The 70,151-nt window shown below is 46.7% G+C and overlaps 3 protein-coding genes across 10 annotated transcripts; 1 reads left to right on the top strand and 2 right to left on the bottom strand.

Annotated features, from left to right (window-relative positions):
* The first annotated feature begins 3,836 nt into the window (after positions 1-3,836).
* TUFM (Tu translation elongation factor, mitochondrial) lies at positions 3,837-8,646 on the top strand. Of its 2 annotated transcripts, XM_081089625.1 has the most exons (10): positions 3,837-3,970; positions 4,073-4,267; positions 4,947-5,113; positions 5,356-5,460; positions 5,547-5,711; positions 5,867-5,999; positions 6,084-6,188; positions 6,308-6,459; positions 6,543-6,662; positions 7,585-8,646. In XM_081089625.1, exons 1-10 carry the CDS (start codon positions 3,928-3,930, stop codon positions 7,756-7,758), a joined length of 1,359 nt encoding a protein of 452 aa, XP_080945751.1. In that variant the 5' UTR covers positions 3,837-3,927; the 3' UTR covers positions 7,759-8,646. The 2 variants fall into 2 exon arrangements, with proteins under 2 accessions (XP_080945751.1, XP_080945752.1); XM_081089626.1 differs by lacking the exon at positions 6,543-6,662 and having other exon boundaries at positions 3,854-3,970.
* Positions 8,647-11,020: 2,374 nt separating this feature from the next.
* ATXN2L (ataxin 2 like) lies at positions 11,021-23,343 on the bottom strand. Of its 7 annotated transcripts, XM_081089093.1 has the most exons (24): positions 22,951-23,343; positions 21,450-21,486; positions 21,170-21,226; positions 21,018-21,089; positions 20,500-20,650; positions 19,755-19,879; positions 18,864-18,955; positions 17,990-18,190; positions 16,992-17,167; positions 16,749-16,856; positions 15,770-15,964; positions 15,605-15,676; positions 15,300-15,370; positions 14,828-15,120; positions 14,678-14,747; positions 14,005-14,151; positions 13,807-13,879; positions 13,529-13,716; positions 13,032-13,161; positions 12,821-12,942; positions 12,444-12,656; positions 12,078-12,267; positions 11,715-11,751; positions 11,021-11,473 (listed from the first exon to the last, which is right to left on the bottom strand). In XM_081089093.1, exons 1-23 carry the CDS (start codon positions 23,250-23,252, stop codon positions 11,720-11,722), a joined length of 3,117 nt encoding a protein of 1,038 aa, XP_080945219.1. In that variant the 5' UTR covers positions 23,253-23,343; the 3' UTR covers positions 11,021-11,473; positions 11,715-11,719. The 7 variants fall into 7 exon arrangements, with proteins under 7 accessions (XP_080945219.1, XP_080945218.1, XP_080945217.1 ...); XM_081089092.1 differs by lacking the exon at positions 11,715-11,751 and having other exon boundaries at positions 11,021-11,450; XM_081089091.1 differs by lacking the exon at positions 11,715-11,751.
* A 15,628-nt stretch (positions 23,344-38,971) lies between these two features.
* LOC308517744 (eukaryotic translation initiation factor 3 subunit C) lies at positions 38,972-56,189 on the bottom strand. The gene is made up of 21 exons (XM_081089096.1): positions 56,110-56,189; positions 55,836-55,974; positions 54,122-54,187; positions 53,842-54,031; positions 53,343-53,468; positions 53,105-53,159; positions 52,899-53,002; positions 52,419-52,546; positions 50,809-50,968; positions 50,568-50,671; positions 50,004-50,145; positions 49,460-49,585; positions 49,236-49,329; positions 48,240-48,430; positions 47,775-47,999; positions 42,286-42,649; positions 39,820-39,979; positions 39,672-39,737; positions 39,502-39,589; positions 39,238-39,400; positions 38,972-39,139 (listed from the first exon to the last, which is right to left on the bottom strand). Exons 2-21 carry the CDS (start codon positions 55,934-55,936, stop codon positions 39,057-39,059), a joined length of 2,736 nt encoding a protein of 911 aa, XP_080945222.1. The 5' UTR covers positions 55,937-55,974; positions 56,110-56,189; the 3' UTR covers positions 38,972-39,056.
* Between the last annotated feature and the right edge of the window lie 13,962 nt (positions 56,190-70,151).

Raw genomic sequence — 70,151 nt, forward strand, 5'->3', positions numbered from 1 at the left:
CGCACTGACCACCAGGGGCAGCTCCTGCATTGGGCCCTCTGGTGGTCAGTGCGCATCATAGTGACTGGTTGTTCTGCAGTTCGGTCAATTTGCATATTATCCTTTTATTATATAGGATGACGCATATATAGTACAGTGCAGTAGCTAAGTGCACACTTTGGAGTTTAGTTATATTGGGTTCCTTAATCACCCTGGTGCTGTTTTCTCACCTGTAAAATGGGGGCAATACCAGCTCCTGCTGATAACTGGAATGGTGAGTTGAGGTTTTTTCCCCGGGGTTGTCTCTCTCAGTGCTGAAGAATGAGCTCCGAGGACCAGAAGATTTAAGCAAAAGTATGGAAAATTTATTACAAGCAGACTTAGACTCCCCGCATGGGGAGGGGGGCCCAATAATGGCTGCCCATGAGCCTTGTAGTCCAGGGGTATATATTTGCTACAAGCCTGCTTTATATCTACCTGTGTCACCACCTGACTTCTTTGTTCAGGCCCAGCAATGGACCTGAACTTTGTGTTTCTATGTATTTGTACACTTTTTTTGCTGCAGGCCTCCCTTGGTTTCCCATACCTCCCGTTCGGTCCAAAAACATTCTATTATTTCAGCATGGTTGTTTTTTGTGATTAGGCTTACTCGAACTGCTGTGTCTGTCCCTGCCTACATTCCACTTGCCTTTGTTTCACACTGGACCCCTGCCCTATCTGCCTGCGTTCAAGCTAACTTCTCTCACTGCCACAGAGGGTAACACTGAGAAGGGTGTGTGTGTGTGTGTGTGTGTGTGTAATAAATAAATATGGCCCTGACCGGTTTGGCTCAGTGGATAGAGCATCAGCCTGCAGACTGAAGGGTCCCAGGTTCGATTCCAGTTAGGAGCATGTACCTTGGTTGCGGACATATCCCCAGTAGGGAGTGTGCAGGAAGCAGCTTAATCGATGTTTCTCTCTCACCGATGTTTCTAACTCTCTATTCCTCTCCTTCTCCCTTCCTCTCTGTAAAAAAATCAATAAAATATATTTAAAAACAAATAAATAAATTGGTTTCCCTTTCTGTGCCCAGACCCTACTGAACATAATTTAGAGAGGGGATTCAGGAAATCTTTTTGAAATATAGTTAATTGAGTCCTAGGATCTTGTGCATTTTGGAAACATTAACCAGGGTTAAAAATAAGCATCTGCTATTATCATTCCAGGGTGATGAGATGAGGGATGTGAAAGTTAAAGGTTATATACTCTCCTTGAACTCATTCATTCAGTTAACAGACATCTACTGAGCACTCACTGGGTGCCCCGCCCTGTGTTAGCTGCTGGGGACAAGCGGGAATAAGAAAGACTCAAGCTGCTCTCTCTCTTTTTTTAAATGTATTTTTATTGACTTCAGAGAGGAAGGGAGAGCAAGATAGAAATATCAGTGATGAGAGAGTATCACTGATCGGCTAGATCCCCGAACACCCCACACTGGGGATGGAGCCTGCAACCCAGCATGTGCCCCTACAGGAAATAAGCTGCCACTGGGAGTCCAACTGTTACCTGTGTTAACATAAAAACATTCAAACCTGTAAAGAATTTTTGTGAGTTTATTTGAGCCAAACTGTAGACACTTGCTGGGAAGCAGAACCTCAACGGATTGAGATAATGCTCCAGAGAATGGCAGGTTACATCTATATTTATACACTAGAGGCCTGGTGCATGGATTTGTGCCCTGGTGGGGGTCCCTTGGCCCCGCCTGCGGGGATTGGGCTGAAACTGACTCTCTGACATCCCCCAAGGGGTCCCAGATTGCAAGAGGGCACAGGCCAGGCTGAGGAACCCCACCGGTGCATGAATCCATGCACCAGGCCTCTAGTATGCATATAAGATCTTTGGTTAGCCCTAGCTGGTTTGGCTCTATGGGTAGAGCATCAGCCTGCGGACTGAAGGGTCCCAGGTTCGATTCCAGTCAAGGGCACATGCCTGGGTTGTGGGTTTGATCCCCAGCAGGGGGCGTGCAGGAGGCGGCCAATCAATGATTCTCTCTCATCACTGATGTTTCTATTTCTCCCTTCCTCTCTGAAATCAATAAAAATATATTTTATGCCGAAACCGGTTTGGCTCAGTGGATAGAGCGTCGGCCTGCGGACTGAAAGGCCCCAGGTTCGATTCCGGTCAAGGGCATGTACCTGGGTTGCGGGCACATCCCCGGTGGGGGATGTGCAGGAGGCGGCTGGTCGATGTTTCTCTCTCATCGATGTTTCTGACTCTCTATCTCTCTCCCTTCCTCTCTGTAAAAAAATCAATAAAATATTAAAATATATATATATATTTTAAAAAAAGCTTTGGTTAATCTCTTCCCGCCCTCCCCTTTCCCTCTCCCCTCTGAGATTCATCAGCCTGTTCCATGTTTCCATGCCTGTGGTTTCCGTTCCTGAGTTGAGCATCTGCCCCTGGTGGTCAGTGGGCATCATAGCTACCAGGTGGACGGCTGGTCGCTTAGGCTTTTATATATACAGACTGCAATCAAAGGAAGGGATGTAGGTGGGTTATATGAAATCCAATGGTGACAGACGAGAGAGGCAGGAAAAAGCAAAATCGGGAAACCCCTAGGATTGGATAAAAAGTAAAATGATAAACACATACTTAGGTGGGTGCAGGAACAATTAACATGATAACAATGAAGGAATTTGTGATATCTGTCCTGGTATCCTGGTTGTGCCCTGAGTGGTCTGGAAAAAGGGAAGTTACAAGTTACCCAGACACTTCAAGGGTATGTTATTATAGATGCAAAAAGACAGATAGGCTCAGTTAAGGTAAAGGGTGACCTTGTCAGTGAAGATACCGGTCTAGGATGTAACCACCCACCATAACTGTTTAATGTCCAACCATCCTTTGTGGTTACTTTAGTTCTCTGAGTTTGCAAGATCGTCATGCAGGCCTTCCCTGAGCTTGTCAGGTTAGCACGCGGTCCCTTCTGTCCACACCAGGTTCATAGGTCAATGCTCAACCACCCCACCAGGCCAGCTGGGCTCAAGCTGCTCTTAATGGTACCTGAGGGTGGTCCCTCATCCTTGGTGTCATCAGTAAAACTGGGTGGATGGGTGAGGCAATCAACAGGGACTTATTTCTTGAACTGCTGAGGTGTGACGGTGGATGGCAAGGCTTGTCTGTCCCCGCAGGCTGTGGGCTAGGAGGGCAGGTTTTTGAGGTTTAAGGACTGTGCGACCAGGAGGCCTCGGGACCCCACTCCTGCTTCTTCTCCAGCTCATGCATTCCCAGAGCAGGGTCTCTCTCTGCGGTAGATGTTACTACTGTAATCCCATTTTACAGATAAAAAAACAAAGGCTCAGCACTGAGGTGGGTCTTACCTGAGCCCCACCCCCGAAAGGCGCCCAGGACCCTCTTCCTCAGCCCGCCGCAGGGCCTCGTCCTACCTCCCTCTCGACAGACCCGCGCAGTGGGTCGGACTCCAGGGGTTCGAGTCGTGGACGTTCCCGAGCAGTCCGCGCCGGGGCCGCCTCTGCCTGGCGGAGGCCGGGAGCCTCCCTCCTCACCCGGCCTCCCCGTACCTACCTCCTCCCCTAGGCGCAAACACAGCCCGCCGCTGTGGGAACCCCGGAGTGCGCAGGTCCTCCGGGCGCTGGTGCATCATGGGAGGCTCACATCGCCCCCTGGCGGCGTCGGAGAGAACTGCGTGCTCCCTCCTCCCGCGGGGCCCGAGTGGGTGTGGAAACCTCCATCCTTCCCCGCCCCCGCGCTCCAGTATTTACTTTCCTTGACGTCTTCCGGCCCGCGCCCGGAAATCGGCGGAGATGACCATAGAAAACTGGTGGCTAGAGGTGCCCGGATTTGCCCTCTTGGTCCTCACTTCCGCCGGAAGTAACCTCCGGTCGCAATTGCCCTCTCTGCACGCGCGGGCATCGGGTACCTCGCACCGGTACTCGGGGCGTGAGTACGACCACGATGGCCGTCACCACCTTGCTGCGCGCGACGCCCCTCTTCAGCGGTGAGGAGCGGGGAGGGCGATGACACGTGGGGGTCCGGGGACACGCGGGGGTCGTCGGGAGTGGCCGAGCTGCGACCTGACTGCAGGCCTCTGCCCCGGCAGGTCTCGGCGCCGGCCCGACCCCACTCCTGCAGGGCCTCTTGCGGCCGCTGACGGCTCCGGCACTGACCCTCTTGTGCCGCGGCCTGGCCGTGGAGGCCAAGAAGACCTATGTGCGCGACAAGCCCCATGTGAACGTGGGTACCATCGGCCATGTGGACCACGGCAAGACCACACTGACCGCGGCCATCACGAAAAGTAAGCGGGTTGCAGAGGGGCATCCGGCAGCGCCCGCTCTGCAAGCGGGACCTGGAGCCCGGGAGGCGGGCCCGCACAGTGGCCGCTGGAGGTGTTTAGTGTCGCCCCAGGAGCCAGAACTCCAGTGGGGGGGGGGGGCTGGAAGATTTCTGTTCAGGAGACAGATTTCCCCTGAACAGAAGAACTTTGTGGTGCATAATTGGGGGACCCTGAATGGCCTCCCTGTAGCCGTAGGGACCGCCCTGTAAGCGGAGGCTTTACCCTAAAACAGCGGTTCTCAACCTGTGGGTCGCGACCCCTTTGGCGGTCGAACGACCCTTTCACAGGGGCCGCCTAAGACCATCCTGCATATCAGATATTTACATGACGATTCATAACAGTAGCAGCATTACAGTGATGAAGTAGCAACGAAAATAATTTTATGGTTGGGTCTCAACATGAAGAACTGCATTTAAAGGGCCAGAAGGTTGAGAACCACTGCCCTAGAAAGTCCCTGAACATGACCTTCAGGCCTTTCTTTCTTTCTGACTGGTGATCTCTGCAGAAGTTGAGGGAGGGTCCATCCCTCAGGCTGTCCCATTAAGGTTGTGTAAGTGGGAGGGACCTGCGTGTGCCCTGAGCCCCGCCTCTACCTCTGGAACTATAGCTGAGAGCTGTGTTCGCTTGCCTTCCCCCTTAGTTTTAGCCGAGGGCGGTGGGGCCAAGTTTAAGAAGTATGAAGAGATTGACAATGCCCCGGAGGAGCGAGCCCGCGGTATCACCATCAATGCAGCTCACGTGGAGTACAGCACTGCTGCCCGCCACTATGCCCACACAGACTGTCCCGGCCACGCCGATTACGTTAAGGTGAAAGCATTGCTGGGACAGGCCAGGAGCTGCCTCCTGTCAGGAGAACCGTTAGGCTTGTGGGAGGAGCTTAAGATACTCAAGGTGTTTAGGTTTGAGGTCATGGATTTGTGGGCATGGCTGATTTAAGGGGGTGGTGAGATGGCAGAGAAAGGCGAGCCTCAGTTCCTAACGGCTGTGCTTGGCTAGATGGATGTGGAGCTGAGGTCACTGAACGAGGCTGTGTTTCCTCCCCTACCCAGAATATGATCACAGGCACTGCCCCCCTTGACGGCTGCATCCTGGTGGTGGCAGCCAATGATGGCCCCATGCCCCAGACCCGAGAGCACTTACTACTGGCCAGACAGGTATGCGGCGCCTGGGTAGGAGTGGAAAGAGGAAGCGAGGGGAGTTGGGCCACTAAGGACACCATCTCCCTCTTTCCCATCCGCAGATTGGAGTAGAGCATGTTGTGGTGTATGTGAACAAGGCAGATGCTGTCCAGGACTCTGAGATGGTGGAGCTAGTCGAGCTGGAGATCCGGGAACTGCTCACTGAGTTTGGCTACAAAGGGGAGGAGACCCCGGTCATCGTAGGCTCTGCCCTCTGTGCCCTTGAGGTGAAGGCAGGGTCAGGCAGGGGCTGCTGTGGCAGAGGATGGGGCGGGATAGGCATCCGGAGCTGTGCTCTGAGTCTGGGGGGGGTACTAGTAGTTCTTGGTAAGCAGAATGGAAACTTCAGAGTCCTGTCATACCCCTCCCCCACCTCTTCCAGCAACGTGACCCTGAGTTAGGCCTGAAGTCTGTGCAGAAGCTGCTGGATGCTGTGGACACTCACATCCCAGTGCCCGCCCGGGACCTAGAGAAGCCTTTCCTGCTGCCTGTAGAGTCAGTTTACTCTATCCCTGGTGAGGACCCTGCTCATTTGCATTCTCTCCCCCTAACGAGAGCCTTGCCCAAGGTCCCTAATGTCCTTTCTTGTTCCCTCCCAGGCCGGGGCACGGTGGTGACAGGTACGCTAGAACGTGGAATTTTGAAGAAGGGAGACGAGTGTGAGTTCCTGGGACATAACAAGAACATTCGCACTGTGGTAACAGGTATGGGAAGAAAGCCTTGAGACCCAGGGGCTGGCTCCAGGATGACCTCCTGCCTTACAGACCCCTGCGCCTTCCCTCTGCTCCAGATGGTCCTCCCTTTCTCCTCTTCTCCCTCCTAGGAATTGAGATGTTCCACAAGAGCCTGGAGAGGGCAGAGGCCGGCGATAATCTTGGGGCCCTGGTTCGAGGCTTGAAGCGGGAGGACCTGAGACGTGGCCTGGTTATGGCCAAACCAGGTTCCATCCAGCCCCACCAGAAGGTGGAGGCACAGGTGAGGCTTCAGGCAAAGGACAGGGCTGACTGAGGCGGACTGCCCCCTAGAGGCAGCGCTCCTAGCCACTTGCTCTCCTCCAGGTTTACATCCTCACCAAGGAGGAAGGTGGCCGCCACAAGCCCTTTGTGTCTCACTTCATGCCTGTCATGTTCTCCCTCACTTGGGACATGGCCTGTCGTATCCTCTTGCCTCCAGGGAAGGTATGGTGGGTACAGGGATGGGGTGTGAAGGCGCGCTCTTCATATTAGGCCTGCGTCACTTACAGTTCCAAAGATGTGACAATGCGGGTGACTTTTCCTTGGGTGAAGAGAAGCTGGCTGATGGTGTAGAACAGTGGTTCTCAACCGTCTGGCCCTTTAAATACAGCTCCTCATGTTGTGACCCAACCATAACATTATTTTCGTTGCTACTTCATAACTGTAATGTTGCTACTGTTATGAATCGCAATGTAAATATCTGATATGCAGGATGGTCTTAGGCGACCCCTGTGAAAGGGTCATTCGACCGCCAAAGGGGTTGTGACCCACAGGTTGAGAACTGCTGATGTAGATGAACCTAGTGATGGAAGGGTCTGGACCAATGGGTTTTGGAGGAGTGAGTCCTCATCCACTATTCCCTAGGCCAGTGGTCGGCTCTTTGGCCCCTTGAGTATGGCTCTTACACAAAATACCGACTTCTGCGCATGGGCCACGAAGTTTCAATCTCATTGTACGTGCACCCACACGTGGTATTTTGTGGAAGAGCTACACTCAAGGGGCCAAAGAGCCGCATGTGGCTCGCGAGCCACAGTTTGCCGACCACTGCCCTAGGCTGAAGTAGTTGAAAAACTTAGTTATATTACCATTTACCCAGAGACTTCTATACGTACGGCTTAGAGAAGTTCCTAAGAGACCTACGTAGCCCAAAATTTCAACATTTTCCCTTAAGAACATACCTTAGGAATACTGATCAGTTCCTTTTTTTTTTTGCCTTTACATCTGCCTGGCAGCTGGGTTGAAGCTGTTCCCAGAAATCATCATCATGCTGCATTTCCCCATAATCAGTCACTTTGGTAGCCAGCAAATCAGTTGGAATAAAGACATCTTGAAGGCCAAGCATGATCCCTGTTTCTGTCCCCTCTAGGAGCTTGCCATGCCTGGGGAGGACCTGAAGCTTAGCCTCATCTTGCGGCAACCAATGATCTTAGAAAAAGGCCAGCGTTTTACTCTGCGAGATGGCAACCGGACCATTGGCACTGGCCTCGTCACTGACACACGAGCCATGACTGAGGAGGACAAGAACATCAAGTGGAGTTGAGTGCGGACCTCTGCTCAGGCTCTTGTATGCAGGGCTGTGCTGGCCAGTGTTGTTTCTCATGCCCCCTTCCCAGGGCATAGGCTGCAACCCAGCAGAGTTGCAACTAGACCATCACTTCTCCTGGCCAGAAGGGCCACACGGCCTGCCAGGTGAGGTAGGTCAATAAACTGTTCTGTGAATAGTAAGCTAGCCTGGGTCTCGTGTCCTTTGTTTAAGTTGGAAGGATGGAGGAATATAAAAAGGGAGCCAGAGCCAGGCTGGCGTGGCTCAATGAACCAGGTCATGGTTCAATTTCTGGTTGGGGCATATACCTGGGCTTGATCCCCGTGGGGAGACATGAAGGAGGCAGCCTATCAGTGATTTTCTCTCATCACTGATGTTCCTCTCCCTCTCCTCTGAAATCAATAAAAATATCTTTTAAAAAGTGGGGGAGCCACAAGCCCAGGAGGTGCCCTGGAGCCGGCTATTTTAACTGAGTTCTCTCTCTAGCCTTAGTTCATCTCAATGAAAGCTCCTCTTTGCTGTGGCAACTGGAGAGAAGCAAAGGGCTGAAAGCTCGTCTTGTGAGCTTTGTATGCTACAGTAGAATATTAGCGGATGTCTTTTTGGGAGACGGTGGGAAAGGATTTATCACTTGGAGCCAGCATGGGCTCAGCTCATTTCCCCCTTGTGTAGGCACTGACATTAATGTCTACCTCTCCTTGTTTAAGCTCTGATATGTATCATCTCTGGAACCAGCACCCATATGGTCTGTACTTGATGGGTTATTACTGTGGTCACCAATTCCAAATAGGCTTGAGAAGATGTAGAATGAAGGTTTCACTTTTCAACGTTTGAGAAAAATGCTGTATCAAATAATCAGAATAAAATGCTGAGGTTTTTAAAAAATTGAGGCCCTGACTGGGTAGTTAAGTGGGTTAGAGTGGCATCTTGATGCACCAAGGTTATGTGTTTGATTCTTGGTCAGGGCACATAAAAGAATCAACCAGTGAATGCATACCAAAGTGGAACAGCAAATCAATGTCTTTCTAAAATCAATTTTAAAAAGAAAAAAAAAAATTGAACCTACTGACCAGGATGCTGCCTTGAAACAAACAAAAGGTAACATTCAGCAGGGAATAATGGGTACACCTTTCACATTTGGTCCTGACAAATGAGTATGTCCCAGACATCCATTCTACTGAGTCCTGAGAGGAGAGGCTGAGGGCTGTTTGGAAAAACGCAGAACCTGATTTGACTCATGAGGAAGAGGCTCAAGGGAAGGAGGATTTAGGATTAAGAGGGATTCCTGGCTGGCTGGAATATGAGCTCCCAACTTTGAGATTTCTGCTCTTAGGGGAAGATAAAGCCAATCTGCAATTTTTTTTTTTAAATGTATTTTTAGCCGAAACCGGTTTGGCTCAGTGGATGGAGCCTCAGCCTGTGGACTGAAGGGTCCCGGGTTCGATTCCGGTCAAGGCCATGTGCCTGGGTTGTGGGCACATCCCCATTGGGAGATGTGCAGGAGGGAGCTGATGTTTCTCTCATCATCGATGTCTCTAGCTCGCTCTCTCTCTCTCCCTTCCTCTCTGTAAAAAATCAATAAAATATATTTTTAAAAAAGTATTTTTATTGATTTCAGAGAGGAAGGGAGAGAGAAACATCGATGAGAATCATTGATTGGCTCCCTCCTGCACGCTCCCCACTGGGGACCAAGCCCACAACCCAGGCATGCGCCCCTGACCAGAATCGAACCTGGGACCCTTCAATCCGCAGGCCGGCGCTCTACCCACTGAGCCAAACCAGCCAGGGCCAATCTGCAATTTTTAACACATCAAAAGGACTAGTAGGGCCCTGGCCGGTGTGGCTGTTAAGTGTCCCATTCACCAAAAGGCCGCCAGTTCGATCCCCAGTCAGGCACATCCCTAGGTTGTGAGTTCAATCCCTAGTTCAGGTGTGTATGGGAGGCAACCAATAGATGTTTCTCTACAAAATCTTTAAAAAATTTTTTGTTTTTTTTTTTTAGAAGTACTACTACTTGCCCTAGTTGGTTTGGCTCAGTGGATAGAGCGTGGTCCTGCGCACTGAAGGGTCCCGGGTTTGATTCCAGTCAAGGGCACATGCCCAGGTTGCAGGCTCGATCCCTAGTAGGCCCCGTGCAGGAGGCAGCCAATCAGTGATTCTCATCATTAATGTTTCTCACTCTCTCTCTGAAGTCAAAAATACATTATTAAAAAAAAAAGTACTAGTTAACACCTGCAATTAAAATCACTCACAGTACTAGAGACCTGCACTTCAAACATCCTCAGGCCTGCCCGGCCAGTGTGGTTTAGTGGTTGTCTCAACCTATGAACCAAGGGTTGAAGTTTGATTCCTGGTCAGGGCATATGCCCAGGTTGCTGGTTGGCTGGGGCACATGCTCAGGTTGTGGGCTTGATCCCCAGTGGGGGTGTGCAAGAGGCCCTATTGCTGTTACTATCTCTCCCTCTTGGATCTCTCCCTCTTGGAAAGGTTTTCCTGCTTCTTCCATCATTGCCCCCACAACCCCAACTGACATCCCCTAGAGAGTGCTTTAATTTGGGACCTCAAAACTTACCCTCCCTCCCCAACCCCATGCCCACCATGTTTCAGATCCTGGGAATTCTTTCCCAATAGCTCATCTTCATTCTTCCTGTCCCAGTCCCAGCCAATTTTCTCTGGCTTTGCTCAGAGCTAAAAGTCCCCTGCCTACAATTAAGCACCAGTCCTTACAATTCCCTAAGGGTGAAATAATCTCTATTTCAGACAAAACCAAGGCCAGGTCAAAAAAAGAATTCCTGCTGCCTGGAACAAAAAACCCCAAACCCCTGAAGCCTGATTTTTCTACATCTCACGCTTGGTTCTTGTCCTAGTGTAGCTCCAATTCCCCATCACCTGGCCCCCCAACCTAGCCCTCCCCCTTTTCCCACTGCAACTCCCTTTTTATAGGTCTCACCCATACCCAAGACCACTCACCAGTCAAACCTTTATTTCCAATGGCCACACACACAGAAGTGCATTTCAGTCAGTAGATGCACTTCATGAGGACCAAGCTGGAGGGGAGGAAATTCACTGGGAGGTTGGTGACCTGTCAGCGGTAGAGCCAGAAGGGGAGCATCCTCAGGCTGAAGGGCCCACCTTGGGAACCGTATCACACCACATTTAAGACTGATGGCCACATCTTAACTGTATTCTCCAAAAAGTAAACTTTAGGCAGGTTAAGTTAGTTTAAAATTTTATTTTTTTAATTTTTTTTTATATTTTTATGTAATAAAAAGTAAAAGTCCTTGTCCAACCATCCTTGGGGGGCATCTGTCTCTCACGCAGGTCACTCAAGTTAATGGGGAAGAAAGAACGGGGCCCAAGTCTGACATATAAATAATAGAAAATAAAAGATCTTCCGTTTCCAGTGGGGGACAAGAGGATGGGAGGGCAAGATGGGGTGGGGATGGGCAGGGGCAGAGCAGGAACCCCCCCACCCCCGCTGGACCCTGGCCCACCCACTTTGAGGCCTCTCCCATTCAAGGTGCTTGGCAGGAATTCCCCAGCTCCCCCGGGGAAAGGGGGGGTTTGGGGAGCTGGGACTGGTCCGAGCTGCTGGGGGAAGAGACATAGAGATCACTCTTCCCTCCACTCATGGAGGTCTCAGGTCGCGGCCAGGACAATCTTCAGTTCCCCGGGGGGTGGAAGGGGAGCTGCTGGGAGGGATGAGATTGAACTGGTTGGAGGGGAAAGAGAAGAGAGCAGGAGCATTAGAACCCAAGCAGCTGTCCCTTCATCCAATGCCGTCCAGTGTGGGGTGTGGGGGGAGTGGGTAGGAGCGGCCTCCTCAAGGTGTCTCATGGGGCTGTCAGAAGCACAAATCAAACACTGTTTCCCAGTGAGCCAGAGCCCTTCCTCGTGTGCCCAGCTCAGCCCCCCACACCCCAGCCTGGCCCTGTCTGCTGCGCTGCCCTTACCTCGGCTAAGTCAGGAGACAGTCGGGGTCACTGAGAGCTGGGGAGGCAGTGGGGAGGGGGGCTGCTGGATCACAACTGAGCGAGGACGGAGGGAAGCAAAGGACAGAGCCAGGAGCAAGCCCCTGGCGGCGGCGACTGTGGCTTCTGCCCACCCTACATACTTCACAGACAGGTGCAGGTCGGCAGGCGCCCTGTGGGACAGCCCTGCCTCCAAGACCCCTCACTCCCCACCCAGAACCCGTGCATCCTGCCCCACCTGCAGCCCATCAGCTCTTCCATGCCAAATTCCCCCAGCTAACGAGAACTCACGAATCCTGTCATCGGCTCCTCCTGGAAATCCAGGCGCCTGGCCAGGCTGCTCACCTTGGGGGTGTCCGATGTAGGGGTAGGGTGAGGGTGTGGAAGCTGAGAGTGCAGGCACCCCACTCTGGGGCACTGCGCCTTGGGGGGGTCCCCCATGGCTCTGGGGTGGGTGCAGCAGCATCACCTGGGGCGGGTGGGGAGCCCCAGGGTGAGGGGGCGGGGCTGCTGTGATTCCAGTTTGGACATGGGCCTGCAGAAAACAGAGAGTAGTTAGGAGCACCCCAGAAGCCTGGCAAAGGCGCCAAGAATCCTAGTGTCAGGAGCATGACGTAGAGGCAGCACGGCACCAGGGACTCAGGACAGTCTCGTGGCCCAGGTCCTCATGGCAAAACAAACCCAGACAAAGCAGGTTCCTGGAGTTCTTACCTGGGTAACATGGGCCATGTTGGTGAAGCCGTGGGGCAGCTGCTGGTGGGCATGGATGGCATACACAGCAGCTGGTTGGGGGAAGCTGCTCTGAGGGGACTGGGCAGAAGGTCCCGGTGGCAGAGAAGGAGGCGTGCCTGTCAGGGCCCCTGGGTGGTACAGATTCTGCTGTGGCTGTCCACTGCCCAGGTGTGGGGCCTGCCCTGCCTGGTGCTGTCAGGTGAAAGGGAAGGTTAAGCGCCACTCACTGCTCTGATACCCAGGCCTTCTACCCACTGACCCCTAATCCACCCTGCTGGGGAAATACCCCAAGCTCTACCGCTCTCCCTCAGCCACCCACTCCTGCCCCGACCACTCAGCTCCCCCAAGGCAAGCACCTGGACAGGACTGGGGGCCGCATGCTGGGACTGGGGCTGGCTCCCCGTAGGCGTGGTGGCCGGCTGCGGCTGGTGGGCATGGAGCTGCGTGGCATGGTGTGGATAGGACTGGTGAACAGTGGCTACAGATGGAAGGAGAGATAATCAGTGCTGAGCACATGGAGGGGACTGAGGAGCACAGCCTGGAGGGAGAGGGTCCAGCAGAACTCACCATAAAGGGCTTGGGGGGTGGGCTGCTCTGCTGAAGGGTACTGGGGGGTGGAGGACGACACAATGGCCTGGGGATGGCTCCCCGATGTCAGCATGCGTGGGTTGCTTTGAAGCATGGGGGCAAACACCGGCTGGAGTGGCAGAGAGAAATGGTCGGCACAGACTTGGAAGGCATACTCTGCACAGCAATGCTCTGGCCTTGTCACAACTACCTTGTTGGACATTCACAAATAACCTAACTACATAGACGCTATTTTACTGACACTTAAGTCAAGGCTTGGGTGATGGCTGGTTTTTAATTTTTATTTTATTTGTCTGGGGCTTGGGTCTTTAGGTGCCTTGCAACAGGTCCTACCAGAGCCAGGACTGAATCCCCAGCCTGGCACCACCACCCAGAACGCTGCCTGCCTCTCTCACCAGCTCCTCCGTGTCTGGGAGGTGGAGATGGGATCCTAGCAAGGCCTCTGTGCCCCCGTGTCCCTCCCGTGCTTCAGTCACCTGTGAGGGATAGTGGGCCATGGGCTGCATCATGGCGGGCTGGCCCGGGAACTGCTGTGGGTTGTAGGGGATGTAGGAAGAATACGGTGTGGCAGCCACCAGAGGTGGGCCAGCAGCAGCGGCAGCCTGCATCATCGGAGGGGCCGAGGCAGGCTGGTGTTGGTCCGAGCGCTGGGGAGGCAGGGAGCCTGGGGGCAGAGGAAAAATAGTGCAGAGCTCAAGCTCCATCTGCCAGGAGGCACTGGGCAGCCCCGACTGCCCCTCCCGACCCTGCTCACCTTTTGCTCCCCGGTACTTGCCCTGCTGTCCAGGCACTGAGTTGGATACAGGATATGGATACATCTGAGGTGCCTAGGGACAGTAATGCAGAGAAGGCTGAATGGCTTGCATACAAATGCCCAGAACAGGTCTGACCTGGTCCCTCAGCCACCCCAACCAAACCTCTTACCCTGGGCCCACGGAGCCCCTTCTCTTACCTGAACAGCTGGTCCCATGTGGATCTGAGGTATGTAGGAAATGTACTGGGGGCTATACAGCCCACTCTGGCCTGCTGTAAGCACCGGGATGGAGGGAGTAGAATGAGTCCGGGGCCCCGGAGAAGTTGGGGTACTGGTGGATTTATTCTGTAAGAGGCAAGGGAGGATGTGTATAAAGTATCTTAACGATTTTTCTATTACCCATAACAACCCCCTTGCCTATACAGTAACAGCATTTATGGAGGGAGTGTTGTGTCCCAAACACATTCTACACTCTATTTTGGTTAAGCCTCACGTCAACCTATGAGTTGGACACACTCGAGTTATAGCTGACAGTACTGAGGCAGAGGTAGGTTAAGTGGCTTGTCCAAGATCACTTATAAATAAGTACAGGGGTTTAAGCCAAGTCAGTGAGTCCAAATGAAGCTCATGCTCTTAACTACCACACTCAGACAATCCCTGAGCCAAATGCTAAGTACCAGAGAGAAACCCATCAATACTTGTCGGACATATCACAATCCTTTGCCACCCAGCCCTGAACTTGGTCTGTTTTCCCCAAACCAGCCTACACACTTTCACACGTCCTCTCTCTGCCTGGTGGCAAGCACTCTCCCCTCCAGTGCTTCTACCCCATTCCCAAGTCTCCTTTATGGAAGATGCTCCCCCATCTCACCACAGACAGCAGAGGCTTTGCAGGATTGAACTCCTTGGCATTAGGGTTCAATGTGGACTTCTTCACTTGTCTATGAGAGAAGAACAAAGTAAATCCTCGTGGCTTGCCCCTCATCACCCCGACACCCACCCACCTCCACACCCAACTCACTCGGCAACAGGGCCCTCATCCTTGTCATCTCCCTTGATGAGGCCCACTGGGGGGCTGCCAGTTTGGCTTGGGCAAGGTGGTGGGAGCTGATCTGGCCCCTCCGTGCCTCCTGCTGGTGGCAGGGGCGGTTTGTCCTCCTTATCCAGTAAGGACTCTGTCTTGGAGATCGGGGACCCCATGGGCTCTGAAGTTAATAGACCATCAACTTCCTTCTCCTTCCCCTTGGCCTCCTCCTTTAAGATCCGGGGAGGAAAAGGATCCAGGCAGGTCTCCGGAGAGCTACTGGGCTGAAGCTGGAAGGAGAAAATCACACATACAACATTGGTCCAGACCCAAGGCCTTGCTTCCTTTGTTCACCCTTGCTCTCACCTCTGCTACCCCACCTAGTCCTGTGCCTCTTCTTTAAGTTGCCTAGACCCCCTTCACCTTCACCCTGTTAGCATCCTAGAGCTCATCCCCACACTTTTCTCACCTTAAACTGGGCCCCAAACTTTCTCAGTTCTTCCAGCTGAAAGCGTTTCTGTTCATTCTGAAGGCCAGGGACTACGAGAAACAGTTAAGAGAGAAAATATACATTTCTTTGTTCAAAGGTGGCTACACAGTGCCAGTAGCCCACAGTATAAAAATCTAAAAAACAGAAGAACCACCCAAGGCCTAATAGACTGTTTTTGTTTTGTTTTGAATAGACATTGTTTTTTAATTCCAACAGCTTTCTAACCGAAATGCTCTCCTAATCAAAGGGGCATTATACTTTGGCAGAAAAAAAACAATCCTTACCTTTCCCAGATATCCGGGACAGCTCCTGGGATTCCAGAGTTCTTCCAGGGTCCTTGGCCACAAGTTCTTTTACTGAGCAAGAGACAGACAGACGGACACCTGAAGGTCTTCTTTCCCAGAACCACACTTCACATGGTCCACAGCCCTGAACCATCTGGCTCTTACCATCCGTGGGGGCCAGTGAGATCTTTGGAGAAGCTGGGGAAATGGAACCTACTCCAGGATCCACAACTGATGACGTCACAGGGATGGAAGCTGAAGAGGTTGGTACTGCCGAGCCAATGGGAGGCTCAGGACAGGAGGCTGAGGCTGGGGCAGGGGCAGCCGACTTGGGAGAGCGTGGAGGGTACATCCGGCCCACTGGAAGAAAAGGGAAAGCTGCACAATGGTTACTGCTGGCCAATTATCAATGGGTACAAAGGACTTACTAAAAACACCAAGAAAAGTTGATCCACTTTTTTATATACAAGTTCACAAACCTAAATGCCTAGAAGGGCAAAGCAGGTAAAATGGCCTCATGGGCACCACGAAAGGCTCAAAAAGGGCAGCCATGACTCAGTCCCAGCCAACTGAAGCTATGCAGCAAGAGAGGTCAGTGTTGCCTTAGCCGTCTGGCTCAGTGGACAGAGCATCGGCCTGCAGACCTAAGGGTCCCAGGTTCGATACTGGTCAAGGGCACATACCTTGGTTGCAAACTCAATCCCCAGCCCAGTCAGGGTGTGTGTGGGAGGCAACCAATTGTGTCTCTCCCCCTCCCTTCCACTCTCTCTAAAAATCAATGGAAAACTATCCTTGGGTGTGGATTAACAACAACAAAAAGACAAGTCAGTGTTGGCAGAACTTCCTGTATTTCAATAAAATTAGAAATTGTCTGATTTCTCCTATTTTAAAGTGCTGGCAACTAATTTAAACAAAGTTATCTGCCAGCCAGACACACCCACAAATCCAGACACACCCACAAATCACTATATTGGGGTTTCTGCATGAGGGAAACTGAAAAATTCTTTGCTAAAAAGCATAAACCCAAACCTTTCAAAATACTTTTTACATCTTGAAACTGTCTCCCAGACCAGTATTCCAACAACCGACATTTATATTTCTACAAATTCCTACCCATCTCTTCCTGTGACATGCTGAACTTTACCTGCAGGAGGCGGCGGAACAGAAGCTTCTCCAGGCCTACTGCTAGGTGAAGACAGAGTCTTGGCACCTCTCACAGGCCGCTGTGCCTTAGGGGACATGCGGGAAGGGCCTATTTTTTTTTTTAAAAGGTGGGAAAAAAAGAGGGAGAGTACCTGCTAGTACATTATCACAAATCCATCATCCTTCCAACCCATTCCTTTTAATAATCCTTCCCTGTCCCCCACAAGCCTGCTTCACAACTCACCTCCATTAATACCACGTGTCTCAGAACCTGGGCCAGGGCTGCTATTGTCAAGATGGTGAGGGCCACGGGGTGGCAAAGAGCTAAGGCCAGGTCGGCCGCCCCGAGAACTACTGCATCGAACTCCTCCCCGGGGACCTTCCCGAACTCGTTGGGGTAGAGGGATATACTTTCCTTCCCTGGGGGTGGAGGGAAGAGTTCAAATGAGGTCAAGTAGCCACAAAATCCACACATTTTGGAAAGATGAAGCCCTTCCTTTTAAAGTCCACCTTCCACCCAAAACACACACACACACACACACACACACACACACACACGCTCTCACATTCTCTCTCTCTCTCTCTCTCTCTCACATTCTCTCTCTCTCTCTCCCTAGCTCCAGCTTTTTGCACTATCCCAACTTGAAGACCTATCCTAGTTAAATGTTCTGTGGCTACAGGCTCATGACCTTACATTTTGTCAACCCTAACCCGACCAACCAGGCTAATATCCCATAATTCTACCACCCCTGTTTGATTCTATTTTCACAAAGGGAGTAATAAGAGATGCATATAGATCAGCGTTCTCAACTTGTGGGTTGCGACCCTGAAAAATACATCCTGCATATCAGATATTTACATTACGATTCATAACAGTAGCAAAATTAGTTATTAAGTAGCCACAAAAATAATTTTATGGTTGGGGGTCACCACAACATGAGGAACTGTATTAAAGGGTCGCGGCATTAGGAAGGTTGAGAACCACTGAATAGATGAATATGCAGAGAGAAAAAGAGAAAGAATATATATCAAAATTCTGAAACAATCTTTTTTTCTAACTTTAGTCTTGTTACTATGGGTAAAGCACTTAACCACTCTAGATTTCAACCTCCTAAAATAGTAATTGGGAATAACTATTTATTAACCTACATCTCATATGGCTGTGAGGCTCAAACAAGAGTGTACAAAACTCTTGGCTCATTCAGTGAGCCCCAAACATACCAGGCTGCCCCCAGGACTCACCGAGACACCAAACTGGGGCTCTCCCGTCCTGAGCCCTGCCGCTGGACTGCACTGTGCTTCTCCTCTTCGGTGCGCCCATCATCGTTCTCCATGGCAATCCGCAGGCGGTACTGGGGGCTGGACTCAATCTCCCGAGCCAACTGGGCTGCACGCAGCTCCCGCTGACGAAACTCTTCTGAGTTGTCCTTCTCTAAGGGCACCCTGAGAAGACCACCAGAGACCACCACCATCCCAGTGCCAGGGGACAAAAGGGAAAAAAAAGAAAAACATTTCTATCAGTCCTATCACAACCCAGCATTATTTAATGGACATCTACTAAAGTGTCCCAGGCAGAGCAGCAAGGCAGCTCTGATTCTGGGGGGACACTTAAAACACATATTTAGCCGAAACCGGTTTGGCTCAGTGGATAGAGCGTCGGCCTGCGGACTGAAAGGTCCCAGGTTCGATTCTGGTCAGGGGCATGTACCTGGGTTGCGGGCACATCCCTAGTGGGAGATGTGCAGGAGGCAGCTGATCGATGTTTCTCTCTCATTGACGTTTCTAACTATCTCTCTCCCTTCCTCTCTGTAAAAAATCAGTAAAATATATTTAAAAAAAATAAAATAAAATAAAACACATATTTAAGTACATTTTAAGTTCTAGAGGAAAAGTATGGACAAATGGGCAAGCAATTAATTTTACCCATGAGGTGGCCTGGAATGAAGATTAAAAGCATATTTTTGAAAGCAGTTCACAAGGCATAACAGGAGTGGGGGGAGGGCAATCTGAACACCCAGAAAAGCATGAAAAAAGCCAGGTTCCACCTAAAGACCCGCCCCTCCGTTGGTGACCCCAGGCCCCAGACCGCACCGCGCGTGGAGCCCGAGACACTCACGTGTAAGAGGAGAGGCTGCTGTCATAGGTGGTCTTCACGCCATAGTTCTCCTCATTGAACCTGAACATTTCGTTGGGGTCCCATCCATTGGACTAGGAGGAAGGAGGGACGATGTTTTAACGCCCAGCGAGGAAAGCAACAATGACCTATCATTTTCTGTCAGACTGGAAAACTGAAAAATCTGACCATACCAAAGATTGGAACACAGCTGTCGAGATTATCAACTAGAACTACCAACGGCACAAATTGGCAGTAACTAGTAAAACTGAAGTCATAAAACCTAAGAACTCCATTTTCAGGTTTATATCCCAGAGAAATTTTGGTATATGTGCATGTTCTAAAAATTCAATAAGGCAACTATGACAAAAAAAGCACAGATCAGTAGGGAAAGAGAGAAATACAACATGGGTATTCATAGATAGGTTCATAAGTAGAACAGTACACAACAGTTAAAAGCAATAAACTACATCTATGGAGCAACACAAAACATTCAAAAACAGGCAAAAAAGGAAACTGTTGTACAAATTAAACAGCAATTCTCACTTATGAGAATTTTAAATGATTCGAAGTATAGTAGCTGTTTTTTTTGGAAGAGAAATGTGCCTACACAGTATTCACTCTTGTCTAGACTTTGTGTTAAGTTGAAAAAAAAAATGACTTGAAGCAAACATTAACAATTGTCAATCACAGTCGGTGAGAGAACAGGTATTTCTGTTTTGTTACTTTCTGTGCCTTTCCAGTTGGAATCTGATTTCATGAACAGGCAAGAGTAAACAATCCCCCCACCCTCCCCAGAAGCAACTCAGTTCCAAGAATGACAGTGGTGTCAATAACCCACACTCTGGCAGCACAGCTGCCCAGCTCTAAGGGTCTCAGGGAAGGAGACTGTACCATATCAGAATCGAGGTCGTAATCATCACTGTTGCTGTCACCACCCTCCCAGCGCTGAAGCACCTTCTCCTTGTGTTCCCCATTCACCTTCGAGTTCATGGCAATGGCCGAATCAGTGAACTTGTCTGTGGGCACAGAGATGAAGATCAGGAATCATGTGGTATCACAGGCTTTCCCCCAATGCCCCCCTTCCCATAAACTGTTTAGAAGCAAAGAAAAGTTTATGTGTGCCACGGTTTGGGGGTTGGGTAGGCACAGCATAAAAATTATCATCTTAGCCCTAACCGGTTTGGCTCAGCGGATAGAGCGTCGGCCTGCGGACTGAAGGGTCCCAGGTTCCATTCCGGTCAAGGGCATGTACCTTAGTTGTGGGCACATCCCCAGTGGAGAGTGTGCAGGAGGCAGCTGATGGATGTTTCTCTCTCATCGATATTTCTAATCTCTATCCCTCTCCCTTCCTCTCTGTAAAAATCAATAAAATATATATTTTTTTAAAAATTATCATCTTAGTAAGTTCATAAGCAGCAAGGAGCTGGAAAGAAAGCAAACAGGAAGAGCCACAACATAGGCCAAATTTGTCCCACATTATCTTACACATCAAGATACATTCTCAAGAAAAATCCAGTCATCTTCCTCAGAAAACAAGGTGGTAAAATGGGTGGTTATGGGAGCAAATCAAGCATCATGTAACTGCTCTCAGCTCTCCATCACAGAGTGGGTTTGACATAAGAGCATGGCACAATACCTTTAGTGGCATAATTGAAGTCAACGTTTCGGAAATGGACAAGCATGACATCACTTGGCTTAAACACCATGGTGTCCACAATGTCTTCCCGACGAGGGCCACCTACTGGCTCGGATGCTTTCCGGTGCACAGCGTCTACTGCCAGTTCAAACTAAAAAAAAAAAAAAGGTCCCATTTTTCAACACCCAAGGTCAATATATTAAGGCAAATATGACTATTTTTCTCTTTACCTTTCTAAACTTCCCAACATCATGCATAATGTCTTCTCAATATCAGCCACAGAACTTAGCATAAGTCCCCAAATTAAAATTTTACACTTCAAATTTTAAGCGTTTTTACATTAAAGTAACCAGCCCTCACATTTCAGACCTATGCCTTTCATTGCTTGCAGCACTGAAATCCAGCGCAAGAAAGAAGAAATGCTGTCCAACACCACTCTATTCACATCTTCAATGAACCCACTTCATTATCCTTTCTTCCACACAACTCCAAAAATAAGCTACTTTAACTACACTGACCTTTGAGCTCAGAGTCTTGAAGATACCTTCATAGGTGGTACCATTCTTCACTTTTACATCACAAGTGGAGCCCTAGGAAAGTGTGAAAAATAAGAAAATCGAACAGATGCATGGCATCTCTCCAACAACCTAGAGGTTAGGTACCCACTTACCACAACAGCTGTAAGGAAATGCAGCATTCTGGAATTATTGTAGACACCCTCAAATACCTGTAACATAGGAGGGAGAAATAAATAGCCAGTTAACATCTCACCTTCCAAAAATGCATACTCCACACACCCCCACCTTGTAAGCGCCAGGGCCCCTGCCCTTCTGAGCCTACCGTACTATTTCTGTACCTAGTCTGTCCTATATTCATACACATGCGTCTTTTAGGTCTCAGTACCTTTTTTTTTTCTTGGGGGGGGGGGGGGGAACATATACACAACTCACCGGTGACTGTGGGGGTCCCTTCCCAGTGCTTTGTCCCCTATAAAAGGAATTAACAAACTAGTTATTGAAATCTGTTCAATCCCTCTTACACGATTAATTTCAAAGGACTTGGCATCCTAGAACCACACACTATGTGAAAATGCTGATCTAGGCTAAACTTCATCGACAAGATTTCCAAACTTTCACCTTATAGAGGAAAAAGGCACAGACATTATATACCACTAGACATTTCCTCCAAATGCCAGTAAAACAGTCTTCAACCAACCACCAATGTCTCACTCTCTCCAAGGGGCCAAGGCTGCATCCTTCCAAGAGACCACTGCTCCGGCATTAGCTAGATAATAACCCATCTCGGATGTAAAAGCGAAGCTCCGCCAGTACAGACCCGGAAGTCCCTAGCTCAGGCACGTTACCTCCCAAACAGAAAAGACAATCCTTTTCAGGGCCTTACGCCCCAATTCCTGGGAGGACGGCAGTCCGTCTACCACCACCTTTTCAGCCTCTTTACACATTCAGCTGGTCACCCACTCTGAGCGGGTCGTCAATCGCTGATAACCCCGCTCCTGGCTGGCTGATGTAACCAGCGGTGGAGGAGGCTGATGAGGGGGCCGTTGGCGGGGCTGGGGGACAGCGCAGCCGCAAAAGGTATCCACCGAGAGGCCTCGCCCGGTCTGCGCCTGCGCACTAAGACCCACGGGCCTCTTCAAAATACCCCCTCCCGCGATCGGAACCCACTGCGCCTGCGTGTGCCGCCACGCTCAGCTGCATTAACCCATACACAGAAGAGACCGAGCGGTGTCTGCCACTCAGCCACGACCCTCCACGCACACTCGCAGCCACTGCCCTGCTATGGGGCTCGCGGCGGCCCGGGTCTTCGGACGGAGCATCCGCGCGCACGTACGCAAAGGGCGCGCGCGCTCTGGAGGTTCCCGGGCCGCAGTCCCCCCAGGTCTCTCCTTCCGTCCCCCCGCCCAGCCCGCTCCCCTCCTACTGGCCAGACCGGGAAGGGGGAGGCGGCAACCCGCTCCAAGTCCCTCCCTCCCCATTGGCCAAACTGTGGGCCGCGCGCCCCCCTTCATTGGCTACGGCCCGGACCCCTTCCTGCAGCTGACTCCCCATTGGCTGAAGCCGGGAACCGCGAGACCCTTCGTGGTAATGGAGCTGGGGACCCCGATCACCTCTTCACCCCCCCAACTCCTCGTTCCGATGCGCTAGCGGGGTGCGCCCCGCCTGCCCCTCAGGCCCAGGCTGCGAGCCCTAACTAGGCTGAGAGCTGAGCATGGCCCTTCATTGTCCCGGTGGCTGTGGGGGGGCCCTTTCCCTCTGACCTGTTAGGGCCCATCCCCAGCCGCATGGGGGGGTTCCCCCGCCCCCCCTCAAAGGTGGCCAGGCTAGGAGCCCGCCTCGCGCGGTGTACTGAAGTCCAGACTGCCGGGCCGGAACCGAGCCGCTGCCGCCCTGCAGCCTGCGCTCCAGCGCCCGGAAACCCAACCCTCCTCACCTGGCGCTGCCGATGGCCGCTGCCCCTGGCCTCTCCTGGTGTTGCTGCTGCTGTGACGGCGGCTGCGGCGCCAAGATGCCCTCGGCTCCCCGGCGGAGCCCGCTCCCGGCAGCAGACGCAGGCCCCAGGCAGGGGGAAGCGGCAGCGGGAGGTCCTGGGGGAGCCGAGGAGGAGGCCAGGGGACCCGGGAGGCCACCGTTGGGAGGGCTGGTGCCCCCGGGAAGCCGGCGGGCCACGGCCTGTTGCGTGGGGGGCGGCTGCTGGGGCTGGGACGTCTGTTGTGCCGGCTGAGGCTTCAACATGATGGCAGCGTCCGGAAGGGGAATTAGGGGGAAGGGAGGGAGAGGAGGCCGCGGCTGGGCCCCCGCCGGAGAGCGCGGGAAGCGAAGGGGATTGGGAAGCTGGGGACCCGCCGTTGGCGGGCGGGGGGGAAGGCCCGCAGTGTCGGGGTGGATCGCGAAGATCGCAGCGCGAGGAAGCGCCGCGAGGCGGAAGGGGAGGGGGTCTCGCGGGCCGGAGGAAAGCGAGAGGGCGCGAGCCGGGCTGGCGCGCGTGCGCGTCGCCGGGGACGGGGAGGAGGAGGAGCGCGCGGGCGGGAGGTACCGAAGGGGGAGGGGCGGGCGGCGGCGTGGAGTCCGCGCGCGCAGGGGCGGTTAGCTGGGGCGGGAGGAGAGAGAATAAAGGTGAACCGCGCGCCCCCAGCCTTTCGCGTGGGGAAGGGGCGGCGCGGGCGCTCACGCGCGCCAAGGACTTAGGGTCTCTGGTTCTCTAACAGCGCTGGAGGCTGCCGGCCGCGGTCGCTCCACAATGAGCGTGTGAAGCTGTGGGGGAGGAGCCGAGGCGGCCGACAGGAAGGAAGAGCCGGCTGCCCCGCCCACGCCGCTGGCGTAGCGTGGAGATGCCTCCGCAGGCTGTGAGCTGTCACGACGTAGCGTGTAGTTCTTCCGCCATTTGTGGCCCCGTGGGCGGGTCAAAGTGCAAAAAAAAAAAAAAAAAAAAAATCCAGGGACGAGACAAGCTGCTGTTCTTTGGTGGTTGGTAGGTTTCATGCGGAGCTACTTCCGGCCTTATCTGCTTAAAAAAAAAAAAAAAAGATGGGCTTTAAATATATCAGCTTGAGCACGCCGATCTTTGCAGATAAATCTATGCCTAATGCTAAGTAAATGTAAACTTCAGTGATTTTAAACCTAAATGGTTTGTTTCTCCAAGCCCTGGAATGAACCCTTAAACCAGTGGTTCTCAACCTTCTGGCCCTTTAAATATAGTTCCTCATGTGACCCAACCATAAAATTATTTTTGTTGCTACTTCAAAACTGTAATGTTGCTACTGTTATGAATTGTAATGTAAATATCTGATATGCAGGATGGTCTTAGACGATCCCTGTGAAAGGGTCCTTGGACTGCCAAAGGGGTCGCGACCCACAGGTTGAGAACCGCTGCAAACTGTAATAATAGACTGCTCTGAAGGCCCAAGTTCCCAGGGTCTCGTTCAAAATGCTGCATGCACCTCACTCTGCAGTGAAGACCAGCCTTCATTCGTTTAAAATTAGGCATTGCGACGTTAGACTAGATGCTCCGTATGCAACTGTAATTAAACCCACTTTCTGCCCTCAGAGTTCAAACTAGTGGTAGATTCATACAATTCAATGACATTGGATGAAGCGCAGGGCACTCTGAAAGCAGATAGGAGTAACACCTAATCAAGTGTTGGGTAATGGATCTCTAGGCAGGGGGAATAGGATGGGTGGAGCTAAGAAAACACAAAGAGGGAGGAAGTTTAAAAAAAAAAAAAAAAACTGGAGAGGTAAGCAACCTGCGACCAGATTTTTAAGAGACAGACATTAACCTTAAAGCAGCCTTTTACATAAAATGAAGAGATCAGATTTGTATTTTTAAAGGGTTACTCATGGCAATGGATCAATGTTTCTCCCCTCCCTTCCTCTAAAAATCAATGAGAATTAGCCCTGACTGGTGTGCTCAGTGGTTAGAGCGTCTGCCTGAGCACCGGAGAGTTCACAGGTTCAATTCTGGTCAAGGTCACGTATCGGGTTGCAGTTTCAGTCTGGGGTGGAAGGGTGGGGTGTGGGGAGGCAACCAATCCATGTGCCTCACATCAGTGTTTGTTTCTCTTCCTCCCTCTGTCCTTCCCTCCCTCCCACCCTCCCACTCTCTAAAAAAAAAACCAATGGAAAAAATATCCTCAGGTAAGGATTAATAAAATCAATAAAAGTAAAGTAAAATCAAGGATTACTCATTACTATGTGGAGAATGGGAGATGGGTCTGTGGTCTTAGTCCCAGGGAAACTTTTAATATCTCAGTCTTTCACTCCGGGCATTAGGGCATTAGCATGGGAACGCTTCCCCAACCCTCTCCTCCAAACACCCACACACCTAGATAAAAATCTGCCTTACTCTTTGGGGAGTATTCCTTCACTCCTAGCTTCAAGTGTGTTAGTCTCTCTTCCTGTGTGTTTGCCCAGCAATTTGCCCCACTTTATCTGAGTTCCTTGAAGTCTGTCTTCTTACTCGTACTGCTCCTTCTGCAGGACCTGGCAATGCAGGCAGTCAATTACACCCTTGTGAAGTGAATGAGTCCCAGTGGCATTTTAACGCCCCCCACCCTTCCCCTGCCTTCCCTCTTAGGTTGGACAGTCTGTTCAAAGCTTCTGACTCTGGCTCTATTTTTGTTCATCAGTTTATGTTGTTCATTACACATTTGTTTTCTTATTTCCCCTTCTTCCTTGCATAAAAGGCAGCATAGTTTATACTCTTGAATTTTTCTTTCTTCACTTAACAATATATCATGGAAATTACTCCATACCAAATCAGTGATATAATTTCTAAATTACATACAGTAAAACATTTCATTCACTTACCAGCTGAATGACTGTTTACCAGCCACTGAGCTAGACGCAGAGAGGGAAATGAGTAAAACCCAGTCCTTTAATGACGTTAGCCTCTGATAGAAAGGAAAGCACATAAAAAACCATCAGTGTTCAGAGAGCCTGGAGAAGGGAGCCAATGGCGGGATGTCCCAAAGGACTGACACCTAAGCTTGAAGAATGAGAAAGTAGGTGAAGAAACAGCATGTGTAGAGGCAGAGTTGAGTGAGGGCAAGGCATGTTGGAAGTTTAATGGGGCTAAAACTTAAAATTTGAGTGTGGAAGCAGGATGTAGAAGAGGGAGACAGAGGTGCCCATAAGGAGGCTGGAGAGGTGGCATGGCACCAGGTGATCCAGTTAATCCCAGGAAAAAGTTGGTCTGTGTTAGGCATCCAGGAGACATGGTCTTTAAGAGATCAACCAAAGGACTTGCATGCATGCATATGAGCATAACCAATGGACACAGATAGTAGGGGCGTGAGGGTATGTGCTGGGGGGTGGGAGCAGCTGGGGAGAGGTCAATGGGGGAAAAGGGAGACTTATCTAATACTTTAAACAATAAAGAATTTTTTAAAAAGAAAGAAAAATATGTGGCCTGGCTGGAGTAGCTCAGTTGCGTGAGTATTGTCCTGTGCACCAAAAGGTTGTCAGTTCACTTCCCAGTCAGGGCACATACCTGGGTTTTGGGTTCAATCCCTGGTCAGGGCACACATGGAAGGCAACCAATCGATGTTTCCCTCTCCCATCTCCTAAGCATGTCCTCAGGTGAGGATTAAAAAAGAAAGAAAGAAATGTGTCTGCAAATTTTTGCAGAGAAAAACTCAAGAAGGATAACCCCCAAACTAATAAAATGGGTTACCTATGAGGGGCAGGGAAAATGAAGGATCATTTGGTTGTTGGGTTACATTCTTTAAAAATGTTCTTATTGATTTTGAGAGGAAGGGAGAGGGACAGAGAAATGTCAATGAGAGAAACATTGACTGGCTGCCTCCTGCACACCGCCTACTGAGGACTGGGCCCCAAAACCAGGCTGTTCCCTGATCGGGAATCAAATCAGTGACCTCTTGGTGCATGGGACAATGGTCAACCACTGAGCTAGGTTGGTTGGGTGGGTTACATTCTTGAAGGAAGCTACAGAGCTCTGACTGGGAAGGGTGAACTTCCGTGAGTATGTTTTGACCTTTTAAATCATGTTAATGGTCAATATATTAAACAAAAGGGTGGGGGAGCCCTAGCTGGGTTGGCTCAGTGAATAGAGCATCGGCCTGTGGACTGAAGGGTTCCAGGTTCAATTCCGCTCAAGGGGGCATGCAGGAGGCAGATGTTGTGCCCAGATTTCAAGATTCCCAAGGGCCCACCAGGGAGCCAGCCAGTCCGATGCAAAAGCAAAGAGTCCTTCATTTCGAACTAGTTCAGCTCCCCGACCACACTCATGGTAAGCCCAGTGGCCGAGAGCGCGAGGCCTGATGGGATTGTGGGTTTTATAGTAAAGGCAGGGGAGGGGACTGTGGGCCCCGCCGATTGGCCAGGCACCAGTCGGGTCTTGTTATACAGGATGTGGTCATCTCTATGGCGCGCTCATCCCTTGATTGTCATTGGTTAGTTTAAAGAAATCCCTGGCGTGGCCAGCAGGGGCCTGGCCTTCGGGGAAGAAGGTACTCTCCTGAGCACATGATGGCTGCCCCAAAAATGGAGGACCCAGGGCAAGATGGAGGGCGCAGTCCTAGCCCCCCCCCCCCCCCAGGGCGAGCTGAGCCCGGGCTCCAGGGGTCAGTCCGGTTGCCGGGGGTCCAGCAGATCGACCAGTTCCAGCCCAGACAGGAAGTCCACGTCCTCCGTCTCGTTCCCGGGGCGCCGGCGATGGCCTCCTCCTCCATCTCCTCGGGCGAGGGCATGAGCCCTGCCCCGCCGCCACCGCTGCCGCCGCCGGCGGGTGGCCTGCGCCGGGCTCCCGCCGTGGGCTGGGGAGTCAGTGCCCGAGGCCGCCAGCAGCGTGGTCAGGCTGTGCCTCATGGGGCCCGGCGGCCGGCCCACGTAGGCCCCGCGATGACTCGCCCTTTCAGCAGACAATCAGTGATTCTCATCATTTATGTTCCTTTTTCTCCTTCCTCTTCTGAAATTAATAAAAATAAAAGATAATTTTTAAAAAGATGGAGGACATCTAAAATCTGAATATAGACATACATAAACGAACCCAACTCTATTTTAGATGGATAAAAATAACATGGAAGAGGGAAATAGGACTAATTCAACTAACTTTCAAAAAAAAAAAAGGGCAAATCTTGAATTAGTAGGTTTGCTGGGGTGGCAAGGGCATGGCCATTCTGAAACTATTGGGTGTATTGTGGATTGAGCACATGAGTAAAATATAGATGGTAGGAGGCAGGGTTCTCACGAGGGAAATAGGGAGAAGCAGATATAGGATGAATGAAGTGAACAAAAACTTTGTGGGGAGTAGGATGGGAAGCATAGAATTTATGGAAAAAATAAGATAGGTACACTTACAAATGCCTAGTTCCCAGATCTTGCTTTCTACATGTTCCATACAAAGGACCAGGACTCCTTGAAGAAATGGCTGGTTGCAGCCTGGACAGGAGCAAGGAAGATAGCAGATAAGCTTGTGCTGGGGTCCAGCCCCAGCGGGTCCAGGGGTTCCCCAAAGGTGTGGACAGAGTCGGCGAAGAAGGAATGACATGGAGACAGCGTTCAGTTGATCAGCAGCCTAGCCAGGATCTCTAGCCAAGTTCTGGTTAGGATCTCCAGCCAGGTTCTGTGTCCATGTTCTCTTGCTAGGTTCTCCAGCCAGGTTCTTCAGGTTCTCCAGCCAGGTTCTGTAGCCATGTTCCCTCGCTAGGTTCTCTAGCCAGGTTCTGTCCAGGTTCTCCAGCCAGGTTCAGTCACCAGGTTCTAGTCAGGTTCTCTTGCCATGTTCTATCCAGGTTCTGTAGCCAGGTTCTGTCTCTAGGTTCTTCAGCCAGGTTCTGTCTCTAGGTTCTTCAGCCAGGTTCTCTCGCTAGGTTCTGTGGCCAGTTTCTGTCCAGGATCTTTTGCCATGTTCTCTCCAGCAAAGTTCTTCTGTCTCTAGGTTCTGTGTAGGTTCTGTGTCTAGGTTCTGTAGAGCTGTTGTCTTGTTTCATCTGTATTTATACCAGTTGATTCCAATCCTATCAATCTCTATTCCAAAGGTTAGGGCGTTTCTTATCTCCATTCCAGGGAGTAAAGATTATGTAGCTTAAGCATGATTGTTCGTAGTTAAAGTGATTAATTACCCGCCTGGCACTTAGTTAAGGGGTTTTATTCCCTCCCTAACTTTGGGGGAAAATCCCTACCTGGGGAAACAACCTTTCTCAGAGAGGAGACCTTGGTTAAAACACATAGTGCCAAGAAGGTGAGCAAACATATTAAGAACAGTATGCCATACATATATGCCAGGTCCCTTGAAACAGCAAGGATGGACCGGCTCCCGGCAAGCTTGGGGTATTTTGTTGAGCTAGGAAAGAAGTACTAAAAAATAAAATTATAAGGGCCACAAAGAGACACAAGAGCCAGCTTTAAGAAGCCAAATCTGGCACAATTTGAGCATCAAAAAAAGTTCAGTAGTAGATGATAACTCACTGAATAAAAGAACCCATGCATTCATACTGTTACTAGATATACACATATATGCATATACACCTAAGAAGAAGAAACATACAGGAGAAATAATTAGGCTATTCTTCAAAAATGTCCATGGCATGGGAGAGAAAGGTTGAGGAAATATCCCAGATTAAAGGAGGCTAAAGTGGCTAATAACTAAATGAAATACTTGATCCTGGCCTAAATTCAGGGGGGAAATTGCTATAAAAGACACTGATGAATTTGGAGTATAGGCTATAAAGTATTACATGCTTTATACTATACCTGAGTGTGATGACTGTAAATATGTAAGCATTTATGCATAGTAAATATACACTGAAGTATTATGTGCAAAAGAATATGATACATGCAGCCTACTATTAAATAGTTCAAGTTTATAGATTATATGTAGGATGTGCCCAAAATGTATACAAGCACTTTGAATAATTATAAAGGCAGTGTTTATTAAGATACATTTCATTTTCAAAATTGAGCTAATCAAATGTATACATTTTTTGGGGATACCGTATATAGTCAGCAGAGCTCAAAGTTGCCAAGATGGTAAGCATAAATTCTACAAGTGGGTTATCCTATATAATAAAAGGCTAATATGCAAATTGACCAAATGGTGGAACAACTGGTTGCTATGACATGCACTGACAACCAGGGGGCAGACGCTCAATGCAGGAGCTGCACCCTGGTAGTCAGTGCACTCCCACAGGGGGAATGCTGCTCAGTCAGAAGCCCTGAGCCGGGCTCATGGCTGGCGAGTGCAGTGGCGGTGACCAGAGCCTCTCCTGCCTCCACGGCAGCGCTAAGGATGTCCGACTGCTGGCTTAGGCCTGCTCCCCATGGGCCTAAGCCATCAGTCAGACATCCCCCAAAGGCTCCCGGACTGTGAGAGGGTGCAGGCTGGGCTGAGGGGACACCCCCCCACCCCCGCAAGTGCATGAATTTTGTGCACTGGGCCTCTAGTTGTTTAATAACATGCTATTTAGCCTCCATGTGTTTGAATGTTTTTGAGTGTTTTTACTGTAGTTGATTTCAAATTTCATTACACTGTGATCTGAGAAGATGCTTGATATGATTTCAATCTTCTTGAACTTGCAGAGACTTGTTTTGTGTCCTAACATTTGGTTTAACTTTGAGAATGACCCTTGTGCACTTGAGAAAAATGTGTATTATTCAGCTTTTGTGTCAAATGTTCTATAACTGTCAGTTAAATCCATCTGATTCAGTGTGTCATTTAGAGTCACTGTTTCCTTGTTAATTAATTAAAAAATTTTTTTTATTGATTTCAGAGGAAGGGAGAGGGAGAGCTAGAAACATCAATGTTGAGAAAGAACCATGGATAGGCTGCCTCCTGCACGCCCCCTACTGGGGATCAAGCCTGCAACCCAGGCATGTGGTACCAGGAATCGAACCGTGACCTTCAAGTTCATAGGTCGACGCTTAACCACTGAGCCATGCTGGCTGGGCTGTTAATTTTTTTTGTCTGTAAGATCTATCCAGTGAAATCCGTGGGATATTAAAGTCCCCTATTATGACTGTATTGTTATTGATCTCTCCCTTAAAGTCCTCTAGAAGTTTTAAAAATATATTTAGGTGTTCCTATATTGGATGCATGTATGTTTACCAGGGTTATATGTTCCTGTTGGATCACTCCCTTATTGTTATGTGGTGACCTTTGTTGTCTCTTGTAATGGCCTTCATTTTGAAGTCTATTTTGTCAGATATGAGTATTACTACCCTAGCCTTTTTCTTTTTAAAAATATGTATTTTTATTGATTTCATAGAGGCAGGGAGAAGGAGAGAGAAATATAAACATCAATGATGAGAGAGAATCACTGACTGGCTGCCTCCTGCATGCCCCCTACTGGGGATTGAGCCTGCAACTCAGGCATGTGCCCTTGACTGGAATCAAACCTGGAAACCTTCAGTCCACAGGCTGGCGCTCTATCCACTGAGCCAAACCAACTAGGGCTACCCTAGCCTTTTTCGTTTCCATTTGCATGGAAAAATTTTTCCATTCCTTCACTCTCATCCTGTGTAAGTCTTTTGTTCTTAGTTGGGTCTCTTATAGACAGTATATAATTAGGTCATGTTGTTGTATCCATTCAGCTATCCTATGTCTTTTGATTGGAGCATTTAATCTGCTTACATTTAAGGTTTTTTTAAGAGAAATTGACATTTATTTTCTTTTTTAAAATATATATTTCTTTATTGATTTCAGAGAGGAAGGGAGAAGGAGAGAGAGAGATAGAAACATCAATGATAAGAGAGAATCATTGCTTGGCTGCCTCCTGCACACCCCCACTGGGGATCGAGCCCACAACCCAGGCATGTGCCCTTGGCTGGAATCAAACCCGGGACTCTTCAGTCCGCAGGCCAACGCTCTATCCACTGAGCCAAGCCAGCTAGGGCTACATTTAAGGTTATTTATATATTGCCATTTTAATTCTGTATGTCTATGTTTCTCTATTTCTTCTCATTACAGCAGTCTCTTTAGCATTTCTTGCAGTACTGGTTTGATGGTGATAAACTCCTTTAGTCTTTTTTTTGTCTGGGAAGGTCTTTATTTGACCATCTATTTTGAATGATAACCTTGTTGGTTATAGTAATCTTGGTTTCAGACCCTTGCTTTTCAATACCTTGAATACTTCATGCCATTCCCTTCTGGCCTGTAGAGTTTCTGATGAGAAATCAGCTGACAGCCTTATGGGATTTCTTTTGTGGGTAACAGATTGCTTTTTTCTTGCTGCCTTTAAGTTTCACTCCTTGCCTTTAATTTTTGCCATTTTAATGATGATATGTCGGGGGGGGGGGGGCCTGTTTGGGTTCTTCTTGCTTGAGGTTCTCTGTGCCTCCTGGACTTGTGTGACTTTTTCCTCCATCAGGTTAGAAAGTTTTTCTGCCATTATTTCTTCAAACACGTTCTCTATCCCTTGCTCTTTTTCTCCTCTAGCACACTTATTATGTGAATATTGTTACATTTCATGTTGTCCCACAGCTCCCTTAAACTGTTCTCCTGTTTGTTTGTTTTTGTTTTTTTGTTCTCCTGTTTTTTTGTTTTGTTTTTTTGTTAATCCTCACCCAAGGTATTTTCCCATTGATTTTTTTAGAGAATGGAAGAGGGTGGGAAAAACAGAGAGAAACATCGATGTGAGAGAAGCACATCAATTAGTTGCCTCCTGCACACGCCCTGACCAGGGCCCATGCTAGGGAGGAGCCTGCAACCATGGTACATGCCCTTGACTGGAATTGAACCCGGGACTTTCAGTCAACAGGCTGATGCTCTAGTCACTGAGCCAAACCAGCTAGGGCCACCTGTGTTTTTAATTGTTTTTTCTTTTTGGTTTTCTGATGGTTTTCTTCATTTTCTAATTCACTGATCTGATCCTCGTCTTCCCCTAATCTGCTGTGTATTCCTTCCACTGTGTTCATTAGTATTATGTCCATCTTCTTAGTTACTATATCTTTTTTCATGCTGTTGAGCATCTTTGCCATCATCATTCTGAACTCTATGCCTGATAAATTTATTATCTCCATTGTATTTAGCTCTTCTGAAGAATTCTCTTGTTCTTTTGTTTTGAGGTTGTGTTTTTGTCTCCTTATTTTGGCTGCCTATTTGGATTTGTGACTATGTATTAGGTCAGTGGTTCTCAACCTTCCTAATGCCGTGACCCTTTAACCCTTTGCGGTCGTATTAAATTTGGACATGGGTGTCATACTGGTGGGAATTAATTTCCATCGAAAGAGCAGTGATACATAACATGCAAGATTATGAAGGATAAACAAGATTTATTAATTCTGTTTTGGAACTACGTCACTACTAGTAGAATCACTACAAACATTATCACTTTCTACGTCAGTCAGTATTCAAGGTGCCAAAATAAAACTCATCGTTACTTTCAGATTTGCAGTACACTTCTTTTGGTAACTTTCTTTTTGCCATTTTGCAGTATTATTTTTGTTGTGCCCAGATTTCAAGATTCCCAAGAACCCCCACAGGGAGCCAGCGAGTCCGATGCAAAAGCAAAGAGTCATTCATTTCAAACCTAGATTTGGCTCCCCTGCCACACTCACCGATGCAACGGTAAGCTCCAGTGGCCAAGAGAGAGAGGCCTGATGGGACAGGGGGTTTTAAAGGGGGGTGGAGTGAGGGCAGGAGAGGGGACTGTGGGCCCCGCCGATTGGCCAGGCGCGAGTTGGTACAGGATGTGGTCATAGTGATGGCGTGCACTTCCTTTGATTATTATTGGTTAGTCCAGAGAAATCCTGGGTGTGGCTAGCAGTGACGTCTTCCGGGAAGAAGCACATGGCACCGTCCCAAAATGGAGGACCCAAGGCAAGATGGAGGGCGCAGTCCTAGCTCCCCCCCCCCCCCCCAGGGCGAGCTGAGCCCGGGCTCCAGGGGCCAGTCCAGTTGCTGGGGGTCCAGCAGATCCACCAGTTCCAGCCCAGACAGGAAGTCCATGTCCTCCATCTTGTTCCCGGGGGGCACCGGCGATCGCCTCCTCCTCCATCTCCTTCCCTGGGGGCAGCGGGCGGGTGGCAGCCTGCGCCGGGCTCCTGCCGTGGGCTGGGGAGTCGGTGCCCGAGGCCACCAGCAGCGTGGTCAGGCCCCGCGACGACTCGCCCTTTCAATTTTGAAATATCTTAACAAGTGAGAATGCCTAATTACAGTTAAACGTAATTTGTAAAGCTTTATTTGAAATTCTGTGAAGTATCTCCGAAGCTTGTCGATTTCTTCACTCTCAAAAGGCGACTGACTCGCCACGGTGTTTGCATGGCGAGTGTGGAACGACCGCGTTTGTTTATATTGAGTTGCTATATCTCCGATCTGTCGGGGTGATGTTTTGGTTCGTGACAAGGTCGCTTAGACACTTAAGAGCTTTCAGAGAAATTATGAACTGATACATGAATGAATAGAGTTAAGATTCGTACGGTTCCTTGTTGTGGTGGCTGAGAGCAGACATATGACCGGAACAGTAAAAAAGCTTTGGTGGCTGAGCGTAGACAAACGACCACAAAGGGTTAATACAGTTCCTCATGTTGTGGTGACCCCCAACCATAAAATTATTTTCATTGCTACTTCATAACTGTAATGTTGCTACTGTTATGAATCGTAATGTAAATATCTGATATGCAGGATGTATTTAGGCGACTCCTGTGAAAGGGTCGTTCGACCCCCAAAGGGGTCGCGACCCACAGGTTGAGAACTGCTGTATTAGGTAGATATGCTACACCTCCCAACCTCTAGTCTAGTACAAAGATTCAAAGCCTCCAGAGACCCACCTCTGCCTGCAGACTGACTGAATTCAGTCCTGAGTAGCCTCAGGCTATTGTCCACAGGTTGGGTGAGAGAGGTTTTCCAACAGGGTTGGGCAATTGCTTCTGCCTGGAGGCTAATTTTTGTTCTCAGTCTCTTAATGGGCCTGAGAAACTCCACAGGGTTGGGCAACGGCCTCTCCCCAGTCAAAAAGAACCTGGATAGCTAAGGTCTGTCTGAGAAAGATATCCTCCACAGCATGCGGGAATGACTCAGCATAGGAAACCAGGACGCCTGCCTTCCGAGTTCCAACCCCACAGCCCTCAACCCTAGCTTACGCTCACACAGCTCCAGTCCACTCTGCCCTCCCTCTGCTGGAATCCACGGTGAGTGGCTGCACACGAAATTTTGTGTTTTGGCCCTTTAAGAAGGTGCCTGCATTTCCAGCCGTCTCTTCCTGGCAGACAGCAGCCCTTCTGTTTTTCACAGCCGGATGCTATGTGAGCCCCTTTCTCAGTTCTGGTGCTCTCTGTTGGGGGGCCCAGCTTGAGGTTTAGACCCCAGAGTTTTCAGTGGCAAACCACACAGCTGAGATATCTCTCTGGAACTTCTGTAGTATTAAGCACATTCATATTGTTGTGCAATTACCACTACCGTCTATCTCCAGAACTCTTTCCATCCTGCAAAACTGAAGTTCTGCACCCATTAAGCAGTAAGTCCCCATTACCCTTCCCTCCAGGCCCTGGTAACACCATTGTACTGTCTCTAGGATTTTGAATACTCTAGGTATGTCATGTAAGTGGAACCATACAGTATTTGTCTTTTTATATTATTTCATGTAGTAATAATAGCTGCTCTATAGTTTTGATATGGGTTGGCAACTGTCAATGGATGTTTCCCTTGAGAAGTGGTCACATGGTCATTCTGGAATGTATCCTGGACATTTTGACTATTATGCTGTGAGATTCAAGGTTCTGTTAAAATCCCCTCATGAATATTTTTGTTTCAGAGGCAATTTAACTTCTGGTCAGAAAGACAGGGCTCTTTAGAAGTTTTAGCCACCTGTAACACCACTACTGTTAGAGCTCTATGGCAGGGCCACCCTTGGGTGAAACAGGAAGAGAAAAACAAAATGGTGATTACCCTTCTTCTGAGTGTCCCCTTTTCCTGATTGCTCTGCTGGAAAACAGTTTTAGGTGTCAGGACCAAACTGTTTGTCTTGCAACTTTCGCCTGCCTTCAAAGGTCAGAGAAAAAAATAGATTTCATACTATCCTCTCTAGTTCACAGGGTCCCTTCCCCTGGACATCTGGCTAGAGCTAAGATGGGTTCTTTTAGGGTTTTGCAACCTGACCTCAGAGGTAAAAGCCATGAAAAAGAAAATACCAGGAAACACTTCTGTATGGATTAAGTTTGGACTCCCTTCCCTAATCTGACTGCTTTTATTTTCCCGTCCTCAAGTAATTTTATTTTCCCTAAGTTTTAGTTGTAATCAGTGGGAGAGAGATGCTTTAGTGTGCCTAAATCTTGGCCAGCACTAGAGGTTGGAAAGCAACTTGTGAGAGCTCATAAATCTGTACATTCACCAGAGCCAATAATGTTGTTTTCTACCTAAATTTGCTCAAATTGATGCTGGGAGGTTACATCTGAGAAGAATTTGTGAATTTGAACTTGCTTTCACAAAAACAGCTGTGTCAGCTACATTTGCTCAACTTCATGGCAGGAAGTTAGTTTTGAGAATTTATGAATCTGAGCTTAATTTTCACAACAAATGCTTCATTCTTGTTTATCCAGATTTGCTTTTAACAAAAATTGTTTTTTATCCTCTAGATTTGCTGGGAAGCTGCTTTTGAGAACTCTTGAATCTGATCTTGTTTTCATAGAGGACTATTTTTTCAGCTGGATCTGTACGATTAACTCATCTTGAGAAGTTAATTTTGTGTGCTCAAATCTGCATTCATTCGCACAACTACTGGGTTTCATCCAGATACGCTCAAACTCATGCTGGAAAATTACTTTGTTTTCAAAACACTATCTCTTTTTTCATCTAAACTTGCCTAAAATTTTGTTTTGTGAATACTCCCCTGAGGATATTTTTCCCACTGATTTTTAGAGGGGAAGGGAAGTTTAACTTCTTGAAAAAGTGCCATATTGTTTTCCACAGTGGCTAAACCTCACGCTGGGCCCAGCAGAGCATCACAACTGAGACAGGGGCTCACATAACATCAGAGAAGAGGAACTTCGATGTGAGAGACACGGATAGAGAGCCTAGAGAGACTAACTTTTCTTTTTTAATTTCTAAACATTTTTATTTATTTCAGAGATGAAAGGAGAGGAGTAGAGAAAGAAAGCACAATATCAGTGATGAGAATCATTGGTCAGCTGCCTCCCGCACGCCCTCTACTGGGGATCAAGCCCACAACCCCGGCATGTGCTCTGACCAGGAGTCGAACTGTGACCTCCTGGTTCATGGGTCAACACTCAACCACTGAACCACACTGGCCAGGACCCACTACCATACTTTTGACAACCACTTACAAACCACTCACTTCAAAATCTTTTGTTTTCTCCATTCTGTGATAGACTAATTGTCCCCCGTGTCTACTCTCTTTTATTTATAATCTCCCCAAGTTTAAATGAATACACCCCAAGTTTAAATGAACACACAACTATTCAGCTAGAGGCATTTTAGTGATCCCCACAGGGTAGCAAGTATATAAGACTAAGTTCTAGCCGATTATAAGAGTGCAGCTTCCAGGCCCTCTGCTTCCTCTTTCCTTTCCTATGGAATTGAACAAGGATGTGGGGCTGGTAAGCCAGCTTTAAGCATGTAGATGAGAACCACCACCCGGGGGAGGGGGAGGGGTTGGTGGGGCAGTACGACGGTGGAACCCTGAATCCCTAGATGATCTTGTTTAACAGTTGCTTAACCCTAAGCCTGGACCACTCCCTGATCCCTGGACTGTCTGTCACATGAGAAGTAAATGACAGTGACCTTCAAACAATATGGGAGTTAGGGGCGCCAAGTTTCCATGCAGTTGAAAATCTGTAACTTCTGACACCCTGCCCCAAAACTTAAGTTGTCCCTTGGTATCTGTGTATAAGTGGACAGCCCCGTTTAAACCCATGTTGTTTAAGAGACAACTCTATTTTGTTTGCATCAATACTGTGGAGTCCCTTTGTTATAGCAGCACAGCTTACAGCCTAATTAATATGCATACCAAACTCATTTCCAGCTGCCTTGCTTATGCCCCCAATACCTCAAATTCAACGTATCAGCCCACCCTGCATCCTGTTGTTCTTGTGTTCCTAAACACAAAGAATATTCCAACTACTTCTTGATAACGGCTCTATCACCTATATATCCCATCAAGAGAATCTGTCATTCTCAAGTCAGGAAACTCCTACTACTCTCAGGTTCAACTGGCCAGAAAGTCCAGCTTGTTTCCTATATCCCTCTTCAATCCCTCACCTCTGATCCTAACCATCCTGGCTTTAGATGCTTTTTACTTTCTGATTGGCTCTCTGCCTCCAACTTCATATTTTACAATGCTGCTCCACGACCATTCTTAAAACTGAATCCATTTGTGAATTTTGTTTCCGAAAGTCCAAAGCATTTCCAGTCTTTGTCCTCTACACATACACTTTAATAAAAACCACACTGTCCTCTGCACTTGCTCTCATTCCTTTGCCTACATCAATGCTTCTCAAATATGGTGTATTCTTTTTTAAAAAGCTCCCGATTTACTGTACATCAATACTTTTGAAAACAGTGCACAAATGAGGTAAACAATCACATGCTTCACCATCATGATAATGGCGAAGTTTCTCAGTGCCTATGCTTAACTGTGGTGCCTGTTGTGTCACAGACTAACTGCGGGCCCACCCTGGTCCAAGGACCACACTTCACACAGGTTTAGGCAAACTCTCCTCTTCCTGATGGTGCACCACCACCCATCCACCCGCAAGGACGAGCCATCACTACAGCCTACTCCATTTTGTTTTCTGATATTTATGCCCCCCAGTCATATCCTGCTCAAATAGCCACCACCTTTCCTTCACACCTGTTATAACTTACCACGTTGCTACAATTTTTTGTTAAATGCAAAAGAGCAGCAAGCTCTTTGAAGTCAGAGATATGTACAAGTTATTTCTGCCTTGTGCCTGTCATATGGTAGAAGCTAAGAAATAAAACTAGCATAATGAACTGCCTAAACACCTCTGTGGCGACATGCAGACAAACAGGAACTATAACAAGTTTAAATAGACCTTTAATGACTGGGATGTGGTTTAGGACTTAAAGGTTGTTGAGTGGTCTAGCCACGGGGGCAGAAGTGGTCAGTAGGCTGTCTGAGACTGCTGCTGGCGGTAGCCACCCCGGCGCATGTAGCCTTCGTTTTTGCGGTAGCCATCCTTCTGGTCTGCAGGAGGGAGACGGGAAGGGGAGGGAGTGAATACCAGTGGAGAGACAGGAAGGGAGTCAGGACGCTGGGAGAGCAGAGGGGATGGAACCACTCACCTCGGAAGTAGCCACCATAGGTACCCTGCTTGTGGTCAAACACCCGCTCATTATTTTCCACCAGGCTGCCCAGCTTTTCCGCCAGCTGCAGAGCCAGGTTCTGTTGGGCAGTGGGCTCCGTGCGGTGCATCACCACTGTCTGTGTTGGCTGATCCAAGGAGGCCTGATGGGAATGAGCCAGAGATAGGGACAGGACACAGATCAGTCCCCTCCACTCCAAACTCCCCATGACTCACCTGCCCATTTACCACCCCTGGCCCTTACCATCAACTCCTCATTAATGATCATCTTGCTAATGATGGAGTGTACAGTGGGTAGGTCCAGCTCAAACATGTCAGACAGTGTCTCCATGCTGGGGAGAAAGAAGACAGGGAGCAACTAGGACCTGTGACCACAAAGCTAGGGCCGCTCTGCTTCCTCAGGGCTTATCCTACCTGATGGAGTCATAGACACTGCTGTAGGTGAAGAGGTAGGTCCGTAGTGACTCTTCCTGGATCTTCCTATGGGATAAAGAACAGATCTTCAGGGAAGGAGACCAACCAGTCTTTTATTCCCCACTCACATTTCCCCTCCTCGGCTCACCTAACCAGCATGGTTCGGACTTTGTCAGCCTCAGGGAAAAGGTCCCACACTTTGCCATTCATCTTCTCATTGATTATAAAGCTGTGGCAGGTCTTCCAGTCACCCATCTTCATAGCCTTGGAGGCAGCGACCACATGTTCCCTCATTGATTCAGGGGGGCCTGAAAGGTGGGGAATGAGGCAGGGACTAGGAAAACCGGCACCAGGGTTCTGGCCCCAAGCACTGCTCAAGGAGGATCACAGGCTGGGAGAGCCAACAACCAGCCTGGAGACCTTCCCATTTCTCCACTGAATAGCCATGTGATTGTATAAGTCCTTTACTATCAGAATAGGTTGATTTAGATTTAGACTAAATCAGTCCATGATGTGCTTAGGGAAACCAGTGACCTTCTTGAAAATGTTGATAAATTGCTTTGGGTATCCTTATGTATATTATTCTAGAAAAAGGGTCCATAGTTTTCATCAGATTCTTATAAGGACCCTTGACCTAAAAAAATTAACATCTCAATTGGAATGGTAGTTATCAAACTTCCTTCCTTCTTATACCACCTTCATGATTTTTGCCATATCTACTATATATCACACTGTTATCAGTTTATTTTTCTTTAAAGTGGCTCACTCCTTTTCTTAAAAAAATTTAGCCTTGCCCTAACTGGTTTGGCTCAGTGAATAGAGCATCGGCCTGCAGACTGAAGGGTCCCAGGTTCGATTCTGGTCAAGGGCATGTACCTTGGTTGCGGGCACATACCCAGTAGGGGGTGTGCAGGAGGCAGCTGATCGATGTTTCTCTCTCATCGATGTTTCTAACTCTCTATCCCTCTTCCTTCCTCTCTATAAAAAAATCAATAATAATAATAAAAAATTTAGCCTCACTTTAAATTTAAATTCTGATAAATCATGGGTTTGTTATGCCGATGGACTTTGGCCCCCAAAATAAAGTTGTGAGAAATAAGCCAGGAAGATAGATATGGCAAAAAAGAGGAGCTGGAATTCAGGGTAGACAATAAAGTATAAGAGCTCCAAGACTGGAAATGGAGGGCAGGTGAAGGGAACCATGAGCAGGGCAAAACCTAAAACGGGGACAACAAGCTTAAGCATGTTCACGGCTTAGGCCCAGGTAGAAATGTATGAATAGGGCTAAGTATAAGGAAAGACACACAACCCTTTTGTGTTAGCTTCCACTTGATCACTTCTGAAAATTAGGCAAGGTTAGAGGTTCAAAGGATATTTCTCTACAAACCAAGCAGCAGTGTAGAGCTGAACTAGAAACTGGCTTCTGGCTCCACTGCAGGCACTGACAGAATGGTAGGAACTGCGGTGAACTAGAGAGCACTAAGAGATGCTGGAAACACAGGCTTTCACTGGAAATTTCCAATTAAAGCAAGTATCACCACATAAGCCAAACAAAATCTGCCTAAGGGGCACCTGCACTTCAACAGGACCACACACACAGCCAGCAGAGGACAAATCTATAAAGGGATGCGGCCGTGAACAGTAAGCCTGACTCACTTGCCAAGTCCTTCAACCCCACTGGAAGGACACAATTCAAATTCCTTTCCCAGTGAAATCACAACTCACTCAACTGCTGGATTAATGGATCAGATCTTTCAGAAGTGATCAGAGGGGCCAATGTTAGATTCTGGAATGCCAAGGGTCTAGTTGGTTGGCTAAAAAATAATGCGCATGAAGAGGAATAAAGGTTAGAGAGGCACACATCAGCTATGTTAAAGTTAGGCAAGTCACTTAACTTCCGTGCCTCAATTTTCTGAATCAAGAAAAAGGGGGTAATAATAGTATCTACATTACAGAGTTATTAGTAATAAAGAATAAATTATTTTTACAGTGCCAGGCAGGAAAAAGTACTATAAAATGTAAATTTATATTAAATAAGAAATGCCACTGGAAACAGGTCATGAGTTTTACTTAGTGACTATGGAGACTGAGCTTTACTCTGTAGGCAATGAAGAACCTCTAAAGGTGTGGGGGTGTATAGCATTATAAATGCTATAGAAAGGTAAGGCTGACAAGCAGACTGAAATGAGAGAATAACAGAAAGTAGGGAGCTTAATTTGTAAGACAGAACAATGTATCCTATGGTGAGAGATTAGAGAAACTATTAAGTAAAAAGGATGCCTTAAGGTTCTCTATGAAGATATCATTAAATCAAATAGAATCAAATCATTCCCTTTAGCTTCTCTCAATCCTTTTATTAAAAGTAATCAACGAACAGCCTGGTTGGTCTGCAGGTCACGGTACAATACCCGGTCAGGGCACATGCCCAGGTCGTGGGCTTGATCCCCAGTAGGGAGTGTGCAGAAGGCAGCCGACCAATAATTCTCTCTCATCAGTGATGTTTCCATCTCTCCCTCTCCCTTTCCCTCTCTGAAATAAATAAAAACACTTAAAAAAAAAAGTAATAAAGGAACAAAGAAGTGAAGTTTGTCCCACTACAGAGCCTCATACTCACCCAACAGGGGCTGTCGCTCGCCCACCCGCAGCTGGTGATGGAACTGCTTGCTGATCATGCGTCGGCGGGCATCACTTTCATGGGCGGCCATGTAGGGGATCTCCAGGAGCATGGCAGACACCAGATACACGCACTCCAGCAGCTCCAGGTTGATGTGCAGGTGGAAGGGCACCTGCCGGCGCCGCTCCACCTTTTCCTGCTCCTGGTTGCGCTCCTGGAGGCTGCGCAGCAGCAGACCCTGGCCCAGGAGCTCCTTGGCCCGGCCACTTGACTGGATGTCCAGCAGGGCGTTGTGGGCATCCTTGGTCAGGCCCTGGCGGAAGGCACAGATGCCCAGCTGCACCATGGTGCGGTTGTACAGGATCTGGAGCAAAGGATGATGGATGCACTCAGAGGTGACAGTGATGGGCAAGTCATTCCAAGTTGTTCATTCATTCAACAAATACACAAATACTCAGCAATGACACACTGACGTGGTGAGCACCAGGCAATAGGGTGGGACTGAGAACAAAACAGCCAAGTCACTGCTCCACCACAGAGCTTCCATTTTAGGGATAGGGTGTGGAAAAAGAACCACAATATACAGGTGGGACTCGTGCTAGGGAGGAAAATAAAGCAGAGGAGGAAATTAAGGGAGTTCATGTGGTGGTGGTGGTGGTGGGAGCTCACCATTTTATACAGGATAACTAGGGAAGGCCACATCTTGATGGGAATGTTTAAATAAATACAATAGAAAAAGAGGGAGCAAGTCCTGCAGGTAACTGGGAGAAAAGCATTGTAGAAAAAAGAAAAAGCAAAGGCAAAGGCCATGTGCAAGAGTTGTGCCAGGTGTACTTGAGGAACAGGAATATGAAATGGCCACGGCTGATAAGAAAGATGTGATCATAAACCAGAGGATGAGCAAGCACAGCCATGTAAGCCAGGTTAAAGATTTTAAGATGGAAAACCATGGGAAGGTTTTGAGCGAGTAAGTGATATAATCTGACGTAATTTAATATGGCTACTTTGGCTACTGAATTAAGAATAGCCTTCGGGGGTGGGCTAGAAGTGGTCAATGGGGGGGAAAAAGGGACATATGTAAAAAAAACCCCCAATAGTTTTTTTGTTTGATTGCTTCTTTTTAAAGAGCCTGAAGGTCAGAAGCAGAGAGAGACCAAGATGATGGTGGCTTAGACCAGAGGGTAGCATTGAATGTGATAAGTGGCCAGATAAGGATTTTGAACAGAAATAGCTGGGGAAGCAGATGTATGTGACAGAAAAACAAGAATCATGGATGATGCCAAAGTTTCTGACCTCGGCAACTGAAAAATGGACTTGCCACTAATTAAGGAAAGATTGTAAGCAACACAGACTTTTTAAGGGGGGAAAGACTAAGTATTAATAACAGCAAATACACAGAGGTCAGTATCAGTCATAAACAGATGCAAAGAACCTTAAAAAAATCATTAGTAAACAGAATCTAGCAACATTTAAAAGAGATAATAAATCTTGACCAAGTAGGATATATTTCAGGAATGAAGGCTTCTATAAAAATCTAAAATCATGGCTATTCACCAAATGAACAGAACAAGGGAGAAATTAACTGTGTCATTTCAATAGATGCAGAAAAAGCTTTGGACAAAATTCAGTATCTGTTTTGACAAAAATTCTCATTGAACTTGGATCAATCTGAGAAAGGATATTGACCAAAATACTACAGCTAACATTATACCTAACAACGCATTTCCTAGAACGTATTCCCCTCATTAAGAAGCGCATGACTGTACTAGAGCTAAGTGAATTTAGCAAAATGGTAGGATACACTGGAAGTTAACAATTGAAAAATGATTTTTTTTTAAAAAGTTACATTTACAAAAGCGTCAGATATCACATGATATTCAGGAAAATTTTTTAAAAAGATGTCTAATACTTCCAACATTGCAGAGAGAAACTGAAGAAAATAAATGAAGAGATAACATGTAAGACTGAAAAGTTCAATGTTTACTTAACATGTGAATTTTCCTAAAATTATTTTATAGATTTGATAAAATCCCAGCAGATGTTTTTGTAGAAACTGACAAGCTGACTCTAAAATTTATGTGGAAATGCAAAGATCACAAAATATCCAAATCACTGCAAAAAAAAAAAAAAGTTGGCGGACTCTTATCACTGACTTTGAGAGTTACTCTAAAGGCACAGCAATCAAGACAGTATTATAATGGCATAAAGACAGACAAAAACATGAATGAATGGACCAGAATAGAGAGCCCAGAAATACACTCACACTTAAAGGGTCAAGTAGTATTCCACAAAGGCACCAAAGCAATACAATGGGGATAGACCTTCTCTGACCCTGACTTCACACCATACGCAAAAATCACAGATTTAAATGTGAAAGCTAAAACCATAAGAACTTAAAAAAGAGAGAGAGAGAATATCTTCATGAATTACAAGTAGGCAAAGGTTTCTGTCACTAGGACCCAGAAAATACCATAAACAAAAAAACTACACCAAAAGGAATGGTTAAGAAAATGAATAGGCAAAGCACAAAATGGAAGAAGATTATTTGGAAAACTTTGACCTGATAAAGAACTGGCATCCAGGATATATAAAGAATTCCTACAACTCAATAATAAAAAGACAAACAATCCAATCTTTAAAAGCAATAGGCAAAAGTTGCTCTAGCCAGTTTGGGTCAGTGGTCACAGCGTTAGCTTGTGGACTGAAGGGTCGAGTGTTCAATTCCGGTCAAGGGCACATACCTCCGTTGCAGGCTGGATACTCAGGGCATGTGGGGGTGAGGGGGCAACCCATCGATTTGTCTCGCATCAATGTTTCTCTCCCCTTCCCTTCCACTCTCTTTGAAAATCGATATCCTCGGGTGAGGATTAACAAACAAAAACAGTAAGCAAAAGTCGACCAGACATTTCATGAAAGAAGACAGATAAAGGACAAATCAACAAAAAAATAATCAATTTCAAGAGTTTTTTTGGAAATACAAATGAACACCATGGGATTCCATTACACAACCACCAATATGGCTAAAATTAAAAAAGACCTACAATATAAGACAGTAACAAGGAACACTCACACATTACTGGTAGGAATATGAAATGACATAACCAACCACCTCAGTTTCTAATAAAACTAAACATACACCTACACTATGCTGCAGCAATTTTACTCTTAAGTATTACCCAAGAGAAAACATATATCCACAAAAAGATTTGTACATTAATGTTCACAGAAGCTTCATTCACAAACTGGAAATATACCAGCAATCTATCCAGACAAAAAGAGATCAAGAACTTGTAATTAAAACAGTATGGTTCTGGCATAAAAACAGACATAGATCAATGGAATAGAGAGTCCAGAAATAAACCCACACCTTTGTAGCCAATAAATATTCAACAAAAGAGGCAAGGATATACAATGGGGCTAAAGAGTCTATTCAATAAATGTTGTTGTACAGATACGTGCAAAAAAATGAAACTGCACCACCTTCTTACACCATACACAAGAATAAACTAAAAATGGATTAAAGACTTACATGTAAGACCTGAAACTATAAAAATCCTATAAGAAAATATAGGCAACAAAATCTTGGACATTCCTCTTAGTAATATTTTTTCTGATATATCTTCTTGGGCAAGGGAAACAAAAGACTAAATAAACAAATGGGACTACATCAAATTAAAAAGTTTTTGCACAGCAAAGAAAACCATCAACTAAATGAAAAGTCAATGAATGTGAGAGCATATTCACCAGTTATACATCTAATAAGGGATTAATATCCAAAATTTATAAGAACTCATACAACTCAACATCAAAAAAACAATCCAATTTAAAAGTGGGCAAAGGACCTGAATAGACACTTCTCCAAACAGGACAACCAGATGGCCAATAGCTACGAAAAGATGCTCAACATTCCTAATCATCAGAGAAATTCAAATTAAAACCACAATGAGATATCACCTCATAACTGTCAGAATGGCTACCATCAGTAAATCAACAAGTGTGGGAGAGGATCTGGAAAAAGGGAAACCCAGTGGAGAATGCAGATTGGCGCAGCCACTATGGAAAACAGTATGGAGGTTCCTCAAAAAATTTAAAATGGAACTTCCTTATGATCCAGTGACTCCACTTCTGAGAATATATCCGAAGAAACCCAAAACACTACTTCAAGAGAATATATGCACCCCTATGTTCACTGCAGCCTTATTTACAAAAGTCAAGCTATGAAAGCAGTCCAAGTGTCCATCAATAGACAAGCAGATAAAAAGCTGTGGTACATTTACACAATGAAATATTACTCTGACACAAAAAAGAAAACTTTACCATTTGTGATAGTATGGATGGGCCTAGAAAGTATTAAGTGAAGTAAAATCAGTCAGAGAAAGACAAATACCGTGTGATTTCACTTATAAGTAGAATCTAAAGAACAATATAAACCAATCAACCAACCAACCAATCAGACAGGTACATAGATACAGAGTAGACGGATGATCGCCAGAGGGGAGAGGGATTGGGGAACTGGGTGAAAAGGTGAAGGGATTGATAAATACAGATTGGTAGTTACAAAATAGTCATAAGATGTAAAGTACAGTAGAGGACATATAATCAATAATATTTTAACAACTATGTATGGTGCCAGGTGGCACCAGAATTATCAGGGGAAACACTTTGTACACCTGAAACTAATATAAAAGTAAATTATAATTGAAAAGAAAAAGAAAGAAAAAGAGTAAAAAAGAACAAATGAGCCGAAACCGGTTTGGCTCAGTGGATAGAGTGTTGGCCTGCGGACTGAAAGGTCCCAGGTTCCATTCCGGTCAAGGGCATGTACCTGGGTTGCGGGCACATCCCCAGTAGGAGATGTGCAGGAGGCAGCTGATCGATGTTTCTCTCTCATCGATGTTTCTAACTATCTCTCTCCCTTCCTCTCTGTAAAAACTCAATAAAATACATATAAAAAAAAATTAAAAACAAAACAAATGAAAGTGCTATTTAAAAACCACCATCAGAAAGGTTCACCAAATGTTCACCACATGAATATTAATTATATTAAGCACACATTTAAAGACACAGCTACAACTATCCTCACAATGCAGCCACACACAAAATTATTTAGTTGCTCCACTGTTGTGTCCCAACACATCACACTACATTTGGATCCCTGTCTTCCAATTGGTTTGACAACTTCTTAAAGAGTTCTTTTCACCTTTTTAAACAAGATGATCACCTAATGTTCCGAAGTAGACACATTATAGGAATAATAAATGTTAGTTGAACCCAAATCTCTATCCCACAGGACTCTAATGCTGTTGGACCAGTACAATAAAATGTTAATATGCAGGAGGATCAAAGAATACTGGCAATTGGGAAAGACCAAAGGTTTACTTACATCTGAATCAGCCAAAGTGACTAATTTGATTGAGCCACTCTGCTCCAATAGGGACCTGGCCTGGTCTTCCCTTTGCCACTAAAGCCAGAGCGTCTCCTCATCCTACCTGTACTGGAGGATCTGCGTGCTGAATGTTGTCTTGTAGGTGGCTCATAAGCATGAGGTCACGGGCCTGGTACCAGCGGGAGTGCAGGGCATGATGGTAGATGTGGCAGAGGATGGCGCACGTACGAATTCGGTCTGTGCGGTCTTTGGCATAGATGTACTTGCAAAGTCTCTCCATCAGCAGAGCTGAGTCCTCGCCCTCATTTTCTGCCTGATCTTGGTCAGACTGGGGGGCAGGGGAGCGGGGGTGATGTTATTGTTTGGTGAGGGGAAGGGGAGGTACCAACAAAGACAGTGGCTCTAAATGGCTTCGGCATTAGCAACCAAATATGAGACTCCACCCAGCCTCACCCTAGGAAGTTCCACTTCAGGAAGCTCCCAGGGAAGGAAGGTTTGCCACCAACTCCTGACAGACATGTAGGACAGACTGACGTATCCCTCTCCCGACACTTGGCCAAGCACTCACCTTTGAGGAGCCCTCAGGGAGGGTAAGCTGCCGTTGATGGGCCTTGTAATCAAACTTGTAGTAGGTGTGGAGAATGCGCCTCAAGTAGACACGACAGATTTCCTCAGTGGTCCCCTTCTCTTCCAGGTAGTGCTGCACACGCTCAATGATGGCACACACCTGCGCCTCATCCTTCAGGTGCTCCACATACTCTGGCAGGGAGAGCACCATCCCCAGCTCAGCCAGGCACCCAGGCTTTCTCAGTCACCTGTCCCTGACCAATCCAGTTGCCTATGTATGTTTTCTGCACCCATCAGATCCTGTCTTGGCACACACCACACTCACTTTCTGTTCCTCCTGTTAGCTGTTCTCTTCTGCTAATTCCTCCCCTGATTAACTCCCCCTCCTCCTCATTCCGATCTCACCTCAAATGGCCTCTACCTAAGGATGCTCTGTTCAACCATTATCTAAAGCTGCTACTCTTCGAGGCTCTAGCACAGGTCCCAATTTGAATTTCTAATTCCGAGTTGATATCATCTAAAATTACCTCATTTGTTTATTTGGGGAAAAACAAAGGTTTACTGCTGTCCCCCAGCACTGAATGTGAACTCAATGAGCATGAAGGCATCTAGCTGCCTTGTTCACTGCGACACCCTTGACTCAGTGGGTACATGTGGGCATTCACATTTTACTTTGGAAATGTCCTGTATTTTCCCCACCCCAATGTCCCTGATCCAAGCTAAACAAGCCAAATGGGCAGAGGCCGTACCTCAATGATTCCCAAAGTGTGGTTCCCAGACCAACAGCACCACCTGGAAACATGTTAGAAATGCAAATTTGAGGCCCCACTCAGCCCCACTGAATCAGAACTTATGGGAGAGTGACCCAGTATCTCAGGCCCTCCAGAGTGAATGCTCTGGGGAAAAAACTGGCTTTCCAAATGCTCGTTTAGTATAATCCTTAGTTTTAGTCCTTGCACATTTCCTCTCACTGATGTCCATGCTTGCTCAGGCTCACCTTGGGAGTGAGGGTCAGTATTTTGCATTATTTTGGTAAATTCTTCATCCATCCGTTCCACCAGAGTTAGGATACAGCCACGGACACGCAGTGGCTGAAAAGATAAAGGAGTAGTAAACCAACCAGCCCATACCTCAGTCCAAACTTAATCGTTATTTCCATCAAGCTTTCTCAAAGCAGACAACATACACATCTCCAATTGGCCTGCCAATTCCTCTCTTTACCTGGTCAACATTATGCAGGTTCTCACTCTCTTCCAGAATGTTCTCTCCAACAAAGATGTTAGGGTTTGCAAACAGGATGTCCATCAGCTCATTGATGCAATCCAGGCACTTCTGCCACATCTCAGGCTGCCAAGAGATCAGATGGCAGTCAGAGGTGTGCAGGGGGAATGAGGAGGTGCCTCCCAAAAGCCCCTTCACCAGAACACACAGAGCCTTCAACTACTAAGACTGTTTCCACAGCCCTTGAGGTTTTAAAATATATTTTTATTGATTTCAGAGAGGAAGTGAGAGGGAGAGAGAGATAAACATCAAAGATGAGAATCATTGATTGGCTGCCTCCTGCATGCCCCCCACCGGGGATCGAGCCTGCAACCCAGGCATGTGCCCTTACCTGGAATTGAACCCGGGACCCTTTAGTCCACAGGCTGACGCTCTATCCACTGAGCCAAAGCAGCTAGGGCCACAGCCCTTGAGTTTTAAGACACTAGGCACCTTCCCCTAACCCACCAGCTCAGCCTTGAATGCTCCTCTTTATTGCCCTCACCTTCATGTATGTAGCCAGGTTGGGGTTGTAGTCATAGAGAGAGGCGATGATATTGAACTTGATCTTAATGGCGACACCCTCCCCAAGATTGTTTTCAGAAGCGATCTGAACCAGCAGCTGTAGCAGCTCAATCTGGGATGCACTAGAACATGATCCAGAACATGGTGAGGCATCAAAGACAAGTCAAAAATCTCATCCTGTCATACAGCATGCTTCCTTTGCACAAGTAAGGCAGCCTCATTCCCAATACCCCCATCCTCACTCCTATATACTTGCTTCTCCTTTTTTAAATTTCAAACAGAAACAGCACTGATGCTAACAAGCTATCATCCTCTTTAGTCACTGAGTGACTAAAGAAGGTGAGCATTATTCCCATTTTATAGATGGGGAACAGTCCTAAGAGGACAAGTGATTGACTTAAGGTCAAAGGGAGAGTAAACAGCAGAAAATGGACTGGGATGGTTTATGAAGACCATTCCTTCTATGGAGCCACACACACACATCTTCCCAAAACAGGCTCAACCTCCACCCTGCAGTCCCACAACCCGGATCCACGAATCTCACCGATCAGTTCCTTTCTTGCCGCGTGCCTGCAGAATCTCATTCAGTTTCTTGATGACAACAGCATGGGTGATCTCAGTGCCCTTGGCAAACATTTTTGGTTTCTCCTAGGCAACACAGATCCTGTCATGTGCAAGCCAACAGGAATTCGTTCCTGCCTTAACTTTTCTCCCAACCCAATCAGACTGGGCCTGTATGCTCTTCCAAACTGTTTCCCAACTCATTTTAATTCTAAAATTCTCACCTTAACGAGGGGCACTCCACCTCGGACCCTTTCCCACTCCCCGCCTTCATTGTCCTCCTCCTCCTCATCCAAGCGCTTAGATTTCCTATCGTGCTTCTTCTTGGCTTTGTCCTCCCGTTTCTTCTCAGCAGCCTTCTTGTCCTCCTCTGTGGCTGGGGCTCTGCCGGGAGACACAGGAAATGAGAGACCAGTCCCCTTCTCCTTAAGGCTTCTTCCTACCACGAAGTTTCTTTCCTCTGTAGAGTCCTGCATCCAAGCTACACTCTACAAGAATGACCTGAAGTTAACCATAACCACAACAAGGACCACTAAGCACTGAATTTGCTGGATGACTTTCCAAGGTATGTCACCATTTTACACCCACTGAGAGACTCTTATGAAGGGAACAATATGGCCTGTTCTAATAAGGCGGAGGTAACCAGGCCGCTGCAGACACAGAAATAGCCTGTCATGTTGCTCCACTGCTAATCTCTAAGGTTTCCCAGAGAATCCTTAAGAAATACAGTTGTTCTCTGATACTAACTGCTCTGTCCACACTGACCTGGGAACAAATTTTAAGTTGATTAGTTGGTGGCTAGTAAAAAGACTTTCCTAAGTTTCTTTTTTTGAAAAAAATATATTTTATTGATTTTCTACAGAGATGAAGGGACAGGGATTGAGAGTTAGAAACATCGATAAGAGAGAAACATCAATCACCTGCCTCCTGCACACTCCCTACTGGGTATGTGCCCGCAACCAAGGTACATGCCCTTGACTGGAATTGAACCTAGGACCCTTAAGACCGCAGGCCAACGCTCTATCCACTGAGCCAAACCGGTTAGGGCAATGCCAACTTTTAAAAGCAGAAAAGCCAACACAAAAAGCAGCAATAGTTCTGCCGACTAAAAGAGCAGTGTTGCTCAGTGGTTGAGTGTCGACTCATGAACCCTGAGGTCATGGCTTGACTCCAGTCAGGGCACATGCCAGGGTTGCAGGCTCCATCTCCAATAGGGTAAGTGCACGAAGCAGCTGATCAATGAGTGTTAAGTAACTTACCCAAAGTTGTACAGCTACTAAATAAAAGACTAAGTTTTCCCATTCTATGACTGTCCCAGGAAAATTTGGGAAGGCTTGCTATATACTAAGAAGTACTACGGTATACACTAAGATCTCTGAAATAAAGATAATAATAGCTACCATCACTAAGAGCTCCCATTCAATACTGGGCTAAGCCATTTCTCTATATCACCTCTCTATTCTTGCAGCTATCCTTGAGATGGGGTTAAATACCATCCCATTTTACAGATGAGGAAACCAGAGACGGAAAATGCTCTATAACTTGTCCAGCATTGCACAATGAATCAGTGCCAAACTGAGATTTACACTCAGTCCACGTGTAGTGAATAATGTCATCGTTAAATATTTGGACTCTGGAGCTTTCAAACCCAATCCTCAGGACACATTAGCTTTGTGAGCTTAGCCAACTAGTGTACTAGACTCTGAGATCCCTTTGTGAAAAGGGAGCAGTTGGCATCTACAACCTGAAAGGACTCCATGGAAGAAGCAACCACCTTCAAGACGATTAAAGGTGTCCTACTCTTCCCACTGTAGCGAGGTACCACGTCTCTTACTTTTTAAGGAATCTTGAGGCCAGCACGGTCTGTTTCCCTTCCTCCTCCTCTGAGTCTGAGTCAGAAGATGTTGAACCCGTGTCCCACTCTTCATCCTCTTCTGAATCTTCTGAGTCCTCATCTTCATCCTTGGAGGGAAAAAGGATCAGTAGAGACAAGATGGGGAGACTGACGACTCTCTCTGCTCCCGTAACACACGTTTCAGAGGCTTACAGATCAGAACAAGAGTGGTTCTTCATGGAATCAGGACATTAAGAGCTAGACTAGACCACCAGGGCCAGAGAGTAGTGACTTGCCCCAGAGTCCAGTTTTCCATATTCTAGTGCACTCAGTGCTCTGATCCAAGAGGAAGTCTGTTCCCAAACCACACTCCACTAAACCAACCCCTCCTCACCCTCGGGTTCTATGAGTCTTTTCTTCCCCCAAGAATGGCCCATGGGAAGCAAATCACCCCTCATTATATATAACCCTGGCTCTGACCTCCATCTTTTTGAGGAACTTGCGACTCTCCCCAGAAGGAGCTTCTGATTTCTTCTTCAAGAAAGCCGCAGCACTGACTCCGTCCTCATCCCCATCTGAAGAGCCTGGTGGGAAGAGCAAGGCTGAAGGACAACCAAGAAACCAGGCCAAGGGACCCACTAACTTTAGACTTCCTAGCCATCTGCAATAAGGGTATTCTCTCTCACCTTCTGAATCCTCCTCATTCTTCTCAGCATCTTCATCTGCAGACTGCTCAGGGTTCTTTAAAGAGGGGAATAAATGAGAAAGTCATTAAGGATGCCTACCAACCACCACACCATACTACCCCCCACCCTAGAGTTTTGTCATGACTCCTTCTGTCACATCTCCCATGCGCAAATGTTTTGTCTCAGTCATGAGGTCACTGTCCCCACAGTTCAAAGAGTCTGCGCCTAGCACCCCCACCTGCTTATAATTTGTAATATGGGACTCAAAATCTCGGTTATATTTTCGGATCTTCTGGCGCAGAGTGCTCAAGGCCTTGGCGTTGTTCTTGTTCATCTTCTTCTTTCCTTCCTTATCTTCCCATAGCTAAAGGAACGAAGAGAGAAGAAAGGAATCTGAGACTAAATAGTACTTCCTAAATTTCAGGCTTTACCACCATTTTTTAGTCTATCTGCGCACCATCCGTACTACTTACTACACCTGTTATTTTTAAAAGACCTTTTACATATCACCACTAAAAGTACAAAACCACAAATAAGAGATAATGTAAAAATAAATACAATTAAAATTCTCGGCTAAAAAAGGTTCTTCTCTTCACTCTATCCCCTTATTCCCTGTGTTCTGAGAAACACTGTATATAAGGCAAACCACCAAGAGGGGATCTGATCCCTGAAGTGGGTTAGAAGCAGGCCCCAGGTTCACATTCCCTTTTGGATCCCCTTACCCACAGGAGTCACACCTCATTAAGATAGTCCTCCAGATCAGCCAGGATGCGGATATAGAACCGGGGGACACCTTCCTTGTCCACAATGCTTTTAGCCTTCCCATACGCCTTTCCCAGGAGCTCAAATTCTTCCAGGCACTTGGTGACATCCCGAATTTTCATGGCATTACGGATGGTCCGGATAAGGTTGGTCAACTCCTCAAACCTGGGTTGGGAGACCAACAGCATATTGGACACATTCACCAACACCAACCATCCAAGTTGCCACTGCTCCAGAGGCTCCCCATGGCCTCACCTCTTGTCCTTGGCACTTCGAACCACTCTCTTGGTATCTTCTTCATCTTCACTCAGCAACAATGGCCTGAAGGAACAGAGACCGTTAATCGCCCTTTCTATTTCCGGTGTTTCCAAGTGAGCCCTACTTCTCTTCTCAGATGGGGAAGATAGAATTGAGTAACTTAGGCCATTGGTACCACACTCACCCTACTTGATCCTGCCTCTTCATAGCCTCCTCATATACGACTCAATCTTTTTTTTTTTTTTTAAATACATTTTATTGATTTTTTTACAGAGAGGAAGGGAGAGAGATAGAGAGTTAGAAACATCGATGAGAGAGAAACATCGATCAGCCGCCTCCTGCACATCTCCTAGTGGGGATGTGCCCGTAACCCAGGTACATGCCCCTGACCGGAATCGAACCTGGGACCTTTCAGTCCGCAGGCCGACGCTCTAGCCACTGAGTCAAACCGGTTTCGGCGATACGCCTCAATCTTTTAAGCCTACTTCAAGTAAGGCTTTTTGCCAAATGTTGTGGAGCACACACAGATCTCCATCCTCTCAAAAGTGAACAACGGGGCGTGTGCACTATGCCACGAAACTCACTACGTGAAGACAGGCACTAAGAAGTACTGAAAGAAGCTGAGAAAGCGGCCCTGTAGCTAGAATGAATGGGCAAGTGCTCAGGGAGGTGGTACCTGAACTAGGTCCTAGAAAACAATGTGTCCCAGAGTGTCAGAGGCCAAGGACAAAGAAAGTCTCAGTGGCTTTAACACCTCCACTGCCAGGATTTTTCTTTTCTTAAATTTTTAAATTGATTTCAGAGAGGGAGGGAGAGGGAGATAGGAACACTGATGAGAGAAAAATCATTGATCGGCTGCCTCCTGCACAGCCCCCACTGGGGATCGAGCCCCAACCCAGGCATGTGCCCTGGGCCGGAATCGAACCTGGGACCCTTCAGTCCGCAGGCCGACGCTCTATCCACTGAGCCAAACCGGTTTCGGCTGTTTTTCTTATTGACTTGAGAGAAACATCGATTTGTTGCTCCCCCTATTCATGCATTCATTGGTTCACCTGACCTGGGATCAAATCCGCAACCTTGGTGAATCAGGAGGAGGCTCTAACCAGCTGAGCGCTCCCACCAGAGCCTTCCAACATGTATTTTTAAACAGTAGACAGTCATGTGGCAAAAATGATGATGGTGCCGTGGCGTGTGACAGCAAGCTGAGAAACACCACGCCACTGTTTCAAAGGGTGAAAAGAGTTTTAATCTGCAGGACGGGGAAGGACGTTTAAGCGGAGGTAAACACCAGGAATACAACAGGTGTTTTAAGTCCCCGCCCGCAGCGCCAGGTGGCTGGGCTTCAGAGCCGCAGCAAGGTGCCTTTTGGGGTCCGATGCCGAACAGAGGAGGGGCGGCTGGGGGTGCACCAAGGCTGTGGACACGGAGGCCAGTGAGGAAGCTGATGCAACAGGCCCGGCCGGCGGGAAACCTCTCGGACACCCCTGGTCTCCGGTGGGTTCCCCGCTCACGGAGCCCTAAACGCGAAGGCTGTCCCTCCAATGCCGTTCCGGCGCCTTAAACTCTCAGCATCCTCAGAACCCGCTTTCGCCGCCTCCCAGGGAACCTCCCGCTCCCCCCTCCTTTCTCCCCCATCCCGCACGCACGGCCTCCCCACGCCCGCGAACCCGCGCTTCCCGAGTGGGCACACGACGCAAGCCCTGCCACTCACTGTTTGCCGTAGTTGCCCCCGACAGGTTTGGTGACGAGCTCCTCCCCGGACAGGGACGACTCGGACTCGCTGTCCGAACCGGTGGTAAAAAACCGCGACATGGCGACGGCGCTGAGGGCTGCGGCGGGCGCGGCCGGACCTGCGGGAGAGCCGGAGTGACGCGCCGCGAGCAGGGGCCCGAGCCGCCGCCTCCCGGCCGCTACCCAGCACCGCCCCTGCGCGTACCCCGACCCGGGCCCTCCTTCTTGAAACACGCGGACCAAGAAATACCTACCGGCTGGGCCTGCGAGTCACACCGCGAAACAGCGGAAACGCGGAGAGGAAAGAGGGCGGCACTGACGTCACTTCCGGGGCGCCGGCAAACGATACCCGGCAACTACAACTCCCAATGGCCTTCGCGCCGCACAGGGGGCGGGGACAGGCCCGATGCGCCCTGGGAAGGAAGTACGGCACCTCTACATGCCCTGATGGGGCGGCGCGTTGTCATCCTTTATCACTCACAGATTTCGAGCATCACGCCTCACCTGTGGAATCAGGGTCTCAGGGCCAAGAGTTTACTTTTTAAAAACGTGCACGTACCCGGCCGGCGTGGCTCAGTGGTTGAGCGTCAGCCTATAATAAACTCGGAGATCGCGGTTCGATTCTGGTCAGGGCACAGTAGGGGGCGTGCAGGAGGCATCGGATCAATGGTTCTCTTTCATCACTGAGGTTTCTCCCTCTCCCTCTCCCTCTCTCTGAAATCAATAAAAAATATTTTTTCAAAAAGTGCACGTGATGCTGATGAGCTGCTGTGTTTTGGAACTAGAGCAAACTTCGTCGGTCAGACTTTGAATTCAAATACCAGCTTGGTCACTTGTTAATGTTTGAAGTTAGGCAAATTTCCTAACCTCTCTATGCTTCAGTCTACCCAAGCTGTAAAATGACAAAAATGACACTGACTTCATAGGGTGTTATGAGAATTAAATGCCTTAGTATATATGAAGCATTTAGGACAGTGCCTTGTACAAAATAAACATGTAGTAAGTAATTCCACAAATACTTGTTTACTGAGCATTTGTTATGAACCAGCAGTGTCCTAGGCACTGGATGCAGCAGTGAACAAAATAGAAAAGGACCCTAATTTCACAAGGAATTTATATTATAGTGGACTGGTCAATTAACAAGTGAACAGATAATTTTAGATTGTGATAGCACCATAAAGAGATTAAAGTGACTGGTTAGAGTGATTGGTTAGGAAGATTCTTTTGATTAGGAAGGTCAGGACCTCTGAAAAGGTGACAGTTCAGCTGAGATGCACATGATAGGAAGGAGGGAGCCATACAGAAGGTCATCTAGGGAAAGAACGTTCTCAGCTCCCAGCCAAGGGGAGCCGCAAGTGTGAAGGCCCTCAAGCAGGAGGGAGCTGGGCCAGGTCCGAGAAATAAAAGAGGCGGTCTGTGTGCTATCAGCAAAGTGAGCAAGACATTAATAGTACAGAAGTAGACAATTCTAGATCATACAGGTCCTTGTAGGCCTATGGATTTAAATCCAGGTGGGTTGGAGAAACCACCAGCAGGGGTTTTAGCAGCACAGAGACTGTTTTACATTTTTTAAAGGTGGTTTCATTCATTCAGCATTTGCTGCTGTCTGGGCCTGTGTTCAGCACTGGAGCCACAATGCCCCGCTGAAGGAAAAGTGGGGATTAGCAGGTTGAGGGGAAAGATGGGGGCAACTTGAGGTTGAGAAAACAGTATGAACAAAATCCGGGGGACAGGAAAACTCAGGGCATAGTCAATGGCTGGTATATTGGGGCTAGAATATGGCAGGGCCTTTATATACATCCTGGCCTGTAAACCCTGTTCTCATTCCTCCCTTCCTCTTTCTCCTCCCCCGCTTTCTTCCTCTCCTTTCCTCCCTCCCTCTCTCCCTAACGATCCACTTGATTCTGAAATCATCCTCCTCACCTCCTAAAACAGAAATGAAACACACTGACATTGCCAAGGGAGCCAGAAGTAAAGGGTAAGGCAGGATGAGTGAGACAAAGATCACCATCACTAAACATGAAGAAATGCAAATTCATACTAAAGCTAAGCTACTGATTTTACAGGGATTTCCCGTTACTCTCAAGACCCTGATCACTTGCAAAAGAAAAATCATATCAAACTCTCTGTTTTTTACCAATCCTTTACTAAGTCATTATGAAAAATTTAAATTTAACAGAAAGGAGGCTTTTTTAGTAAACCTTTTATGAAAAATGTAACATAGGTAAGTGACAGATCATAAGTACACAGCTTGATGAGTAGTAACAAAGCTAGCACACCTGTGTAACCAGTGCCGGTCAGGGCACATACAGGAATCAACCAATGAATGCATTAATAAGTGGAACAACAAAATTGATATTTCTCTCTCTCTCTCTCTCTCTCTCTCTCTCTCTCTCTCTCTCTCTCTCTCCTTCTCTCCCTCTTCTTTTCTCTCTCTAAAATCAATCAATAAAAAAAATCTTTACAACAATCCTGTGAGGCAGGTACGATTGTCCCAACTTTAGAGAAAAGGATGTTGACATCCTAAGAGGTCAAATGACTTGCTCAAGTTTACATTGCTAGCCTGTTTTCCAACCCGGACATGATCTCCCAGCCAAGTAAACCATGGAGAGCTTTGCTCTTTTAGAGCTCTACCCGAACAATTTTTGAGTTGCCACAACTTGGTCTTGTGAGTAGGATGGATCGAATGAGGGCAGCAGAGTAAAGAGAACCTGAGAATGTCTTCCTTTCTAAGCATAACTAGGCTGCATAACTGGAGCCAAGCAAAACATGGGTGTTTTCTTTTGTGTGTGTGTGTGTGTTTTTAAAAAATATATATTTTTATTGATTACAGAGAGGGAGGGGGAGGAGAAAAGAGACAGAACCATCAATGATGAGAGAGAATTATTGATTGGTTGCCTCCTGCATGCCCCTACTGGGGATCAAGCCGGCAACCCAGGCACGTGCCCTTGGCTAGAATCTAACCGGGGACCCTTCAGTCCGCAGGCCGATGCTCTATCCACTGAGCCAAACCAGCCAGGGCTTTCTTGTGTGTTTTTTAGGACAATAAGCACCTTTATGACATGGGCTAAGATAGGAGGGAGGGCGTTTGTTTGCCTTTCAGGGCCTGGTTTCCCTCAGCCAGAGCTCCAGTTCCTTGCCCTCCAGCAGAGAGTCAGCTACTGGGCCACACTGGCCCGTTCTCGAGAGAAGCACGTAGGACGCTTGCCCTGCTGGACCTGCTCCTCGAGAAGCCTGCTGATTTTGGCATTCTTTCTGCTTTCATCCTACTTTTTCTGAATTTTCTTTGAACATTTTTTGTTTAAAATCTCTTCCTCCTCAGGGGTTGGCTTGGCCCAGGGTCAGTGCCTAGTGCAGTGATGGCGAACCTATGACACGCGTGTCAGAGGTGACACGCAAACTCATTATTTTGGTTGATTTTTCTTTGTTAAATGGCATTTAACTATATACAATAAATATCAAAAATATACAACTTTGTTTTACTATGGTTGCAAATATCAAAAAATTTCTATATGTGACACGGCACCAGAGTTAAGTTAGGGTTTTTCCAAATGCTGACCCGCCGAGCTCAAAAGGTTCGCCACCACCGGCCCAGTGGGACCCTGCTACTGCGGCTCGGTGCGCTGTCGGTGAGCAGGAGGCGGCTCTCTTCTAGGGTCTAGGTGTGCACCGGTTCGCGGCTGGGTGAACGGTCGACAACATCAGTGATCCTGTGTTGCCCGTACAACACTCGGAGCCCCGGAAGAAGTTGTCCACGTCCAGCCTCAAGGCTGGGTACTTCTTGTTGCCCCCTCCACTCGGACTGTGCGCGCCTCGGGGCAACCCCAGTGCTGGCCGCAGGGCACCCCAGCTCATGTTTTCGCTTCTGTGGTGGGTCGTTCTCCTGCTCTGAGAGATGCCCATGGCTTGGCGCCACCTGTGAAAAACAGCTCATGGGTGTTTTTTTATTGATTTATTAAATATGTTTTTTTACTGATGTCAGAGAGAGGAAAAGGGCAAGAGAGAGAGATAGGAACATCAATGATGAGAGAGAGTCATTGACATCGGCTGTCTCCTGCCCGCCTCCTACTCGGGATTGAGCCTGCAACCCAGACATGTGCCCTGACCGGGGACCGTGACCTCCTAGTCCATGGGTCCACGCTCAGCTGTGGAGCCACACGGGAAGGGCAGAGCATGGGTGTGTTAAATGGGTGAGTTTAGCTAAGGCCTGGGTTTTAATGGGTCCTTAACGGTCCAGAGCAGGAAGTACACCCTGGAGGAGCTTTGATCAGTCTGGTGTGGCCAGTTCATGTGGGCGTCCCATTTCCCTTACAGGTTGCTTCTCTGCAAGTGCCTGTAATCATGCGACCAACGAGCAGCACGCTGATGGTCATTATGGCGTTTAAGTAGCAATTCCAAAAGCATAAAGGCATTTGAAACTCATGGCAGACTTCAGGTGGGCGGGAGGAGCAGATATTACTAACCTCATTTTACAGGTGAGAAAACCAGGACTGTGAAAGGGCAGGTGATGGCCGCGCTAGCCTCAGAGTGAGGCCCTGAAAGCCGGTCCTCTAATTTAGCGGCCACAGAAGATTTTTCTGGAGGTATTGCTTTATTTTCTAATGTTGACCATAGCAGGATACATCATAATAGTGGAAAAGGAGTGGATTGAGAGGAGGCAGAGAATGGAGCATAGGGGCGGGGGGGCAGGGGGGAAGGGGGTAGAATTAGGATTCCTCTCTGGGATTTAAGTCCTAAGTATTCACGTGTCTCTAGCTACTGAGGTCTCAGCATTGGAAGACCCAATGCCTCATTTTAAAAACAAACATCTCTTAAAAAAAAACCCTACAAATATCTTGAAACACTTCATGAAAGTCATAGATAATTTAACTTCTGACTCACACTATTTTATTTTGTGTGTGTTTTATTTTCCCAAATTGCCCCAAGCTCGAGACAGGGATAATATCTTCTTATACATCTTAGTATCCCCCTCAATGCATTTCACATAGTTTGTTTTCAATAATGTGTTCTTTTTTTTTTAAAATATATTTTATTGATTTTTTACAGAGAGGAAGGGAGAGAGATAGAGAGTTAGAAACATCGATGAGAGAGAAACATCGATCAGCTGCCTTCTGCACATCTCCCATTGGGGATGTGCCCGCAACCCAGATACATGCCCCTGACCGGAATCGAACCTGGGACCCTTCAATCCGCAGGCCAACGCTCTATCCACTGAGCCAAACCGGTTTTGGCAATAATGTGTTCTTATTATTATTGAAAGACAACATACATACAGCTAAGTATATCAACTGTTGTTTTAAAAATTATATTTTTATTGATTTTTTTTAAAGAGAGGGAAAGAAATATCAATCAGCTGCCTCCTGCACGCCCCCTATCAGGGATTGAGTCCGCAACCTGGGCATGTGCTCTGACAGGGAATGGAACCAGTGACCTTTTTGGTGTATGGGACGACTCCCAATCAACTGAGCCACACCGGTTAGGGCTGTTTTGCCTGTTCTTGAGCGTCATATAAACCGAATTATAAGGCATGTCTATTTTTTTTGTGTGACTAGCTTGTTTCAGAAGCCTATGAGATTCATATATGTTGTTACATATACTTGTAGTTGCTTCTTTTTTGATTGCTGAATAGTCTTCAATTGTGTGACTATGCCGCAATGTATTAATTCTTCTTTTGATTTGGCTTGCTTTTGGTCTGGGGCTATTCTGAATAAAGTTTCTATCAACATTTTTTTATGTTTTTTTGTGTGGACATGAATACTTACACTCTTGGGTGGGATAGGTGGGCCATAGGGTAAGTATATATTCAGCTTCAGTTAATCCTGTCATACTCTTAAGTATATTTATAAAGGAGAAAAAGGAATTTTAAAAATAAAAACATGTATTTAATTATGTAAATGTTGAGACATGATTTCCCTAGAAGATACAGAGAAGTTAGAGATTTGCATCTGCTTGAAATGACATAGTTTAGGTTTATGATAAGATAATTATAATATGAAAAAATGTTAGGCTTTTTTCTTTATATTTGACATGGTGAAATAGGTATGTATAAATAGGGTGAGGCAAAAGTAGGTTTACAGTTGTTCAAATGGAAAATAATTCAATAATAATACAAGACTAAACTGTCTTGTGAGTCATGTACTCACAACTGTAAACCTACTTTTGTCTCATGCTGTATATATACTTAGCAGTTTTATATACAGTAGCATCCTCTTAGTTACCCATGGTCAAACCTGCTCCAAAAATGTTAAAATAGAAGATTCTAGAAATAAAAAATTCATAAGTTTTAAATTGCACATCATTTCTGGGTAGCATGGTTATCAGATTGACTGTCACAGTGTCGCAGTGCTTGTGCTCACGATCCTTATTTTAATTAATCATGGCCCCAAGGTGCAAGAGTAGTGATGCTGGCAACTCAGATATGCCACAGGGAAGCCATAAAATGCTTCCTTTGAGTGAAAAGGTAAGTATAGTATAATAAGATATTTTGAGAGAGACCACATCCACATAACTTTTATTACAATACTAGAGGCCTGGTGCACAAAATTTGTGCACAGGTAGGGTCCCTAGGCCTGGCCAGCAATCAGGGCTAATCTGTGGGGCAACTGGCGGGGAGATTGGGGGGCCCCTGCTGGCACCCGCCTTGGCTGGCCTGGGGCCTGTGGGCTGGGAGCAGCTCCTGTGTTGAGTGTCTGCCCCCTGGTGGTTAGTGCGCAACATAGCAACCAGTCGTTATGCTGTTCGGTCTATTTGCATATTAGCCTTTTATCATACAGGATATTGTTATAATGTTTTATTTCATTATTATTATTTTTTTATTAGTTAAGGTATTACAAATGTGTCCTCATCCCCCCCCATTAACCCCCAACCTCCCCCCCCCCCGTCCCGCACACTCATGCTCCCATCCCCCCGTTGTCCATGTCCATTGGTTTGGCTTATATACATGTTACAAGTCCTTCAGTTGATCTCTTCCCCTTACCCCACCCTCCCCTACTTTCCTTCTGGGGATTGATAGCCTGATCGCTGTTTCTCAGTCTTTGGATCTGTCCCTTTTCATCAGTCTATGTTGTTCTCTATAATCCACAAATGAGTGCGATCATGTGGTATTTATCTTTCTCTGACTGGCTTATTTCACTTAGCATAATGCTCTCCAGTTCCATCCATGCTGTTGCAAAAGGCAAGAGTTCCTTCTTTTTTACAGCAGCATAGTATTCCATCGTGTAGATGTACCACAGTTTTCTAATCCACTCACCTGCTGATGGGCACTTAGGCTGTTTCCAAATCTTAGCTTTGGTGAATTGTGCTGCTATGAACATAGGGGTGCATATATCCTTTCTGATTGGCGTTTCTGGTATCTTGGGATATATTCCTAGTAGTGGGATCACTGGGTCAAATGGGAGTTCCATTTTTAGTTTTTTGAGGTAGCTCCATACTGTTCTCCACAGTGGCTGCACCAGTCTGCATTCCCACCAGCAGTGCAGAAGGGTTCCTTTTTCTCCACATCCTCTCCAACACTTGTTGTTTGTTGATTTGTTGATAATAGCCGTTCTGACAGGTGTGAGATGATAACGCATTGTCATTTTGATTTGCATCTCTTGTATAATTAGTGACTTTGAGCATGTTTTCATATGTCTTTTGGCCTTCTGTATGTCCTCTTTCGTAAAGTGTCTATCTAGGTCCGCTGCCCATTTTTTTATTGGATTGTTTATCTTCCTTTTGCTAAGTTTCATGAGATCCCTGTAAATGTTGGAAATTAAACCCTTATCAGTGGTATCATTGGCAAATATGTTCTTCCATGTAGTGGGTCTTCTTGTTGTTTTGTTGATGGTTTCCTTTGCTGTGCAAAAGCTTTTTATTTTGATGTAGTCCCATTTGTTTATTTTCTCTTTAGTTTCCATTGCCCTAGGAGCATTATCAGAGAAGAAATTCCTTCGGCATATGTTTGCAATTTCGCTGCCTGTGGATTCCTCTTTTTTTTTTTATGGTTTCCCGTCTTACGTTTAAGTCTTTTATCTATTTTGAGTTTATTTTTGTGTATGGTGTGAGTTGGTGGTCTTTATTGATTTCAGAGAGTAAGGGAGAGGGAGAGATAAAAACATCAATGATGAGAGAGAATCATTGATTGGCTGCTTCCTGCACGCCCCCCACTGGGGATCGAGCCCGCAATCTAGGCATGTGCCCTTGACCGGAATTGAACTCGGGACCCTTCAGTCCACAGGCCGATGCTCTATCCACTGAGCCAAACTGCCTGGGGCTTATTTCATTATTAATTTCTTCCCCCACCTGGGTAGAATTTATAAATTAAACATATCATAGGTATGTATGTATAGGAAAAAAACATTGGATATGTAGGATTCAGTACTATACACAGTTTCAGGCATCCAGCAGGGGGCCTTGGAAGAATCCCCTTTGGATAAGGGGACAACTGATTACTCAGAGTCACAATGAATGAGGTAGCTACAGTGCAGCTAGAAAACAATGAGGTTTGCTAGGTGTTGCCTTCACTGAGGGGGTTTTCCACGGAGAGTGAACAGCTCTTGGTAAAGATCCCAACAAATCAAACACAGTTGTCCTTCAGTGTACATCATAGTTGAACTCCTGGAAAATTCAGTGTATATTAAAACCAAGCAAGATATACTTTTGGGCTCATGCCTAAAATGAAGTTAGATTCTTGGCCCGTATTGTTAGATGTCTGAGGCGGGGGAGGGTACCGAAAAGCCATTCGGGAGTGGGATGATTGTTCTCTATATAGGATAATGCACCTGGCAGGATGGCTTGGCCCTTACCCTCCATTCACAGTGAGATTCAAAACACCCGCGGACTTCCAAAATGACCACAGTGGGGCAATGCCACCCCACAGAGAACCACTCTTTAGACCCCTCTGTTCAGGACAGTAAATAATAGCCACCTGTGGCTTATTATATTTAACTTAACTAATTAATATTAAATACAATTAAAAGTTCAATTTCTCAGTTATTTCAAGTGCTTAAAAACCACATGTAGCAAAACTTCCCACAGAGAAAAGGCCTGATCCAGATGGTTTTACTGGTTAATTCTACAACCAGTTATAGAAGAATTTACACCAGTTTTTCACCAACTGTTCCAAAAAAATAGGGAAGGGCATATTTCCCAACATGTTGTATAAAGCCCATATTACCCTGATTCCAAAACCAGACAAAAACGACACAAGGAAACTACAGACCAACATCTCTTATGAATATAGACACAAAAATCTCCTCAACAAAACACTAGAAAATCTAATACATAGACTATGACCGAGTGGGGTTTATTAGGAATGCAAAGCAGGTTTAAATATGAAAATGAATTAATGTAATACATCGTTTCAATAGAATAAAGAACAAAAACCACATGATCATCTGAATAACTGCAAAAAAACAAAACAAAACAAAACAAAACACAAACCAAAACAAAAACAAACAAAAAACCCCAACAAAACTGACAGCATCCAAAACCCCTTCATGATAAAAACATGTAACAAACCTGGATTCAAAGGGAACTTCCTCAATAGGATAAAGGGCATCTACAAAAACCCCACAGCTAACATCATACTTAATGATGAAAGGCGGAAAGCTTTCCCCCGAAGCTGAGTAACAAGACAAGAATGTCCGCTCTTGTCACTTCTATTCAATGTTGTGTTGTAAGTTCTAGCCAGGGCAATCAGGCAATAAAGAGAAATAAAAGGCATCCAGATTAGAGAGGTTTTCAGAAGACATAATCTTGTATATAGAAAATCCTAAGGATTCTATAAAAACCTATTTGAACTAATAACAAGTTCAGCAAAATCGGAGGGTAAAGTATCAGCAGATAAAAATCAACTGTATTTTTAAAAAAATATATTTTATTGATTCCTTACAGAGAGGAAGGGAAAGGGATAGAGAGTCAGAAACATCAATGAGAGAGAAACATCTATCAGCTGCCTTCTGCACACCTCCCACTGGGGATGTGCCCGCAACCAAGGTACATGCCCTTGACTGGAATTGAACCTGGGACCTTTCAGTCTGCAGGCCGACGCTCTATCCACTGAGTCAAACCGGTTAGGGCTCAACTGTATTTTTATACACTTGTAATGAACAATCCAAAAATGAAATTTAAAAAACAATTGCCAGGCCAGAAGGGATTGGCATGAAATATTCAAAGTGATGAAAAGCAAGGATCTATAACCAAGATTACTCTAGCCAGCAAAGCTATCATTTAGAATTGGAGGACAGATAAAGAGCTTCCCAGACAAGCAAAAGCTAAAGAAGTTCATCACCACCAAACCAGTATTACAAAAAATGTTAAAGAGTCTTCTTTAAGAAGAAGAAGAAAAAACTACAAATACGAAAATGTCAATAACTACACATCTATCAACAATTACACTGAATACACTAAATACTCCTATTAAAAGACATAGGTTGGCTGAATGGATAAGAAAACAAGATCCTTACATATACTGCCTACAAGATACTCACTTCCGATGGAAAGACACACAAACTGCCTGGCCAGTGTGGTTTAGTGGTTGAGCATCGATCTATGAACCAGGAGGTCAGGGTTTGATTCCTGGTCAGGGCACATGCCTGGGTTGCGGGCTCAGTCCCCAGTGTGGGGTGTGCAGAAGGCAGCCGATCAATGATTCTCTCTCATCATTGATGTTCCTATCTCTCTCCCTTTTTCTTCCTCTCTGAAATCAATAAAAAGATATTAAAAAAAGAAAGACACACAAACGGAAAGTAAAGGGATGGAAAAAGATATTTCATGAAAATGGAAACAAACAAACAAAGAAAAAAGCTGGGGTAGCTATACTTATACCAGACAAAATAGACTTTATAGAAACCAAGAAGGACCCAGCAACTCCACTTCTGGATATTTATCCGAAGAAACCCAAAACACTAATTTGAAAAGACATATGCATCCTTATGTTCATTGCAACATTATTTACAACTAGAGGCCTGGTGCATGAATTCGTGCATTGGTGGGGTCCCTCGGCATGGCCTGCGGGGATCAGGCTGTGGCAGACAGCTGAGGAGGAGCCCGAACCCGGGCCTGGTGCCACACTGCTCCCACTCATCCTGGCCCCATTGTGCCTGCCTGCAGCCACTGCTGCTCAGTAGGCTTGCCAGACATGAGCCTGGTGTCTGGCTCCCCCTGTGGGAGTGCACTGACCACCAGAGGGCAGCTCCTGCGTTGAGCATCTGCCCCCTGGTGGTCAGTGCGCATCATAGGCTTTCATAAATATATATAGATAGCTAATATATGGAAGCAAATTAAGTGTCCATCAATAGGTGAAGGGATAAAGAAGTGGTACATATATACAATGGAATATTACTCAGCCATAAAAGGGAACTGCAACAACATGAGTAAAATAAGTCGGACATAGAAAAACAAATACCATATGATTTCACTTTTATGTGGAATCTAAAAACAAAATAACTGAACAAACAAAATAAACAAACTCATAGATATTGATTAATAACTCATAGACTCTTCAACATTTTTTGTAATACTGGTTTGGTGGTGATGAACTTCTTTAGCTTTTGCTTCTCTGGGAAGCTCTTTATCTGTCCTCCGATTCTAAATGATAGCTTTGCTGGATAGAGTAATCTTGGCCAGAGAAAATTAAAAAAAAAATATATATATGTGTGTGTGTGTGTGTGTGTGTGTGTGTGTGTGTATATATATATATATATGTATATATATATATATATATATATTGATTTCAGAGAGGAAGGGAGAGGGAGAGAGAGATTGAAACATCAATGATAAGAGAAGATCATTGATTGGCTGCCTCCTGCATGCCCCCTCCTGGGGATTGAGCCCATAACTTGAGCATGTACCCTTGACCGGAATCAAACCTGGGACCCTTCAGTCTACAGGCTGAGGCTCTATCCACTGAGCCAAAATGGCTAGGGCTGCAGAGAGCATTTTGATGGTTGCCAGATGGGAGGAGGCTTGGGGGGCTAGGTGAAATGGGGGAATGGATTAATAAGTACAAATTGGTAGTTACAAAATAGTCATGGGGATGTAAGGTATAGCATAGTTCAATAATATTGTAATAACTATATGGTGTCAGATGGGTACTAGATTTATCAGGTGATCACTGTATAAGTTTTATAAATGTCCAATCACTATGTTGCACACCTGAAACTAATATAATATTGTATGTCAACTGTAACTGAAAAATAAAAAAAATATTAAAAAAGAAAACAATTCCATTTATAAAACCACCAAAAAAGAATAAAATACTTAGAAATAAATTCAACAAATAAGGGTAAAATGTATATTCTGAAAACTATAAAGCATTGTTGAAAGAAAATAAAGGAGACCTAGCCCAGCCGGTTGAGAGTCCACCCATGCACCAAGAGATCACTGGTTTGATTTGCGGTCAGGGCACATGCCTGGGTTTGGGGCTCAATTCCTCAGAAGGGGACATGCAGGAGGCAGCCGATTGATGTTTCTCTCATCACCATCGGTTTTTCTTTTCTTTTTTTAATCCTCACCTGAGAATATTTTTTCCCATTGATTACCAGGCAGAATGGAAGGGAGAAGGGGCGGGGGGAGAGAAAGAGAGAGAGAAACATTGATGTGAGAGACACATTGATTAGTTGCCTCCTGCACATGCCAGACTGAAGCCGGGGATTGAACCTGCAACTGAGGTATGTGCTCTTGATGGTGATTCGAACACAAGCCCCTTCGGCCCATAGGCTGATGCTCTAACGACTGAGCAACCAATCAGCTCATCATCGATGTTTCTATCTCTCGCTCCCTCCCCTCTCTCTAAAAATCAATAAAAACATTTGAAAAAGTACATCTTAATTCAGAGTAGCCACATTTCATGTGTTTAATAGCCACATGTGTCTAGTGGCTACCATTAAAAACACACACACAGCAAAGACCTAAATAAGTGGAAAGAGATTCCATATTCATGGATCAGAGGAGTTAATATTGTTAAGATGGCAATACTCTGTAAACTGATCTACAGATTCAGTGCAATCCCTATCAAAATCACAGCTGGCTTCTTTACAGCAATTGACAAGCTCATCTTAAAATTCATAAAACAATATTGAAAAAGGAGAACAAAGGATTCACTTCCCAATTTCAAGAACTCACTACAAAACTACAGTAATCAAGACAGTGTTTTACTGGCATAGAGTCAAACTGAGAGTCTAGAAATGAGCCTCTCCGTTTACCGTCAATTGATTTTTTCAACAAGGTACCAAAACAAAGTAGTAGGGGAAATCTTTTCAATAAATGGTCCTGGGACAACTCGATATGCACATGGAAAAGAATGAAGTTGGACCCTGTGGTGGGGGGCCCCAAGACCACACCCAATTTCAACGATTTGCAGGAAGACTCACATAATTCAGCATAGTCATACTTGTGGCTATGATTTACTCGAGTGAAAGAAAGCAAAGCAAAATAAGCAAAGGGCAAAAGGAGGCTCATGGTGTGAATGAAGTCCATGGGAAACCAAATGTGAGCTTCCGAGGGTCCTCTCCCATTGAGGTCACACAATATATGCTTAATCCCCCCAGCAAGGAGTTGGAACAACGTGTGTGAAATGTTGCCAACTAGGGAAGCTCATTAGAGACTCAGTGTCAGGATTCTTATTGGGGCTGGTCACATGAGCCTGCCTAGCAAGTACCAAAATTCCAGACCTTCAGAAGGAAAGCAGGTGTCCAGCATAAACCACATTGTTTGTACAAACAATGTAGGCACAGCAAGCCCCTCTTATCAGTTAAGGGTGGGAAACAGTCTGAAATCTGCTTCCAAACTCCAGCCAAAGGCCATTTTTGGTAAGCAGGCTTTTACAAGGTTAGCTGTTTGAACCTGTTATGTTAACTCTTTCTGTACAGACCCCTACCTCACACCACATAAAAACAAAACAAAACAAAAAAACTCAAAATGGACCAAAGACCTAACTGTAGGAGCTAACACTATGCAACTCTTGGAGGAAAACAGAGGTAATTCTTCATGACCTTGGACTTGGCAACTGTTTCTTAGATGACTTCAAAAGCACAAGCAACCAAAGAGAAAATACATAAATTGGACTTCATCAAAATTAAAAATACTTGTGCATCAAATGACATCATCAAGAAAGTAAAGTAGGAGAAAATATTTGAAAATCACACATCTGATAAGAAACTTTATCTAAAGATATAAGAAACGCTTACAACTTGAAAATAAAAAGGTAGCCTGGCTGGTGTGGCTCAGTAGTTGAGCGTCAACCCATGAACCAAGAGGTCACCAGTTCAATTCCTGGTCAGGCACATGCCCAGGTTTCAGGCCTGATCCCTAGTGG

This window comes from Myotis nattereri (assembly GCF_964212035.1).
Source record: "Myotis nattereri genome assembly, chromosome: 4".
NCBI lineage: Eukaryota > Metazoa > Chordata > Mammalia > Chiroptera > Vespertilionidae > Myotis > Myotis nattereri.

Bases quoted from the DNA above. Each gene is read 5' to 3' on its own strand.
- TUFM (XM_081089625.1), top strand. From the start codon at position 3,928: ATGGCCGTCACCACCTTGCTGCGCGCGACGCCCCTCTTCAGCG. The intron at 5,461-5,546 runs GTATGCGGCGCC...TCCCATCCGCAG, and splicing joins ACTTACTACTGGCCAGACAG to ATTGGAGTAGAGCATGTTGT. The intron at 6,663-7,584 runs GTATGGTGGGTA...TGTCCCCTCTAG, and splicing joins TCCTCTTGCCTCCAGGGAAG to GAGCTTGCCATGCCTGGGGA.
- ATXN2L (XM_081089089.1), bottom strand. From the start codon at position 23,252: ATGTTGAAGCCTCAGCCGGCACAACAGACGTCCCAGCCCCAGCAGCCG. The intron at 15,677-15,769 runs GTAAGAGCCAGA...TCTCTTGCTCAG, and splicing joins CTCACTGGCCCCCACGGATG to TAAAAGAACTTGTGGCCAAG. The intron at 14,152-14,677 runs GTGAGATGGGGG...TGCCTCTTACAG, and splicing joins CAAAGCCTCTGCTGTCTGTG to AATAAATCCACCAGTACCCC.
- LOC308517744 (XM_081089096.1), bottom strand. From the start codon at position 55,936: ATGTCGCGGTTTTTTACCACCGGTTCGGACAGCGAGTCCGAGTCGTCC. The intron at 50,969-52,418 runs GTAAGAGACGTG...GTCTCCCGGCAG, and splicing joins GCCTCAAGATTCCTTAAAAA to AGCCCCAGCCACAGAGGAGG. The intron at 49,586-50,003 runs GTGAGGGCAATA...ATCTCTTGGCAG, and splicing joins ACCTGGCTACATACATGAAG to CCTGAGATGTGGCAGAAGTG.